Source organism: Panthera onca, chromosome E2, assembly GCF_046562875.1.
Source record: "Panthera onca isolate mPanOnc1 chromosome E2, mPanOnc1 haplotype 2, whole genome shotgun sequence".
In the NCBI taxonomy this organism is placed as follows: domain Eukaryota; kingdom Metazoa; phylum Chordata; class Mammalia; order Carnivora; family Felidae; genus Panthera; species Panthera onca.
Genome location: NC_138353.1, coordinates 59,557,770 through 59,625,149, shown reverse-complemented (window position 1 = coordinate 59,625,149; position 67,380 = coordinate 59,557,770). Strand labels below are relative to the sequence as shown.

Genomic DNA, 67,380 nt, shown 5'->3' with positions numbered 1-67,380 from the left:
TCCGGCAGCCGCTAAGGAGTTAAAGCCAGCCCTGTCGTCTGTGTCTTGGCACGGATTGCTGTCCAGTTCCCGGCCAGTTATTCAGACACACAAAGCGCTCTTGGCCGCGGCTGGAGGAAACAGAGGGCACAGTGTGCTGTGGGGACGCCCGGGGCTCCGGGCTCTGGGGTGCTCATGGCGCTCCTTGAACAGATGAACTTCCCTCCAACTGTAACAAAATGACAGTGAATCAAGGAGCTGTGCTCGTCCGCTGGGCCTCCTCCGCTCCCGATCTGGAAATCTGGCTTATTTGACCCGTGACTTCCAAATCCGAGTTTGGCCTTGGCCGTGGGCTGCACGGGATACCATTCGTGGGCAGGGTGCCTCCGCTTGGCTGAGCTTTGCAAGCGTGAGATAAATGATAGCCTGTTTCTTGGCAGCAAGGGATGGTCCGTCCCTTCTGGGCGGGAGAGCCTCGGGGAGCCAGGAAGGTGGTGATGTTCAGAGACAAACAGCAGCCAAGCCCAGGAGGCAAGAAGCACAGCCGGGCCTCAGCACGTCCGCCCTCCCGGCCCCGCACGGCAGGGTCGACCTCCGCTCGGTTCCGGTGTGCTTGTTAATTACAGGATCTACAGTTATCTCGGGAGACTTAGAGCGTTGCCCGATTTTGCCCAGGGCTGGAAAGATGTGTCCGCTAGCCAAGCAGACAGAAGGCCGGTGAAGCAAGAGTCTTCTCTGGGCTCCTAAAAATGGCACACCTAATGTGAGCTAACCCCTGTTAGTGCCAGAGGGAGGAGCCCTCTGGAGACCCTGGAGACCCCAGAAAACAGAGCGAAGAGGTCTGAAGCAAACACCCGGGGAGGGGGTAATGGAGGGTGTGAGGAGGCCACAGGGTCGCATGGAGCCTCTGCGGCTGGGGCCGTGGGCTGGCGGCTGCTGTAGGGAGCTCACCATCAGAAGCCTCCCCGCCCACAGCACCATTCGCACAAGCCGTGTCAGGTCACACTTTGTCCAGTGAATTTCTGCATCCTTGTTAAGCGCGTGTTTGTATCAGGCAATGTGGAGTCATAGCAACCGCTGACTGTCTCGGGGGTGGAGGGACCTCGCGCGGCCGCTTGAGCCTCGTGTCCACGGGGCAGCACCCCCTTTGCTCCATACCCGGGCCTTTGGCCCTGGATGTCCGGGGCGTATCCCGTCCCCCTCTTCTGGGTTGGTTTGTTGAAACCTGCAGGATCCTGTGTGTTAATTCCCAAGGAATGAAGCACTTAGAGGGACCCAAGAATTGCCGGGCTCTTACTCCAACGGATTAATGGCTTCCCCAACACGATTAAACAAGTCTGGAGAGCTGCTTTCCACCAACCTGACTTCCCTTCTGGTCTTTGGTTCATGCTGTCATTTTTCAAGAGTTTGCCAAAGATTTCAGGCAGCGTGTGAGAGTCTTGGTTCGGAAGTCAGGGAAACTGCCAAGTGCAGACTCGCGGGCCATTCCGACAACACCTCCCCTCAGCAAAGAACACCAGCAGCTCTGAGTTGCTCTGTGCCCCAAAGAGTCATTAGTCTTTTGTTTTGTTTTCAAATGAAAATGATACACAATAGCTAGTCCCCCATTTACATTTTAGAATCAGCTGGTCAGTCTGTGAGTGCGCACACACGTACACACAGAAAGCCCTCTGCGATTTTGTTGGGGCGCTGTTGAATCTTTAGGTTGTTTGTGGGAAGATGGAAACCTTTCTCGCATTGAGTCTTTCCTCGTTACTCAGACCGATCCCTCCATATGCAGAACTACGTAGTTTTCTCCTCAGTGGTGCTTCATAGTCTCTAGTGCAGAGGCCTTGCACATCTCTGGCTCAGTCTTTTCCTAGGCATTTGGTGTTTTTTGATGCTCTTATAAATGGTAACTTTAAAGATTTTTTTAAATTTGTATTTATTTGTTGCTAGTATATACATATAAAACAACAACCAGTTTTGTATATTGATCTTGTATCCAGCAACCTAGCTAATTTTACCTCTTGCTTTGAATAGGTTATTGGTAAATGCCTTTGGATTTTTTACACTATGTTGTGTGTGAGTAATGACAGTTTATCTTTTTCTCAAACCTTATGTCTTTTCTTTCTTTCTTCTTTCTTTCTTTCCTTCTTTCTTTCTTTCTTTCTTTCTTTCTTTCTTTCTTTCTTCTTACCTCCTTCCCTCATCACAAAGTCTATGAAGGATTTTGGAGAGATGGCCATGGCAGAATAGTTTTTGGATATTACAAAGGCTCCACGTAAAAGCAGATAGTACAACTAAAAACAAAAACAAAACTTTCAGGGACTCTCGTGAATGTACAGTGGAGTTTTCCAGAGGCCACAGGACATGCTCAGCCCAACAGATTAAATGCACAAGCACATCTAAGAATGCCATCAGTTGTCTATGAAGCCAGACAGTAAGACATTTGCAAAAACATAGAACAGAGCTCGGCTTCTCACTACATGTGGTTACTTTTTATTAAAAAGAAATATAGTTGCTTTTCATTAAAAATAGGTGGTTTATGGTAACAGGTAATAACACTATTCTTGCTATTTAAAATGAATTAATAATGGGGTGCCTGGGTGGCTCAGTTGGATAAGTGTCTGACTTCGGCTCAGGTCATGAGCTCACAGTTTGTGGAATTGAGCCCCGCGTCGGGCTCTGTGCTGACAGCTCAGAGTCCGGAGCCTGCTTCAGATTCTGTGTCTCCCTCTTTCATGGCCCCTCCCCTGCTTGTGCTCTGTCTCAAAAATAAATATTAAACAAATGTTTTTTGAAATGTCATGAAGCTGAGCCCCTAAACCCATAATCTCACTAGTATGCTTGTAAGAGGAAATTTGTATCCACAGAGACACTGGGCTGTACATAGACGAAGGAAGGACCAGGTGAGGCCACCAGGGGAAGGCCAGCCAAGGACAGACCTGTCAGGAAACCAAGGCTACCCACACTTTGACCGCAGCCTTCCAGCCTCCAGCACTGGGAGAGAATGAGCATCTGTGCGCTGAGGCCCCATGCTGCGGTACTTGGCCGTGGCCGTCCAACAGACTCATACGGGGCGGGGGGTGGGCGCATCCTCCAAGCCCACAATGGCTGCATAGGCCCTGCCTGCATGTGGGGGCTGCGGGACCCCAGTGTGTCCCATAAACCAAGTCACCTGCCCAGTGGGTGCCGCTAGCAGGGGCCCCGTGGTGGACAGAGAGAGGAGCAGGGGCAGGGACATTTGGCCCAAGGGGACAGGAACCAGAGCCCACAGTGGGAAGAGTATCTGCCAAGCTACGGAGGCTTGCTTTTCTTTTTTTTGTTTTAAAGTAACTTCATTTGGGGGAGCAGTTTTAGGTTCACAGCAGAATGGAGCGGCAGGTGCAGAGAATCCCCACGCGGCCGTGCCCCCTCACACCCGCGGCCTCCCCACACGCAGTCCTGCACCACCGCGGTGCCCCTGCTGCTGTCAGGAGCCTGCACGGACACGTCACCGGTGCCCGGGGCACCCCATGTGCTACCAAGTTTATTCTCTCTCCGGGCTGAGTGCTGCCTGCTAGGAAGGTGTTTGTTCTGGCCTCACTGTCCAGTGTAGATGGAGGTGTGATGGACGTGGAGGTGGCCACAGGGAGAGCCGGAGGGGATGGCGGGCGCAGGGTCCAGGTACAGAATCTCCCTGGGCTGATGGGACCCAGCGGCCTAAGCAAGTCTGGTCAGTCTGGTCAGCCTCCCTGCAGACCCGGGTTCTGGCTGCCGGCTACATCCCCCAGCCAGAGCTCAGTTTCTTTGTGCTGAGTTCCCTGATTTGCAAAATAAAGCGGGGGTATTCTGCAAGCCCAGCGTGCGAGGTGGGGGGGGGGGAGGGGAACCAATGGCGCTCGGTCTAGAATGAACTGTGTCTCCGCAGGACCAGGGAGAGCTGGGAGCCGGCCTAGCCTGGCCCGGGACAGGGACCAGAGGCCAGCTCCCTTCACCCCAGCGCCCGGCAGGGCTACGAGAGCTCACACCGGCAGCGAGTACCCTGCACCGGGGGCTCCTCCAGGACCTCACCCTGGTCACCCTCCCCAAGCTCTGCTCTCAAATCCGCGGGCTCTGCGGTCCGGTCGGTGACCCCGGGACCCTGCAGGGATTCCCGTGCTTCTCTGAGCTAGTGTTGCTCAGCAGAAAGGAGGGGACTGGGGTCAGGAGGGTGTCGTTTCTCCAGTTCTGGCCGCAGGGCTGGGTGACGCTGGGTGAGGGGACTCAGAGCTGCCCCCACAGCGGCATGTCCACGCATGGCCCCGTCGGGCATCCGCTTTTCCTGTGGACACTGGTTCAGAGCAGTGGTGCCCCTCAGGTCCCACCATAGCTCAGAGCCCACAACGCTCTGGCCCCGTGTCACCATCATGACAAAACATGATGAGCCAGCCCTTCTGGCTCCTGTGTGCCCAGGGGCCCCCCGAGCAGGAGAAACAAACACTCACTGTCCCCCTTGGTGCACTTCTGGGAGACATTTTGATTTCTGCACCTTACCCGGGGTTTGTTTTGAGCTTTTTGAGCTGAACCCGATGATTTGGGGGCAGTTGGACAAAGGCATCGGGGTGACTGGGAGACAGGCCTTAAAGAGGGTCTGGCCTCAGAAAGAGCCCATGCTGCCAGCCTCTGCCTGCAAGTGAGTCTCAAATGTCCTGTGTCAGCACTTTGTGGGATTTGGGGAAGAATCTGGGAGACGGGGAGCAGAGCACAGGGGCTCTGTAGGTAGATGCTTTGAAACGCTATTCCGGGCATCCTGGGGGTCCGAAAAGGCCACAGTCACGGGGGTGAGGGGGCTCTGTCTAAATAACGAAACTCCCAAAGAGGCTTTAATCCCTACTTCCACCCCAGATTCTAGACGATTCTCATCCTAGAGGACTCTGCGTCTCTATTTCTCAGCAATGTGCAGCACTGCGGTCTGGTTTTTACTAAGTGGTGAATGACTGATACTTAGAATCTCCAGAGCAAGGCAACTGGACTGCTAAGGAGGTAGGTGGTTCCCTAAAAGGATGCACAAAGGTTATGCGGGGAGGGGGGAGGGAGAATGTCAAATGGATGCCCCCAGACATCTTCACCTGTAGCCCAAAGGCACCTAGGAGAGTCTGGGGATTACCACTCGTGGGTGTTTTCTCCCCAGAGCAGATGCCCTATGCTGGGTGGGACGGCTCAGGGTCTGGACTCTGAGAAGTGAGCTGTATCAAAATGCAGCGTCGTATCCCGCATGGGCTCCTGAATGAGACCAGACAAAGCACATTTGTGGAAAAGCCAGCAAAATCCACATGAAGCCTGGAGTTTAGCTAATAGTCACGCCCCACTGTGGGTTTCTCTGTCTTGACCAACTCGTCATCAGCATGGAAGATGAACACACCAGAGCTCTCGGAACTGTCTTTGCAACTTTTCTGCAAATCTAAAATTATTCCAAAAGGAAAGCGAATATGTCTGATTAAAAACACAAAGCAAAAAAAAAAAAAAAAAAAAAATCTAGTGACCACAGGTGAAAGTGCTAGGGGCCTGGGGCCGGTGGAGTGGCAGGCAGGTGGGCAGAGGGCGGAAGGTGCCGGAAAGCCCACCACAAGGCCGCTGGAGGCTCTCTGCAGGAATCTTGGCCGTCAGGGCGGCGCTCCAGCGCACCGCGGCGCTTTGATGGCGGAGATGTTGGAGGTCAGGACCATGGGACCAACGGCCTTTGCCCTGAGCCCTTGGCCATCACTCTCCTCAGCTGTCAGGATGCTTTCTGCACACGGTTTGTTTTCAGGACAGTTGAGCAAACAGTAGTTTATGGGTTTCCATAGACACCGGGCCATGGTGACACCAGAGAGTGCAAACATCCTGGGACCTGGTTGGAGTCCTTTCCCCCAGACTCCACCTGGGTCCCCCAGGGCTGCGGCCCCAGCCCGGCTAACGTGCGTGCCTGAGGCTCTATTGCCTCCCTCAGTTAATCCCGTGAAACTATTGCTAAGCCTGCACCGAAGCCCCTTTTAAAACACAAAGGAAAACAAAAATGCAGCGTCTAACACATTATTCATCTGGGAGGACAGAGTGAATTCAGAAAAGCCACTCTGCCCCGCCGGCTCCCTCCCCCACCCCCCCCAACCCCCGTCCCCTCACCGCCAGCCTGCAGGTGCGGTCCCCGTCCACACCAAGGCCCTCTGGCATGAGCGCCACGGCAGGGCAGGCTGTGTCTGTGCCCAGGAAGGCTGCAGGAAACCTGACTTTGCGTGCAATGCCGGAACGCACGAGGGGATGATGCAATTTTCCCCGCACGTGGCCGTCCACGTAGCAGCACTGCCCTCTAGTGGCTGTGACTTTGCCAGCTCGGGACTCGTGACCAACTTTGAACCCCTGTCCTATCAGCCCCCGGGGGCCCGGGGAAACTGAGGCCAGGCCAGCTCCAGTCGCGTGCGACCCAGGCCCCCGCCACCCCGCAAGTGCCTTTAAAGGCTGCTGGGTTGTGAGGTGTGGGTGATGGGGTGACGCTCCCCTCCCAGGCTCCTTTGTCATTGTTGTGGGCACTGTGTCCACAGTCCCATGGCCCTGGGCCTGGCCGAGGACCATGGGAGCCGGTGGCCCACTAGGACCACGGCCTGCTCGTCACCTCCAGGGAAGCTCTATCTGCCGTGGCTGCTGTAACTAAGCTGACCTTCCGTCACTCGGCCCTTTTTGCCCATGTCCTTGGCCCAGAACAGAGTCAAGTTGTGTCTGTGCTGTGGCACCCGGGCCACAGACCAGAGTGGTCTGATGCCGGAGAGAAAATGAGACACCGCCTTCTACTTTCAAGAACGCTGGCACAAGAAATTCGGACCCCTGTGATTTCCCCGTGGGGATGGGAGGGGCCAGGTGGGGTCAAGGGTCAGAACTGGGGAGGGATGCCCAGTTCAGGGTCCTTGGTAATTTTATTTTATTTTATTTTATTTTTAAAGATTATTTATTTATTTTGAGAAGGGGGGGGGGCATGTGAGCAGGAGAGGGACAGAGAAAGAGGGAGAGAGAGACAGGATCCCAAGTAGGCTCTACGCTGTCGGTCCAGAGCCTGACGTGGGACTCAGACGTACAAACCAGGAGATCGTGACCTGAGCCAAAATCAAGAGTCAGACGCTTAGCTGACTGAGGCTCCCAGATGCCCCAGTCCCTGGCTTTTTAAAGTGTGGTAACACTTTTCTCTTTTTTGTTTGTTTCTTTATTTTTTGTTATTATGCTTATTAATATAAATCAATGTGAACACTGCATGTGTGCCCGTGGGCAGAGCCGCTTTTCCCTGAGAAGGGTCATCAGCGCCCCCTGCTGGCCCCGAAGGCCGGCAGCGGGAATTTCCTCATCCGGCCGGGACTCAGGGGCATCCTGGAGACTGGCCTTGACAGCCAGGAAGCGACCTTTAAGACTCGAGGACGACAATGGGCCGGTGAGCAGGTTGTAAGGGCACCTTGCCTGCTCCTGTGAGAGCCTGTGGTGTGTGTCCCCTCACCCTGCTTTCCGGGAGGTGGGCACTGGCTGCCGAGACCCCACCCGCTGCAATCTGACTCCCAGCACTGGTCTTACAGGCTTTTGCTACTTTTTTTTTTTTTTTTTTTTGGGAAGGTATTAAATAAATACACCCCGCCAGTATTTGGTGATTGTCGGTGTTCTGGATTTTGGCCGTTGTAATAGGGGTGAGATGGTGTCTGTTTGTTTTACTTTGCATTTCCAGGGTGACATCTGGCCGGGAGCAATCTACCTTAATTATAAACCCATTAGCTAACTGCCTCTTCGTAGAGAGGGGATATTTGAGAGACTAGGACATCAGGCACATTTTGAGGGCAAGTGAGGGGCCCGGGGGGGAGTGGAGGCAAGCGGGACTGGGGCACCTGGGTGGCTCAGTCGGTTAAGCGTCTGACTCTTGATTTTGGCTCAGGTCATGATCTCACGCAACTTCACGGCAGCGTCACTGGCGTTGGGGTTTTGCCCTGGAGCAGCTTCACTCATTTCCCGGAAGAACCTACTTTGTGTTTTTGTCTTCAGTGTTAACTGACTCCTGTTCCTGCCCCCCTCTGCCCAAGAGAGGGCTTCCTCCCCGGGGAGCTGACCGCAGATCCGGTAAGGGGGGTAAGGGGCCGTAGAGGATCAGAATTAAAGGTTTGCAATGAGACCATCAAGCCTCATGCGGTCAGAGTCCATCCATAAGGAAGACAGGATTTGCATCTTTCTCAAAATTCACCAGAATGGCTTGTCTGTCATCCCAGAAACTGTACATTTATCCATCGGTCCTATGTTCCTCTGCCGGACCTTTCTAAATCTTCACTCTCATCTCGGCGGGGTTTTCCAATGTGTGTGGTTCTTACTCTTTGGAAACGGATGATCCGTGTGTAGCGTCGCGTGCTGTCCTAAAACGCTTGCGCACGGAGACACTCCCCTGTCTGTGCTGGACAGTGCTCTCCACGTCCCTTGTCAGCCCCTCGGGGACTTCATTCATTCATTGTTTACGCATTATTTGTTAGCATGTAACGAATAGTGTGACCTCTCTGGGGGTCCAAAAGTGAACCAGACATGGTGGAAGGGAGATTAAAATCTAGGGGAAGAGAGCAACGGCACACAGGTAATTCCAACACAATGCGTTTCCAGTGTATTCTCAGGACCATTAGAGGAAGTTCATTAGCGGGAAAATCTTGATTTACCTGGAAATCAGATACTATGAACGTTATTCCTGGCGTGTCATTGAAAACCTGGGCAACACTTAACCAACTCACTGGTCTCGGATTGTCTGAAAACGATCCAGCCCTCAGAGTCTGATGTGGTAGTCTTTCTCGCACACACTTTCTATAAATTGCATCATTCACAAGCATGTTCAAGAGGAGAATATGAGTGAGTTCTGTACCCAGAATGCGGTTTCACTACTGCTTCTGCAAAGGGTCAGCACCTTCAGAAGGTAAGAGCCACGTGGTTGCACAGTGATGGGAAAGCCCTTCTTGAGAAGCAGGCATTTTTAGCAGCGTGATCTAACTTCATGGCCGGGCATCTGGGACTTAAGGGGCTGCCACTAGTAACCTTCAGTGTAAGAGCATGCACGGCCCGTGGCTCATTGCCACGGCGGACTCATTGCCATCCGTGCGACGTTCAAGGTTGCTTCTGCACTTGCAGCGACCGTATCCAGCATGGCTCCCACCTTCTGTTCCATTTTCGGCATTATTTTCCGGGTTTTGGTGTTGCCTTCTCCCCAGTTTTTGTATCTGACAACCTACGAAGTGTCCTCGATCTTCACGTGATGCCTCTGAGATCCAGTGATAAAGAGGGACAGGGCAAGAACAAGAGCGAGGGGGGTCCTGTACAAGGAGCCAAGCAGATGAGGGAAATGGCAACACATTTTTGTTCATCATCAGTCGGCAGGAAAGTCCCACAAATGCTGAGAGTGGCTGCACGTGGGAGGGAAGCCTGTGGGCGGCCTTGAAGTTTCCTTCTTAGCCTTGTCTGTATTTTCCAGATTACATCCTGAAAACTACGATTTAAAACAGGAAGCTAGGCTGCAGCATGGTCAATTGTGTTAATGGACCAGTCGTCCATTCCAAGCAACTGAGAATGCTGGGCAAACGTCGAAACGGGTCTTCTTAAAGACACTGCAAAATGAACAAGGAGCCAAGTGTTACCAAATCAGCATCTAACAGAAACTGGACGCAAAAACATTGGGTAGAAACTAGATTCTGCAAATGGCTTTTGATTCCAGGCATGAGCAAGCGTTGCCATGTTCGACTTCGGTTTTGAAGCCAAAGGGCAGGGGAAAAAATTCGTCAAGCCCAAGGCTGACCCAGGTGGCATCTCAAAGAAGTTAGAGGATCTCAGATTAAGCTGAGTTTCCTCAGAGTGAGCAACCCTGCCCCCCAATACTTTGGGGACCACAAGGACGTCACCTCAGTGCTGAGCAGGTGGGGAGGCAAAGATCCTGAGGTGTTATAACCATATCCCTGCCCATCCTTGGATTTTTCAGCCTACCTTTGCATGGCCTGGGTTGTCAGAAAGAACTTAGGCTACGAATCTGGGCTCGGGATGTCGTGAACCAGCAGCGCCATGGTCCTCTGGCAGAAGCTAAGGCAATTCCCCTCTGGAGAAAGATGCTTTTGCTGAAATCTTTCAAAGGATACACACAAGCTGTGCTCTGAAGAAAATGAGCAGCATTACTGCAGCATAAACTGATTAATATACGTACTTTAAGGAAATAGAAGACAAGCTTTAAAATATCTGCAGAGAACAGAAAGCTATACACGTGACCTAGCAGCTCTGAGAAAAGAAATAGAACTTTTGAGAATACACTAATCATAATTAAAAATTATACGGACAGGTCAGGCGGATTTGATGGAGCCGAGCAAAGAACCCATGAACTAGTAGATAAACCAGAAAGAATGATCCAGAATGTGGTACAAAGAGACAAAGAAATGGAAAATGTGGACAGTAGTTAAGAGACCTGAAACAAGGACCGGGAAAGGGGTGGCATGTGTTTAACTGGAGCTCCAGGACAAGAGGAGCGAGAACAGACAGCATCCTCTGAAGAGAAAATGAGAGAGAAATTCCTGGACACAATAAAGCCTCCGTCCCCAGCTTCAGGAAGACTACCGAACCCCAGGCAAGAGAAATAAAGAATTAATATCTAAATATATCTTAGCGAAACTGCAGGATAATAAGGATGAAGATAAGATCATAAAAGCAGGTAGGGGGGAAGAAACTTTCCAGAAAGATCTTTGGAAAATCTCTAAGTCTTTAGAAACTAAATAGCACACTTCTAAGTAACCCAGGGGTCTAAGAAGAGCTCAAAAGAGAAATTAGGCAGTATCTTGAACTGAATGGAAGTCAAACCATAACGCATTACAATTTTTAAGATGCACCTGAACCGTCATCAAAAGGAGACCGAGAACTCTTAAAGATTTCAAATAAATGGATTAAATTAGAAAAAAAGGAGAAAAGGTCCCCAAATACTTGGAAATTAAGCAGCACATTTTAACCCCAGAAAGGAGAGAATTTTGCTTTCAGCCTCGATGGAGCAAGGAGACCGGGTCTACCCCTTCCCTTCAGGCTTCTAGAAAACCGGACAAATGTACAAAGCAACGGGTTGATTTCGCTCCTTCCCCTTTCTCTCCTAACCCCTTCCTCCCTTCATCCATCCCTCCTTATTCCTTGCTTCACTTCACAAAGCATTTGAGGAACATCTATGTTTCTCTGTCTTGTTAGAACCAAACTTCCTGGAAGCTGGTGGGCGTGACTTCTGTTTTGTATCTCCTATTCTGGTACAATGTTCACCGCTGCAGTCCAGTTAATGTTGTTACATGAAATGATTGCCAGCCAGCTCTATTTCATGCCGTCATTTCACAGCACACAGACTCTCTTAAGTTGGCATTTTGCGAAATTTTTCTAAGTTTTTTTGTTATTTCACTTGATTCTCCCAAGAATTTTGTGTAGTAAGTGGGCTATTTTAATATTCTCATTTTTTCCAGATGGGAAACGTGTAAAGAACCACAACATCCATACCACACTTGGGAGAGCTTTCCAACTACACTGATTATTTGGAACGAGGGTAATGAGGTCGAGCCATTGTTAATCAGTTTTCTCTTCTGTGTTTCAACTTGAAGACAGCAGAGGGCGCCTGTCCACACAAAAGATACACTCTAGCCATAAACGTTATATTAGATGTAAGATAACCCATTAAAGTTTCAAAAGTATGATTTCACTAAAATAGGACTATGTAGTTAATCTTGTCACCATTTTAGGATTCTGATCTTATTTTAAATGTTCTAGCCTCTCTGTGTCTGGGTAATGAGAATTTCAACCTCACGTAAATCACCATGACAAATATCGTCCGAGCACCTTCCAACTTGGCTTCAAGATTCTTTCGGATAATAAAAGCATTAAGCCCCACATCGACCAGACCCTTCTAAATCTTAAAAAGGAATATGCTCTCCCTTTCTCAGCCTTCAAGAGGGGAACACTGTAATGAATTTCCTACAGATGCGCTGGGACTCAAGGGTCATTTGGCTTCAAGTGCATTGCCTCGAGGTCACCCGATATTCTTAGAAAAGTACAAAAGGATTAGGTATGTTCTTAAAGTCATATTGCACTAGAAGGAAAGTGGGGGCAATAGTAAGGACTTGGCCCTTTGTAGCTCATTGTTGGCGGTGATTATGTCTGGAAGCTCAGGAGCCAGCTCACTGTGAGATGCTGTAGCCCTTTTTCGGATATACTTCTGTTTTTTCCCCCTTTTATCACACATGGTCTCACATGTCCATGTGCCGGGACACATGGTATTTTGCCAAATGCTTGCTTTTGTCATTAATTTGCTCTATTTCCTTGATCACGAGCCCAAAAGATGACATTTCCTTTTCTCTAAATTTATTTATTTTGAGGTGGGGAGGGGAAGAGAGAGAGAGAGAGAGAGAGAGAGAGAGAGAGAGAATATCCCATGCAGGCTCTGAGCTGTCAGCACAGAGCCAGACATGGGGCTGGAACTCATGAACCCTGAGAGCATGACCTGAGCAGAAATCGAGTCAGATGCTTAATGGACTGAGCCACGTAGGAGCCCCAAAGATGGCATTTTCTAAGTAATGTTAAGAATTTTCATTGAACCCTGTCCAAGCCATAGTATTCCATGCCCTACAAATAAATTTCCCATTTATACGGGTATTTCAGTCCAATCCTAGAGCACAATTTCCTAGCAGGCAGTTTCAGTTTCTCAGTTTCTTGCTGAGCTGACTGCTCTTGGAGGGGGATCATCAGCCCTCCCCTACGGCTGAAGCAGCAAGTCCTCTATCGCGGGACATCTGAGGAAACTCGGTGGACAGCGGATGGCAGGACATGTTTCCTCGTTTAGCACGAGATCCTGAGCACCTAACCCCGTGCGGGAGGAAGGACTGTCTTCCCTGGAAATCCTTGCAGATGTATGAACATTTGCCTGGGGACGGAAGTCGAAGCAATAATTAAACCCGCAAAAGGGTCCGAGGTTAGGAGCAAAATGTGGCTCCCGTCCCGAGTCACCCAACCGGGTCACTCTGCGAGGCTAAGTAATTTGGCCGCATCCAGTAAACACTCGCAGCCCAGGCCAGCTGGCTCGGCGGGGCCCCAGGGGGAGGGCAGGCGGGGCCTCCCACGGCCGGGCCGGCAGCTTCCCACCCACGCGCCCCCCCAGCCCGAGGGCGCCCAGCCTGTCCCCAGAGCCCCAGCGCCCGGGCTCCGGGAGTTTCGGCCGCCGGCCGGAAGCACGCGCGTAGCGCGCCGGAAGTGACGCTTCCCCGCGCCCGCCCCCGCGAGCGCGTATTTCCGGTGCGCCGCGCCGCGCCGCGCTCTGCTTCGCTGCCCGCCCCTCTGGGAGTCTTGGGTCCACCTCGGGCCGGCGCGATGGGCAAGAAGGGCAAGAAGGAGAAGAAGGGCCGCGGGGCGGAGAAGACGGCCGCCAAGATGGAGAAGAAGGTGTCCAAGCGCTCGCGGAAGGAGGAGGTGAGCGGGGCCGGCGGCCAGGCCCGGCGCCTTCTCCACGCGAGCCACCCGCCCCCTCCGTGCGCGCTGCTGGGGTCCCGGGTCCCGTCGGGCTTCCCTCGGCCGGGAGGCGAGGGGACCGGGCGAGGGCCTCCGCTTCTGAGCCTTGCCCTTCTTCCTTAAAAGTAGGGTGCATGCCCCTCACGGCCGCCCGGAGCCGTGAGCGTCAGTGGGAGCAAGTGCAACTGTGGGGATTCCAGAACGGTTGTTGGCAACAGTGCTGCCTTTTCTCTCCAGCTCTCTTACTTCTCTCTCTCTCTCTCTCTCTCTAGCTCTCTCCTTTCTTTCTCTCTCCCTCTGGCCTCTCGCTGTATCTCCCTCTGTCTTCGCGCCGCCGGGTCTGCGAATGGATCAGTACTGAACTTAGCGTTGAGTATTTTGAGTGTTCTGCTTTCCGTCGGCGGTTGCACATGGACTTCCCGACCTGGGTGATCTACGGTGGTTAGTGACAGTTTGCCGTGTGCCAGGTGCTCTGCTGCCTGGGCTCCGGTCCTCCCGACCGAGTGAGGCAGGCAGCTTTGGCATGCCCACCTGACAGTTAGGAAATCAGCAGCTAACAAGTTACAGAGCTGGGAAGCGGCGCGGGGCTGTAATCCCACCAGATGTTCCCATTCCCGGGCTCTTAACCACGTTGCCCTTTTTCTTCCCGAGCCATTCACGTCTCTGCTCTCTCCTCTGTCAGACAGTGGGATTGGGCTTTGATGCTCTCAGGCTCTTCACCGGTTAAGTCCTAGGGCCCTGCATCCACAGGTCTGGGTCTGAATCTCATCTCTGCCACAACGAGCCGGAAGACCTCAGAGGAGCATGGCCTGCCTGCGCAGCGTCTGTGCCTCAGTTTCTCGCGTGTGAAGTAGGGCTAGTGGCCGCGTGTGCCTGGGTAGGGTTGTGCACAGAAAGACGTTAGTTTTGGGGGAATCTTTAGACCGGTGCTTGGCACATAGTGGGCACTCGGTAACTGTTAACAGGTGTTCACTCATCGTCACACCTCTCTGCAGTGCCCAGTACTTAGATGGCGGTAGCAGCGGCTCCCCCGTGCAGAGAACCTGTCGGGTCTGGGGCCTGGGACTCTGCATGTTGCCTCCACTCATCCTCACAACAGACCTTCGGGATCACTGGTCATCTGATTAGGTCAGGCCCACAGAGGATAACCTCCCTTTCTTAAAGCCAGCTGTGTCATATAACGTAACCTCATGAGAGTGCGTCCCGTCCTTTCGTGGCGGGGGACTGAGGGGGGATCTTGGGGACAGCTTGGAATTCTGCCTGCCACAGAACTCGTGTCTCACATACCCGGTGGACAACTCCACTTGGGTGTCACGCAGATTCCTCCCCCTTCCACGCTGTCGGTATTGAAGCCCTTCTGCCTCCATGGAAGATAATTTCTCAGGTGAATGACATTGGACCAGGAGCCCTGAAGTGATTGTGACTCCCAACACTCCCTTCTCCACCCAGCTCTCTGTAAAGTTCGGCGGGTCAGTTGCCTTGCGTGGCTAACACGGCGGTTTTGCGTTAGGGTTGTAGCCTTTAGGCCACTGCTCACATGAAGTGGCAGGATAGTGGGTGTTTTCGTGGGCTGCGTGAGGGTGAGAATTGGTAGAACCCCTCTGAATCCTAATTTGTCCCCGTGGAGAAAATTGGAAGGTGCCACGTGCAGTTACACACCGGCAGGCTTGCCTTGGAAAAACTCCCCAGCTGCACGAAGACGGGTACAAACGTGGAGCTAGGAGTCTTGTTTGTGAAGACAGAACGTTGGGATTGGCCCAGGCGTTGAGCAGCACGGAGGGTAGAGAAGCCGGACGGAGTCGGAGCTCTGCCACGGCGGAAGTGAAGGGATTCGGCATATCAGGCTGCGGCAGTGTTGGGCAGAACGGCAGGTTGCAAGAGAATACGCAGTACGATGTCAGTGGCGTGGAGGAATAACGCGGGTCACTTAGGGAGATGTTTTTGTGTGGTGAAAGAATAAAGAAGGGCTCGATAGTAAGGCGCCCTCTGTTCCAGGTAGTGGCCGCTTCCTGGGGGCCCGGGGGTGCACGGTGGGGAGGCGGAGGGCTGCGGGTGGCTGTTCAGGCCAAGGACTGTGGCGTTCTGACGAAAGGAGCTGAGAGAAAGCCCTTGGAGCTTAGAGTGAGGAGGTGGGGTGGGAAATGAAATGGGCAGAATGGTCTGGAAGTGTGGGTTTTTTTTTTTTAATTTTTCCTTTTCGTTAACGCTTATTCACTTTTTGAGAGAGAGAGACAGAGTGTGAGCAGGGCAGGGGGCAGAGAGAGAGGGAGACACAGAATCGGAAGCAGGCTCCGGGCTCTGAGCTGTGAGCACAGAGCCTGACGTGGGATTCGAACCCACGAACCGTGAGATCATGACTTGAGCTGAAGTCGGACGCTTAACCGACTGAGTCACCCACACGCCCCTGGAAGTGTGTTTAAGTGCAGGAAGGACATCTGCCTACGTTGCGGGATGAGGGCTGTGGGATGGGGAGGGAGAGAAGCAGGGAAGGAGGCGGGGACACATCTCAGATCCCAGCACAAGCAAGGTGAGGACAGTGAGCTTTCAAGAAGAGACGAGGACAGAAGGACACACTGGGGGTGTGCGATCACTAGTGAATGCAGGGATGCAGACTCTGGCCTGGGAGGAGGGAGACCAGGTTCCAGGGCCGCCCAGCTGTGCAGGTCAGTTGGCACCTTGACTTCTAAGTCTGTTTCTGCACTTGTGAAAATAAACCCAGATTGGCTGCAGGTGATCGTTGCAGAACCCCTGCGTGCAGGCGCCGTTCTGCACAGACTGACTGGTCTTACTTGGAGCTTATCTTTTATTATTTTGGTGGGAAGGAGGAGGAAACAAATAACTGAGCGAGGGAAGTCTCAGAGCCTGCTGTGCAGACAGCGGAGCGTGCTGGCTGGCGGCCCCGGCCTGGCTTTCTGAGAAGCGGTGGAAAGTGCTGGCAGGAAGTCAGGGCCGGCTTGTCTGAATGGAGGGGAGGGCCCTCTGGGCGGAGTGTGAGGGTGTGAGGTGGGGTGCTGCGTGCAGCGTGCGTGCATCTAAGTATACTTGCGAGAAAACTGCCTCTAAGGTCGAGCTCTGAGTACTTTTGCAAATGTCAGATTCTCTGTCTTTAAAATGGGAGGAACACATTCATATTCTCAGATGTGACTGGCCCCTGGTCAGGTCAGACAGTGGGAAAGGTGACCCAGGCCTGACGGCCGCCTGGGGGGCTCAGTCGGTTGAGCATCCGACTCTTGATTTAGGCTCAGGTCACGATCTCACAGTTGTGAGATCGAGCCCCGTGTGTCTCCCTCTCTGCCCCTCCCTCCCCCTCTCCCTCCCTCCCTCCCTCCCTCCCCCTCTCCCCCTCCCTCCCTCCCCCTCTCTCTCCCTCCCTCCCTCCCCCTCTCCCTCCCTCCCTCCCTCCCTCCCTCCCCCTCTCCCTCCCTCCCTCCCCCCCCCCGCCTCTCTCTCCCTGTCTCTCTCTCTCTCTCTCAAAATAAATAAGCATTAAAAAGAGTTTAAGAGCATGTCTCAGGTGTGATTGCTTATCTGCCTTTAGGAAGATCTGGAAGCTCTCCTCGCGCACTTCCAGGCATTGGACGCCACAAAGACTCAGGTCGTGGAGACACCGTGCCCCCCGCCTTCTCCGAGGTAAGTGAGCCAGGGCTCTTCGCTCTGGCTTCTGACGGTTTGCGTACGTCGGACAAGCACTTTAAGTTGGCGCCATGTTGGGGTGCCAGGGTGGCTCAGTCTGCTAAGCGTCCGACTTCGGCTCGGGTGGTGATCTCACGGTTTGTGAGTTCGAGCCCCGCGTCGGGCTCTGTGCTGTCCTCGTGGAGTCCACCTAGGATCCTCTGTCTCCCTCTCTGCCCCTCCCCCGCTTGCGCCCTCTCAAAAATAAACATTTAAGAAAATAAGCAAAGTGGCTCCGTGTTGTCATGAATAACCAGGCACGTGGGACGTCTTCATCATGAAAACCCACTCCCGTTCCAGATAAGCTCCCACACAACGGTTTTTGACTTTTCTTCTGAAGAACGGGACTGAGGCTCTTCTGCCCGGTTGTCACAAGCAACATGGAAGCGGGGTCCCCCAGCTCAGCTGCTCGGTGGGACCGTGCCGTTTGAGAGCTGTCCAGCTGGTCGCGGCTCATGGACTAGAGTGTCACCCCAGTGAGCTCTCCGGTTCTTAAAACGTTTCAAAGCTGTGTGTCTCAGGCACAGACCTCCAAGTCCGTCTTCTGTCGCTGTTTGTTCCTGACGGCAGGTGGGACTTTCGGACGTCAATGTGTGTACGCCATTTTGAAAGAACTTGTGAATTACGTGAGGGACTCCGGTCTCGTAGGGTTTCAGGTACCTCTCGGATGAGCCGGGATGAGCAGGCTTTGGTTTTCCTCTGACTTCTTCCTCTTCTGTGCCAATCCCTGTCCCCTCGGCGTCCGAATTCGGGTTGTGTTGTGATTCGATTTAGGGTTCCGCTCGCTGCCGACAGAGTAGGGGGAAGACATTGCCTGCGTTGAGCTGGGAACCGGGAAAGGCCAGGTGACCCTAGAAAAGGTCCCGCCTTCTTCAGAGAAGGGGAGAGATGCGTTAACTTCACAAGCACCCGAGACTGGTTGAGAAATGATTTGCTCGCTTTCCATCAGGATTAAAACTACCCTTCCTCGCGCCGTGGTTGCAGCTGAACTGAGTTTTACCGGGGCTGTCGTCGGCCTGAGAGTGGAGGCCTGGGGGCCAGCTCTTCCGGAAGGGAGGCGCAGGTGACGGCTCTGACGCTCACACCCCACCTGCCTGGGACACGGGGTTTAGTCCTCGGCTCCTCCGAGGTGGGGGGACGGCGCGCCTGGCCCCGAGCAGAACGGCGTGACGCGGACGGCTACCCAGCGGCCCCCAGGGTTGCGGGTTGTTCCTGTCTTCGTGTGAGAAACGACGTTAAGGGTCCGGCTTGCTTTCCCGCGTATCGGCACGTTCCCATTGAGGCCAGCACGTTCCACGTGTGGTAGACGTGCGTTTTCCTTTGAATCGTTAAAGCAGAGGAGTCCTGGGAGTCCAAGGCTTCGTGTGCACAGCACCCAGGGGGAAGCCACTTTGAACGTGGATGGATTTTTCGTCCCCCTTTTGCTGACATTTTCAAAACCTTTCCTCAAGTGATGTCGTCCCAAGAGCCAGGCTTAATGTTAGGATATAATTTGGAAGGTTAGTGCTTCCCTGGTCCGCTGGGAACACTTTCTGGCAGAAGGGAGTGGTGCTCTGAGCTGAGATCGGCCGTCTTCCGGTCGGCCACCCAGCGGCTTGTCACCTCCTCCTCCTCCATCGTGTTCTGGGAAACACCGTGCAAACTACGGAGTTTCGTGAGCGCGTGTGCCCGCAGGTGTTGGCTGTGCTGTAGTTTAAGGGGGAAGGAAGGGCCATACACTCCTTTCCCTCAGGGCCGCAGGGCTCCGGACGCAGGCCCCAGGAGGCGGACGCGGCCCGGGGCGTGCGCCAGCGACCCTGTGACCCTCCGGGCCTGCCCTGGGTGCTCTTTCCTGGGGGTGCTTGTTACTTTTACACAGGGAAAAAAAAATTTTTTTTTTTTTTTTAAGTTTGAGAGAGAGAGAGAGTGTGAGAGCGAGAACCTCAAGCTGGCTCCGTGCTGTCGGCGCAGAGCCTGCCTTGGGCCTCGGTCGCACAAAGCGTGAGATCACGACCTGAGCCAAGCTCGAGAATCGGACGCTCAGCCACTGAGCCCCCCGGGCGCCCCCACCACAGAAAAGCGTAGTAGGTTAAGTGAAGAAAAGATTCTGCGTTAAAGAGCTTCGGGAACAACTGGTTTCCTTTTGAGACTAAAAAAAATCGTAGTGAAAGATATCTAATGTGAAAGTTTCCATTTCCACCATTTTTAGCTCTACAGCTCACTGGGGTGACTTCCGTTCACGGTGCTGTGCAATAATCCATTTCCGGAAATTTCCATCACCCGCCATGGGAGCACTGGACCTATTAGCAGTCACTCCCGTCCCCCTCCTCTCTGCCCATGGTGGCCTCCACTTTCTGGTTTTTTGGTTTGCCTGTTCTGGATGTTTCATACAAGTGCAATCAGTCTGTCCCTGTGTGTCTGGCTTCTCTCGCTCACTTAGCACAACGTCCTCGAGGCCCACCCACGCTGTAGCGGGAATCTGAGCTGCTTTCCTTTCGGAGAGCAGTAGCGTTCGATTACGTGGAGGCACGGCATTGTGTGTGTCCGGTCAGCTCGTGACACACTCTGCCATTGTTCACGCCTCTTGGCTGTCGTGAGTGATCCTGCGTGGACGTCGCCATACAGGGGTCTGGGTGAGCCTGTTCTCGGTCTTCCTGGGCACATACCAGGGGGCGGAGCTGCTGGGTCCTGTGGTGATTTCGTGTTTAATTGTGAGGCCGTTTGCCACAGCGGTAGCACTATCTTAACACTGGCTTCTTTCCTGCCAACTTTCTCAGCGTCTGAAACGTGTTGTGGACAGTAAATCCCCGAGGGAAGATAGAGTTGCCTCATTTCTCCAACTTCGTTGACCTCGAAACCTTTGTTTTCCTTGATGAACTCCTTCGGAATTAGGTTGCAGTACGCGCCCTGGGGACCCCGCTCGTGGGGATTTTGAGAGAAGTATTTTCCGCTGATGGTTCGTCCTGTCCTCTCACCCCCATCGCTGTCCTGCAGTACTTCCTACTGAGATGGTCTGGGGTGTTTACAGATTCCTTACCCCTGCTCCTTTGTCTTCAGGTGTAATATAAGCACAAAGCTACTGACATTTTAAATTTTTTTAATGTTTTAATTTGTTTTTGAGACAGAGACAGAGACAGAGACAGAGCTAACAGGACAGGGGCAGAGAGAGAGGGTGAGAGAGAATCCCAAGCAGCTCCACACTGTCAGCACAGAGCCCGTTGTGAGTCTCAAACTCAAAAACTGTGAGGTCATGAGCTGAGCCGAAATCAAGAGTTGGACGTCTAATGGACTGAGCCATCCGGGCGCCCCTCGTTTGTATTTTTTTAGGTGGAAGGAGATACTGTATTGAAATGCTCAAACACTGGACTTTTTAGAAAGGCTTTGATTGTGATTCAAGGGCATAGACCCTTAAAGTGTAGGTCTGCTCTGGAAATTTGGGCACTGAGGCGGGAGCTCCTAGACTTCTCACTGCCTGATGGTCTTTAGCCAGGTGCTATGTGAGTCACACAGGTCCAGGGCTGTCCTGGGAGACTGGTGTGGTGGCCGTGAGGTGGCATTTAAGGGTTGGGGCCTTAGCTTCCATTCAGAGTGCCGGGCTTCTACGGGAGTTCGGGGAGGCGATAAAGGCCTCTGATGGGAAGGGAGGCGGGCTCTCAGCGGGGCTCCGCGTGGCCGGATTGCGCGCTGACCGGCCCCTGCTTCTGTCTCGTGTAGGTTGCACGCCTCCTTGTCTGCGCATCCTGACAAAGATGAATTAATCCTTTTCGGAGGTGAATATTTCAATGGCCAAAAAGTAAAGTATATATTTTTTTCTTTTCCCCACAAATTTCCACGGGTCTCATTTTGAGCAAAATTAATTTAAAGCAGCGATATCAAACACGCACCGGTCCCGCCTCGTGAGCTTACAGGGCTGGCACGTGACCTTGTCCTGGACCAGCCACCAGGACCCTCTAGTGACCTCTAGGGTCACTCCTCGTATTTCCTGCTTGAGCTAGACAGGCACCCTGCTCACTCGGGCTGACGTTCGTGCCCGTGAGGCGTTTCCAGGGTTGTTTCCTACCCCTACCAGTGGGGTAGGAAAGTGCTCGTAAATTGTAGAGCTAATTTTCATTTCCGAGCGGGCCAAAAAGACCTGTATTTCAGAGTTGAGTATAAACAGTTAGAAAAGCAGGAGTTCCCTTCCCTCCGTGCTGAGGACCCCTGTGAGTCTGACTTAACCTGTTCATCTTCCACTCTGAATTTTCATGCATTTTAAAAACCAGGCTTGACTTGAAGAGAGAGACAACTTGGGAGCAGCAAGGGATCTTGGTATCTTAGGCCCTAGTAGGCATGGTGGGAAGTCTTTTTCTTTGTCATTATCCCAAAGGCTCCCAGGGGACCAGCCCCAGGCCTCCTGCATCGGTGTGATTTGCATGGCTTTATGAAACCCGTTTCCCGGGGACAGCTAGTGATCGAGATCTCATGTTCCACCTACCGTCGCTTGTGTCGAGGCATCCTTCGTGATACTAAATCCCTCTTCTTTTTCGCAGACATCTGTGTATAATGAACTCTACACCTACAGTATCAGGAAGGATGCCTGGACCAAAGTGGAGATCCCCAATCCGCCCCCGAGGCGCTGTGCTCACCAGGTATGTCGGCATCGACCGTCAGCCCTCCCTCCTTCCCTGGGAGGGCCCTGTTATGTGCTTGGAGAGTTTGTAAGTGACAGGCCGCCCGGCACGGAGAGGCCGGGACCTGCACAGGGTCCTCGCTGGCCGTTCCTAACTTGGACTCGTGCCTGAGCTGCTTCCCTCATGATACGGGGCTGGACGCCTTCTGCAGGCGGCCTGAAGGTCGTGTGAAGAAATCCAGGCAAAGGTGCCTAGTGCCGTGCTTGGCGTGTAGCGGCCACTTGGCGAAACGCTCCTCCGTTCGAGCGAGAGGCTCCCGTGGGCCCAGGTCCTGGTGGCGAGAGAGAGGGATTCCTCGGGAGAAGCGGAATGTTCAGGTGGTTGTTGGGGGACCGGATGGGTCGTAGCCAGAGGCAGCTAAGGCTGATGAAGTCAGCGTGCTGTCGGCTAGTTTCTGCTCACCCTAGGGGGGCCTCCAGGTGCTGTGACTCCACGGGGACAGACTCTCGGTCTTGCTCGTTATCATAGCCCCGTGCTCTGAGCAGCGTCAGGGCACAAAAAATAATTTGGCAACACCTTTCCGGCGTGGACAGGGATGCTTGTGTGTGTCTGCCGTGGTGAGAGTAAACCCCGTGCATGGGACGTGGGGGTCCCTTCTCTGGTTCTTGGCTCACAGGGAGCCTGCTGACCTGGGATTGAGTCGGGAGGAGGGCCTGCCTGCTGGGACTGCATGATCGTCTCGTGCACGTAGAGACTTGAGGGCGTTTGGACTGGTGTGTCTTGTGGAAAGAAAAATGTACTTGGAGGGTTAACGGTCGGATCTCAGTAAGCTTGGGTTTTAGTACGTAACGGAGCTTGAGGAGTTTGATGCGTTCGCTGGAGCCGCCCCAGTTCCTGAGAATGCGCCAGGCCTCCAGGCCGCGGAGGAGGCCTGTCCTGTCCCGGCCGTGGTCTCCCCAAGCCCCCAGCCCTCCCAGATGGCTCATCGGATTCCTGCACCCCAAGAGCACTCACGTTCTGATGGAGCGGTCCCACGCGTGCCATGTCACGTGATGTGGGCTCGGGCTTCTTTGGAGTGTCTTTTTTTTTTTTTTTTTAATTTGTTTTATTTTTATTTTTTAATTTTTGTTTATATTTTTTTAACGTTTATTTTTGAGACAGAGAGAGCATGAGCAGGGGAGGGGCAGAGAGAGAGGGAGACACAGAATCTGAAACAGGCTCCAGGCTCTGAACGAGCTACCCAGGTGCCCCTAGGGAGTTTATTTTCTTATCCATTTTAATCACAGTTACTAACTATGTCCTTGAAGAATTAGGGTCGCAAAAGTCTTTGAGACATTTAAATTCAGTTATTTTGCCAGGGTGCTCAGCAGGTTCTGATTCGTATGCCTTCCTTAGGAGGGATTAATAATATCCTTGTAGTTAAGGTTAGTTTGCTGTTTTCTCTGAATTTCACAATGAATCAGCAACGGGAAACAGAAAATTGGTTGTAAGGTCTTTTGCCTAAAGTTCCTTATAGTCTAGATTCTACTACATTAAATTCTGAGACCTAGAACTTTCCTTCTGGAGCACCTGGGTGGCTTAGTTGGTTGAGCATCTGACTCTTGATTTCGGCTCAGGTCATGCTCCCAGGGTCGTGGGATCAAGCCCTGTGTGGGGCTCCGTGCGGGTGTGGAGCCTGCTTGAGATTCTCCCTCCCTGTCTCCTCCTCTTCCCCTCTCCCCCTCTCTGACACCCTCCCCTCTCCTCTCTCTCCTACCCTCCCTGTCTGCCACCCTCCCCCTCTCCCCCTCTTTCCCACCCTCGTCTCCCCCTCTCCCCTTCTCTCTCACCCTTTCTCCCTCCCTCTCCCCCTCTTTCCCACCCTTGCCTCCCCTCTCCCCTTCTCCCACCCTCTCTCTCCCTCCCTCTTTCCCCTGCTCATGCCCTCTTTCTCAAATTAAAAAAACAACAACCAAAACTTTTTACGGACTAATTTAACATGTTGGAAGTCACATTTTTTTATCTTCTCTTTAACTGGGACTAGGAGAGTAGAAACGGAAGCTTATACGTACACCTTTCTTTTCTCCTAGATTCTGGAGTTTTGGGGGGTGAGGTTTATTTTAGTGTGTAATTGGAGAGTTTAAATGGCTTTTCTAAGAGAATGCAGCCCAGTGAGGGAGAGGGAAGGGCTGTGGCGCCTGCCGAACGTGTGGCCGGGTGTGTGTGGGCTTCAGCTGCTCCGTTTCCCCGGAGAGAGAAGGGAGCGTCCACACCCCTCCGCCTGGACCCTTGAGGATGCCGCCACCCGCGGGAGTGCGCCGTGGAGAAGTGGGGGAGGGTGACGAGGACGCGGCAGTCGTGACATCATGTCTCCTTGATGGTTTCTCCCGAAGTAGTAACTAAGTCAAATGCAAGTGAGACCAAAGGCATTCTCTCCTGAAACAGAGAACGGCTTGTGGTTGGATACACGTCACCCGTGTTCTCACTGGCCTGGTGCGTCAACGAGCAGGAGTGGGCTACGGAGAAGGGTTGGTCTATGGAAAATGCCCCCGCAATATCCGCGATGGTCCATGTGAGCTGCAGAAAGCGTTAGCCTCCATCTAAATAATGGCTGCACTCCGGCCCGTCTGAGCAGGCGTGCAGGGGTCCTGGACTGCTCCCCCAGGAAATACGAGGGGTCTTTTACCCTCCAGGCACCCTCTGGGGCTCGGATATGGCGACCAAAGAGACAAATTTGCTTCTCCCGAAGACGTCCCGTGGTTTGTGTCTTCTCTGGTCCTGATGGCATCGTGCGCTTTTAGGACTTGGCTTTCACGAAGCTGAAGCATGACGCTGGTGTCCGGTCCACTTCGAGTCTGTTAGTTTGGATTCCGATGGGCTTTTTTTTTTTTTTTTTTTTTTTTTTTGGCATTTAGAGGGAGACTGGGGAAACATGACTTTCTTCCAGTTAATGCAACAACAAATAGACCCAAGTGCCTGGGAGGCACACGGCCTTGTGGGACAGGTCAGAAAGTGGTGCTGTCGTGCCTCGTCCGCGCGGTCACGGGGCGGGGCTGTGTCTTCGCGAGGTGCGGTTGTCCGTTTCAACGGTTATTCAAAGTCACTGTGTGTACGTGTGTGTGAATATATATATGCTTAAAGTTGTTTTATTATGGAAACTGGTCTGGATCACCCGGCAGAAGAACCAAGTGGCACTCGGGGATCTTGGAAGGACGGAGGTTTATTTTACACTGGTGGGCTCAGAGAAGAGATCATTGTCCAGAGATCTGAGCACTGAATGCAGGCGGGAAGGGTAATTTATAGCGTCCTCTTCCGCATTCGTGACGGCTTTTGCACGCGTGCGGCAAACGGGGCAGGAAGAACCCAGAAGAGGAGTCTCTCTAAGCTGGGAATTAGAGCTTTAGTCCCATCGGCCATCTTAGGCTGCAGAACTTTACTTATTTTCCCAGCAGTAGTATTTTGGCGCCTGAGGCAAGCAGGGTGGGAACAAGAATCTGGGAGGGCAGTCTTCAGGCAGGGACTGAAATTCGCTTATCAGTCCTGCTGGCCATCATATAACAGATTTTTCCCTAACAGTTTGAACTTTATTGCCCTATATCCCAGATACAAAAATAATCACTCAGGGGGGCGCCTGTGTGGCTCTGCTGGTTAAGTGGCCGACGTAGGCCCGGGTCCTGATCTCACGGTTCATGAGTTCGAGCCCCGTGTCGGGCTCTGTGCTGACAGCTCAGAGCCTAGAGCCTGCTTCGGAATCTGTGTCTCCCTCTCTCTCTGCCCTCCCCCCCACTCATGCTGTCTCTTTCTCAAAAATAAGTAAACATTAAAAAACAAAAAATTTTGGGGGGGGGGGGTGCCTGGGTGGCTCAGTCGGTTAAGTATCTGACTTCGGCTCAGGTTGTGATCTCACAATTCGTGGGTTCGAGCCCTGCGTCGGGCTCTGTGCTGACAGCTCGGAGCCTAGAGCCTGCTTCCGGCCTCCACGCCGGTGACCTCGCTCCCCTGTCCCGTCCAGCCAGGCCTCTCCTGTGAGCTGTCAGGTAGTCGAGCTCCTGCCTTGATATCTTCTCCAGGAAGAGTCCTTACCTTAAGATACCTATCATAGGAAGTAATTTCGTTCGTGCTTAGACTTTTAAAAAAGTAAATTTTGGGGGCACCTGGAGGGTTCAGTCGGTTGAGCATCCGACTTCGGCTCAGGTCATGATCTCAATGGTTTGTGCGTCCCAGCCCTACATCGGGTTCACTGCTGTCAAAGCACAGCCTACTTTGGATCCTCTGTCCCCCTCTCTCTGCCTCTCCCCTGCTTATGCGTGCTCACTCTCTCAAAAATAAACATTTGAATTAAAAAAAAGAAAAAAGAGCAAGGTGAACTCTCTGAGACCTCTTTATTGGGCCTGAACCTATTATTTTTATGTAATGTTTTCAGGGGAGTGTGCATTTTGCAGGTATCTTGTAGAAAATACTTTTCTTTTTCCTTACGCTGCAGGACATCTTAGAGCTACTGTGTGTTTATTCTGAGATCAGTGACCTTGATAAAAATACATTTTTGGAGGAAATTTAGCATGGGTCAGTAACCTGGCCTAGATCCCTTCCTTACTGCGTTCCCTTCCATTCACTTAACGGCTACAAAATAGAATCCGAAACAGACCCCAGGCTCCGAGCTGTCAGCACAGAGCCCGACGCGGGGCTCGAACCCACCAACCGCGAGATCACAACCCGAGCCAAAGTCGGTTGCCTGACCGACTGAGCCATCCAGGGGACCCGAAGCAACTAGACGTTTTTTGTTTTTTGTTTTTTTTTTTGCAACTAGACTTCTAAAACCTACCTTATCGAAGCTGTGTTTTTCTAGTGGCGTGTGACTTCCTTGCTGTGCGTCTTGACACACGCCTGCAAACTAGCTTCCACAGACACGACTGGTAAGATGCTGTCCTTTACGCACCATCAGTGACGCTGCACAACGGCGCCTCCGGATGTGCAGTCCATGTGCAGCTTTTGCAGAAGGGGAAAAGATGAATTTAGTTTACCCTAAATTCCATTTTCTTCATCTTCAGGGGTGGCAAGCAAAGGGAGATTTTTTTAATTCTGTATTTTCTTAAGAACCTAAAAAAAGGAGTTTAGTAGGAAGTGCAGATGTGATTTATCATAATTTATCTTTAACTGATAGATTTTAAAGGCTTCTCTCCGGGATACTGGTTTGCGTTGCCGTGGATCCGAGGTGCTGAGCCCTGGGTACAGAGCCCCGGGTGGTACCTGACATTGCCGTGAGCAGTGCACTTGTGACCTGCCCTTTGCTTGATTTCTTTGACTTGAATTTCCTGATTTTATTGGATGACTGGGCTTGTGTTTGGTGGTTAAGGTGCCTTCCGATCTTTAAAAGATGGCCCTGGTTTGAAGTTGGTAGGAAAGTAATTTGCCTAGTGCTTCTCATTTAGCAGTTTTGAAATCATTCTTGTATTTGTTTATTTTTTTTGAGAGAGAGAGAAAAGAAGGAGCTCATGTGCACAAGTGGAGGAGGGGCGCACAGGATCCGAAGCAGGCTCTGCTCTGACAGCAGAGAGCCCGACACGGGGCACGATTCCATGAACTTTGAGATCGTGACCTGAGCCAAAGTCAGATGCTCAACTGACGGAGCCACCCAGGCGCCCCTTGAAGTCATTCTTAAAAGAAGGTAGAAAAAGTTCTTGGTGACCCAGAAATCTCAACACGAGATCCCATACAGGAGTTGTGTTTAGTTCAAGTAGATCTGTATCGTCTTTCCTGTTTTCTTGACGTTGGGTTCATTGATTTTCTTTTTTTCTCAATTTATACATTGTCTAAACGTACATTTTTTTCCTGTTTTAAAATGTTTATTTCATGAGAGAGAGAGAGAGAGAGCATGAGCTGGGGAAAGGGCAGAGAGAGAGGGAGAAAGAGCATCCCAAGCAGGTTCTGTGCTGTCAGCACAGAGCCCTATGCAGGGCTCCTTCCCATGAACTGTAAGATCGTGACCTGAGTCGAGGTCAGGAGTCTGATGCTCAACCGACTGAGTTAGGCGCCCAGGCGGTTGTTACTTTCTAATTGGTGTATTTGTCCGTTACATCTCATGTGGTTATCGATGTGGCAGTCAATGATGGCTTTGATGCTGCTGTTTTCTACTTGTCCCATCTGTTCTGTATTCCTTTTGCTCTCTTTCCTGCTGCTCTTGGGTTGATTGTATTTTAAGATGCCTTTTTTATCTTCTCTGTTGGCTTATTTGTTGCTCTTTCTTTCTGCCTTGTTTCCATGGTTGCTCTAGGGTTGCACTTACATCGTCTCCCTTCCAGCGACCTTGTGCCCCTGCTCATAAACTGTCAGAACCGTACAGGAGAACATCCACATTTTCTCCTTCTGTCCTTTGTGCTGTTGTCCCCACGATACAACGTGATTGGTTTTGCTTTAATTAGCTATTACGTAAAGAAGTCTTAAAAGGAGAGAGAAAAAGATCTGTTGATGTACGAATTGACTGTTTCTGGGGCACTTCGTTCCTCTGTGTTTTCACTCGCTAATGTTCTCCTTCAGCCTAAAACTTGGTTTACTGTTTTTTGAAGTGCAGGTCGGCTGGCATCAGCTTTTTTCCATCTTTTTTTCTAAGTGAAAATGTCTTCATTTTACATTCATTTTACAGGATATTTTTGCTAGATACACAGTTCTAGACAGCGCTTCAAAGCTGTTCCGTTTTCTGGCTTACGTTGCTCTAACGAGAGGTTAGTGGTCGTTTTCATCTTTGTTCTGCTATATGTGATGGGTCTGTTTTCCCCTGTAAGGATGCTTAAATGATTTTCTGTTTACCTTTGGCGTTTTAGCAGTTTGATTTTGAGGCATCTGCTCATTTTTCGGGAATCCAGTTACGTGTATGTTAGACTGTTTCATATCGTCCAGCAGGCAAGGAGTCTTTACTTCTTTCTCCTCCTCCTCCTCCTCCTCCTCCTCCTCCTCCTCCTCCTCCTCCTTCTCCTCCTTCTCCTTCCAGTCTTCTTTGTGTTTGGCTTCATTTCGGAAGTTTCTGTTGCCCGTTAGGGTAGATGTGCCGTGTACCTGTTTACTTCTTGTTTTACCAGTGCTGTTTCTGACACACTGAGTTGTTCAGGTCTGATTGCTGTTCTCCCGTCTAGTTATCACATTCATATTTTCCTTTAAATCTTCGGGCGTATTTATAACTCTTCTCCAGTCCTCATGTGCTAGCTCTCTCATCTCAGTTCTGGGTCTCTTTCTGCCGACCTTTCTGCTGATGGGGCACATCTTCCCCCTAGCAACGTACGGTTAGGTGCCGGTCGGGTGGTGCTCCTGGCCGTCAGCAGCACCTGGCTAGATTTGTGAATGCTGCCTGTTGTTGGATTTTGTTCTCTTCTGTCAGTGAATGATGAGTTTTGTCCTTGCAGGTGGTTCAGTCACTTGCAGATCATTGGGATCCTTTTGAGGCTTTCCCTTGGGATGGCTTAGCTCTAGGGTGTGGTCTTTCTGGGGTCTCCACTGAATGCCCTGGGTGTTCAGTGACACCTTCCACTCGGTCCAGTTGGAACTTGCTGGTCTCCGCACCAGCGCAACCTAGCCCTGGTGGGTGCTGACCCCGCCCCCGTGGTCTGGCCCCGCCCCCTGTGCAGCAGAGTGCTGAAAGGCTCTGGCGGGACTCCTGACTTCCTGCGTGGATGGACGTCCAGGGTGCGCGCTCTCCATATCCTGCCCTGGCAAATTCTAGCAGTCCTCAGCCAGCGTCCCTGAACTCTGACCTCTGTCTCCTCAGCTTGGTAAGGCCACCTGCTCCGTTGGGCTCCTTTCTCTGCATCAGGTGCAGGAACCGCCTCCAGCATTGAAGGGCCCACCCCACCCGTGCTCCTCCTGTTGTCCGATGGTAGTTGCTTCACGGATCCTGTCCGGTTTTGTCCGTGTTGGCAGAGGGAGGACTAGAGTGCGGCAGGGGTTCCCTCCTGCTCACAAGTGCGGGTTTTATGCCTGTCTCCTTAGGGTTAGCCTTCTCTTGACTAGTATGTTAACTTTTCTCTAGGCGTTCACAGTCACTGGGGAGTAGGTCAGATGAAGCTCAAGGTCACTGACCGTGGACCCACCTTCCTACCGTCGCAGGGGTTCTCCCTGGGCCAGACCTGCTGCTGCAGTGGAGTGGGGGGTGGGGTGTGGATGGTGAGCTCCTCCTCAGTCGTTGTCTCCTTCCTGGGGAGTGACTTTTTAAAAAATTTTTGTATGCATGAGCGGGGGAGGGACAGAGAGAGGGGGAGACACAGAGTCCGAAGCAGCTCCAGGCTCAGAGCTGTCAGCACAGAGCCCGACGTGGGGCTCGAATTCACAAACCGCGAGATCATGACCTGAGCCGAAGTCGGACACTCCGACATCGGAGCCACCCAGGCTCCCGAGTGACTTCGTTTTTATTTTTTTATTTATATTTTTTAAATTTTTTAAAATTCTTTTAATGTTTTTTATTTTATTTTATTTTTGAGACAGAGAGACAGAGCATGAGCAGGGGAGGGGCATTGAGAGGGGGAGACACAGAATCTGGAGTGGGCTCCAGGCTCTGAGCTGTCAGCACAGAGCCCGACACGGGGCTTGAACTCACAGACTGTGAGATCGTGACCTGAGCTGAAGTCGGACGCTCAATGGACTGAGCCACCCAGGCGCCTCAGGACTTCGTTTTTAGAGAAAGCTTCCCAAAACTGATTACGTAAATAGTATTCATTGTCAAAAAAAAAGACAAGAATTAAAAAGGGAAGTAAGTCCATTGTCCATTCTTCCAGAACTATTTCATATATTTGCGTCTCTAAACACGTCGTTCTTCTTCTTGTACGTTGGTATTTCTTATTAGCTGGAATATACACAAATCCGTGCGAGTGCACGTGGGCGCACGCGTGCGCGTGTGTGTGTACGATGGCCTTCTGTAACGTGATATCTCAGGACCCCATTGTATTGCGTAGCTTGACTGTACCACCTGACCTCACTAAACTCCAAAAATCATCACATCTGCTTTCATGCCGTGAAATGATCAGTTTGTTTCCCGTAGACGGACTGGTGTTTTAGAGTGACGGGAAACTGACCTGTCCCGAGAGGGGAGGATCTGTGCGGAGACGGTGCATTCAAAACTGGTTACTAATGGGAGGTGGAGAGGGCCGTGCCGCCCTAATATGCCACCGGGACCCTCCAGCTGGTCCAGGCAGGAGTGGCATCGGTGACGGAGCCGCGTCCTGCCGTGTCCTAAGTGCCGGGCGGGGCCGAGAGCCCGCGCTGCAGCGGAAGCCCTGGGGCGCTCAGAGGACAGTGCTTCCTGAGAACTGTGCGACCCACCCAGCGTGCACTCTTTCATGGAGGTTTGTGAGGGCCGGAAGCGCCTGCCCGGGTGCCCCCACCCCACCCACCCACCTACCTGCCGCTGAGGTGACCGCTTCTGAGCTCTCTGGCCAGAAGACCCCTGTCGTGTTCCCGTCTCCCGCCCCCTGGTGTGAAGGACACGCCTGTGTTGTCTGCTTCGTTGCCTGGCACCCGTGGCTGGTGATCCCAGGGTGGGCCAGCGCGGCATCTGGTCTGTGCCGGCTGTTGCCCGAGCGAGCACCGCAGCCCGGGTTTGCGGGATGCTTGCGGAGGTTTTGGCTGTGGGGTCTGTCCCCTCAGACACGCGGTTGACGGGTCGCCGTAGCACCGGCCAGATGGCGACCGTCCGCGAAACGGTGCCGTCGGCCGGGGGGTGCGTGTCAAGGAGCGGGATGTCACGGGAGGCGGACTTGCAGCCGCCGGGCGGCCTGTGAGGTGTGTGGCTGTGGTGGGGGTGGGTTCAGGCGATCGTGAACCACACACGTGGTTCCCGTGTGTCCTCTGAGCCCCGGGTCTTCAGCCAGATCCCGGGCCAGGCATTCTGCAGTGGGGTCCCGGCGCAGAGCCTGCGTGTCCTCAGGGTGACGAGGTGGGCGGGCTCTGGAGTTCTGGGCGGCGGTTCCACTTCGATGTGTGTCGCCCTTCAGTCCTGTTTGGAGAAGAGTTCTCCTGCTTCCCCAAAATACCCAGCCCGAAGCTCCAGAGCCCTGGACTAGATAGTCTGGAAATGGCCTGTAGAATCCTCCAAACCCACGTCTCCTGTGTTTGCATCCGTAAAGGTCTTTTTATGTGGAGTAGCGTTCTCTCCTGTTTGGGCTTTCTGAAATCCGTTTCCTCACACGGTACTTTGCCTTTTCGGGAAAGGCCTTTTTAATCACGTGCTCTGACTTGCTTTTTCCCCTCTGGTGGGGGGTCTAGCACGGCGATCCCCGGTCTAGCGTCCAGAGCATTGTCCTCACCCCCTGGAGATCGGTCTCAGTGGTGACGGGGAATTCTACCGCGTGCTCGCTTTAGGAGCCCCAGGACGGCTTGGAAAAGTCGTGTGTTTCCGTGCTTGTGTTTCTGGGGTGCTGGCTATTGTTGCTTCATTTTCTTTTTCTTTTTTCTTTTTTTTAAGTTTGTTTACTTATCTTGAAAGAGAGACGGCACGAATGGGGAAGGGACAGAGAGAGGGAGAGACAAAGAATCCCACGTGGGCTCTGCGCTGGCAGATCTCACGACGTGGGGCTCGAACCCGTGGACCGTTGAGATCGTGACCTGAGCCGAAACCAAGAGTCGGACACTTAACCGACCGAGCCCCCCAGGCGCCCCTCTTGCTTCATTTTCATTCAGTTAGTGAGTAACCTTGGGTAGTGATGTGAGCCCCGGAGCTCCCGTCCTCACTCGCCTCCGCCTCACGTGGGCACGTTGGTTCACGAGATGTCCCCGTGGACCGTTGTTCTGAGAGCTCGGTTACCCTGCTAGGCCCCGCAATACTCCAAAGTGTGCTCACGTCGGCCTGAGAAGCTTCGCGTTGCGAGGTGCCTGGTCGGCACAGCTCCCTCCTTTCCTGCGCCCACTGGCGTGAGCTTGCCAGGGCTCCTGGGCGTGCGGCCCAAGGGCACTTCCCTGCTTTTGCTTGCCGTTACTATCGTGCTTACGTCTTTTATTTTTAACATTTAAAAAAAATTTTTTTTTTTTAACGTTTATTTATTATTTTTTTTTTTTTTTAATTTTTTTTTTTTCAACGTTTTTTATTTATTTTTGGGACAGAGAGAGACAGAGCATGAACAGGGGAGGGGCAGAGAGAGAGGGAGACACAGAATCGGAAACAGGCTCCAGGCTCCGAGCCATCAGCCCAGAGCCTGACGCGGGGCTCGAACTCACGGACCGCGAGATCGTGACCTGGCTGAAGTCGGACGCTTAACCGACTGCGCCACCCAGGCGCCCCAACGTTTATTTATTTTTGAGACCGAGAGAGACAGAGCATGAATGGGGAGGGTCAGAGAGAGAGGGAGACACAGAATCGGAAGCAGGCTCCAGGCTCCAAGCTGTCAGCATAGACCCCGACGCGGGGCTCGAACTCGTGAACCACAAGATCGTGACCTGAGCCGAAGTCGGACACTTAACCAACTGAACCACCCAGGCGCCCCTGTGCTTACGTCTTTTAAAGATGAGCGTGTAAACGTTACATACGCATGTGTGTTAGTGCAGTTTCAGGCGTGCGTGCCAGATAGCCAGGGAAGGGATTAACGAGGACAGGCGTTTATACATACAAATATGTTAATATTTAATAAAAAGGAAGCCCTCTGTCAGTTTGTGTTAGACCTGACGTAAGCTTCTGACATAATTTTGTCCATTTTAATGAGACGCGAGGTCATCTAGATATATTTTGCAACCCAGGAGTCCGTGGAAGCTTATTTGCCGGATGCAGGAGGTTTGAGGAATTTCCCCCTCAGACGCAGGGGAAGGTGATGGCCGAGTGCGGGCGCCGGCCGCGGCTGCCGGGTGCACTGCTCTGGTGGACCTCGCGGACGCGGAGCCGGCCCTGACCTCTGCCTTCTTCCCGCAGGCTGTGGTGGTGCCCCAAGGTGGGGGACAGCTGTGGATCTTCGGAGGGGAGTTTGCCTCTCCCGACGGAGAGCAGTTCTACCACTACAAGGATCTCTGGGTCCTGCATTTGGCCACCAAGACTTGGGAGCAAGTAAGGTAAGGTGCCGGGTGATGGGCCCGACCTCTGGCCTCGGCCGCTGTCCTGTGCCGGCGTTCCGCGTGCGCAGTGACGCGGTCAGAGCCCTGGGAGACCAGCCTCGCGGTCACCGAAGTGAAGGCAGAGCTTGTCTTTCCTCTCGCTCCTTCTCAACAGCTGCCCGGCGCCGGACTCTGTTGAGGGTGTTGCGGGGGCCAGCGCCGCGTCCCGTCCGCCTCGGCGGCGCCTGCCTGTGTCATTTGGGGCGCAGCTCTCGTCCTGGGCCGTCGGAGGCAGCTCTGGGTTTCAGCTTGCTGCTGTTTCCCCCAAGGGCGTGCTCTGTCTGGGTCAAGTTGACATAGCAGAGCTGGAAAGAGGAGAGGAAGGCGGGCAGAGCCTTCCTCATGTTCTCAATAAACCAGGCTCTGCCCCCGTCGGTGACGATGACGACGCGAGTGTCACGCCGTAGTGCACGTTCTCCGCCGGTCAGAGCTGGAGCTGCACGTCGCAAGAATGAGAGCGGAACGGCGTGGAAAGTAGTGTTAGTTGGCTTTATCCTTCGGGGGTGCACGTGCCCAGTTGCCGGGGCCGCGCACAACCCAGGTGTGGGGTTCCGTCTCCACTGTCAGAGCAGCAGACCGGAGCTTCCTCAGCGGCCGGGGCAGGCGCCGGATTGCAGGGTTCGGGCGTGGGGCCGCACCCTTCTCGGGTCCTCGGCCCAGGGGAGGGTCTGTCACTCTGGAGGCTGTGCTCACTCATGTGATGATGAGCCTCCTAGGAGACTGCCGGTGCCGGGCTGTCGGGGCCGGCTCCCGCCAGCTCCGACCAGCGTGGGGCCTGGGCGGTGACCCCGCGGAGGCCGCGGTGCCGGTTCAAGCGTAGACCGCAAGCCCCGCTGACCCTGCTGCAGGAGACGTGATCACTAGAGCGCCTCTGCACACGCGGCCCGCCACCAACTTCGTTTCCCTTTCTCTTACTGGCTTTGGGAAAGGATCCTGGTCTTGGTGGGCACAGCAGTCCCACCAAGTTCATTTTCGTATGAAAAATGGATTTTGTTACGTATTTGTTGAAACTTCGTCTTTTAGCCTCCATTTCAAAGTATTTAGGCCCAGAGCACGCGCTCTTTGTCGCCTCTCTCGCTTTCCTTGTGTACTTTTAAAAACCCACTCGTTATTTGTTGCCTGTCCGTGTCTGGCGAATTGATTCAAGACATCTCCTTAGCATTTTTGTCTGTCTGAGTAGCTTTTTGTCCATAGTAACGGCCGGCTGAGGGACAGCGATGGGCTCCGCGAGCACCCACGGCTCTCTGGCCGCGGCTCAGCGGGGCCCGTGCTGCCGGCGGTGCCGCCCCGAGCCGCTCGGTGGTGCGCACACCTCCCCGTGGCCCTCAGACTCTCCCGGTTGTGTGGCACGTGCCGCGGGTGTCTGTCACACGGAAGCAGGGGGGCACTGTGGACGTAGGGCCGCTAGGGGATGTGCCCTCAGAGGGGCTTGCCGTGGCCGCCGTTGCCTTGATGCGGCCCAGGGCCCGCTGTCACCCCAGCACGCGTGCACGGCATTCACGGCCTCTGTCCCGTGTTGGAAGTGGTCCCTGAGAAAGCGGTCCCTCGGTGCTTGAACGCTTGCCGAAGTACGCGGTGTGTCGTAGAGCCTGTTCGGAACTAGCGGGAAACCGCGGAGGCGAGGCTTCCGGGCTTTAGTCTGGATGGAGTGATGGGGCGGGAAAAGAGCGTGGGCTTTACTTTCCTTTGCGTCTAAGTTGTCCCTTTTCCGGCCTTCCTTCTGGGTGAGGACCTCGGCTCCGGTGGGTGAGGGACAGAGCGCCGCTGTGAGCGGTCCTTGGGCCACGTGCCAGCATCCTCTGACTGGAAGGTGCAGCCCGTGGGCACAGACCTGGGAGTCACGAGGCGGAGGGTTGTCGCCGGCTCTGCCTCTGATTCCGTTTGCGAGGAGACTTCAATGACCGGCGGGCTTCTGGGCTCTGGTGCTTCGCGCGTTTATCGTTAGGAGGTGTCTTCTGTCTTAAGCCTGCTGGTGGAGCAGGAAGTCCCAAGTGGTGTCACAAGACAGTACCTGGTGACAGGTGTCCATTTGCTCACCTTTGTTGTCTCCTGCTCTTTTTTTGATTAGACGGCAGAGCTCCGGAGACATGTACTCATTTCAGTTGTTTCTTTTTCAGATTTTTATTTAAATTTTAGTTAACACATGGTGTAGTATTGGTTCCAGGAGTAGAATTCATCACTTACATACACCACCCAGTGCTCATTGCAACACGTGCCCTCCACCCCCACCCACCCCCTCCATCAGCCCTCAGCTTGTTCTTTATCGTTCAGAGTCTCTTGTGCTTTGCTTGCCTTGATACTCGCTGTCCCGTATGTTCGTGTGTTTTGTTAAATTCCACATAGGAGTGAACTACGTATGGTATCTTTCTCTCGCTGACGTAACTTCGCTTAGCATAACATCCTCCGGCTCCATCCATGTTGTTGCAAATGGCGAGATTTCCTTCTTTTTGGTCTGTGAATAATGTTCCGTTGTCTATATACCACATCTTCTTTATCCGTTTGTCAGTCAGTGGGCATTGGGCTCTTTCCTATCTTGGCTATTGTAGACAATGCTGCTATAAACATCAGGGTGCATGTGCCCCCTCGAATTTGCATTTTTGTATCCTTTGGGTAAATACCTAGTAGGGCAGTTGCTGGGTTGTAGGGCAGTTCTAGTTTTAAAGTTTTGAGAAATTTCCATACCGTTGCCCAGAGCGGCTGTACCAGTTTGCATTCCCACCAGCGACGCAAGAGGGTTCCCCTTTCTCCACATCTGCACCAACATCTGTCGTTTCCTGAGTGGTTGGTTTTCACGATTCTGACAGGTGTGAGGTGGTATCTCAGTGTGGTTTTGATTTGCATTTCCCTCATGATGAGTGATGCTGAGCATCTTCTCATGTGTCTGTGAGCCACCTGGATGTCTTCTTTGGACAAGTGTCTGTTCAGGTCTTCTGCCCATTTCCTCGTGGATTATTTGTTCTTGGGGTGTTGAGTTTAGTAAGTTCTTTATCGATTTTGGACACTAACTCTTTATCAGGTATCAAACATCCTCTCCCATTCCGACGGTCGCCCTTTAGTTTTGCTGGTTGTTTCCTTCACCGTGCAGGAGCTCTTTATCTTGATGAGGTCCCAGTACGATTTGCTCGTGTTTGCCCTGCCTCTGGCGTGTCGTCTCCCACCCTTAATCATCTCGGGCGCTGAGCCCCAGCCTTCCCGAAACTCTTGGTGCCTCGACCCTCGGGGTGCAGCCCCGCCACCCACCCCGCCTGCCCCCGGGGTTGTCCCGAGACCAGTGAGGAAAGTGAGCAGGCGCGGTCCTTTCTCGGGCCGGTGCGCTGCAGACGGGTGTCCCACTGCACCGGGAGCCGCGAGACATGACGCGTGTGACCCCGTGAAGTTCTTTGTGTGGGAGGCGGTGCCCCGAGGGCAGCACGCGCTTCCTGTAAAGTGGCGAGCGGCATGACGGGAAACCGCGCCCAGGACCGGAGAAGGCGAGCTGCAGCTGGTGTCGTCTGCACCGTCACTTTGCTGTCACGGGACACGTGCGCACGCTTCGGCCCCGAGTGCGCTGATGGGAGCGTGCCCGGAGAAACGCTCCCTCTCGTTTTACACGGAAACATCCATGAAAAGCCCACGAAGCAGAACAGCACGTGCCTGAGAGGAAAGCCCGGGGTGTGTGCGCGCGCCCGTGCCCGCCAAGGGCGCCGGAGAACCTGCGCGCGCGCGGCCGGAGGTCCGGTGGGTCCGGGTGCTGTGCTGGCTCGCCGCCCCTCGCACCTGTTCAGCACCCCTCCGTTGCGCTCCCGCGGCCTGGGTCTTCTCCCCTCACGCATTTCTTGCGTGTTTTCCTCACGTGAGTTCCAGAATCCGATTTGCAGGTTGTGTTTTTAAACATCCCAGTGGGACTTTGGTTGGACTGCTTGCGTTTGTAGACTGCACTCCGGGAGACTCGCCATCTCTCTGGTCCTGTCTTTCTGATCAGAAGGTCGTCCTTCTCTCCAGGTAGGCTTAATTCTCACCCTTCGGTAACATTGAGGTAGGTGCCTGGAAGGAGGGTTGCGGAGTCAGAGGGCACGGGTGTCTCTACGCCCCTCACCTGGCATCTGTCGCCCCACAGAGACTCCACCCGGCCCTCCGTCCCCGTCCCCGGCCATTTGCTGGCGGTCCTCCCCCTCGGGGGCGGCAGTTCCCGCTGCCGCGGGGCGGTGTCCTGTCCTTGCTGGCACTCGGGGAGGTTCCTCGGAGAACGGTTGAGGCGGTCCCAGCAAGAGTCGGTGGCGTTGTGGCTGGGAGCCCTGGCAGCCTGGGGACGCGGCCCAGAGCTAACGCCTCTGTTCTTGATTCTCGGGCTTTCCTGCACCAGCGAGCACCCCGGGACCTTCACAAACACGCCTCCCTGCCCTCACCCCAGACATCGAGTCTGGTTCAGAGCAGGTTTAAAACGGGGCTCAGGAATCTGCATTGTATTTAACCTCTACCCACCCCACTCAGTGACCCTGACAGCAGCGGGAGCCCCACTTATTGGTCCACTGGTCTCGGTCTCGTGCCAGTTTTGAGCGTTGTTCACTGATGTGAGAACGCCTACTGCCCTTTCGTAAGCAAGAGAGCTCCTTTAGATTCCTTAGACCCTTAACAAGCAAGGTCGTGTAGATTGTGCTTTTGTAATTTCACTGATTGTGGCAAAACGAAAGCACCACCCTGTTTCCTGGTGGGGCTGTGCTGGCCCGAGGGGCTGGGCCCAGTAGGACTGTGCCAGAGGGCACATGCACCGCTGGCTCAAGCCTGCCATCCGTGGGCTCAGGCTGCGGCCGCTGCTCCTTGCTGCCCCTTGTGAAGGGGTGTGGTCCACGCCCTGGCGCAGTGGCTGCCGTTGGAAGAGGGCCGCTGTCCTCCGTGGTCTTGTCTTGCTGATCTATAAGAAAAGCAGGGAGAGGCATTCAAAATGCAGACTGAGTGTACTGTTTCTGGGGAAGGTCTCCGAGCTCAGGAGAACCCACGGGGCTGTGGGTTCGTATCGCTCAGGAGGAACAGGCAGAGTCCGCCGTGAGCTTGAGTCTTCCAGGACTGGCCCGGCACCGTGCATTCATGTTTCAGTAAACGTTTCCCACTGCCGTGCGGGTAGTTTTACAGTGGGGGGGGGGGGGGCCTCGAGAGAAGGGTTGCGCGTTGGTAAAGGCCAGCATCAACTGTACTAAATCGGCACGTAGATTTAGTCCCTCTCTTGGCTGCCAAACCGATTTCTCTGGTGGAAGGGCGGGACGGATTCCCTCTCGCTGCCTGGTCGCTTCTCATTTCCTAACACAGCACGTGTGTCCCACCCACCCTGGCATGCATGGGCCCGTCAGGGGAAAACGACTTCAGCTCGCCAGCGGGAAAGGTCAGGGCCTGCGGAGGGGAGCCAGGGAAGAGCCGCTCTTCTGAGATCTGAAGTCAGGTCACCAGAAGGGGGGCCTTGATCCACCTGTGCCTGCGTGTGTCCCTGTTTCACAGCCCTGGATGCTTAGCGTGGAGAGAAGAGCACGGGCCCTGAGTCGCATCACACCGCATGCCTCGTTCTGCCACCCGGAGCTGTGTGACCTGAGCGGGTCCAGCCACTGCCCCGAGTAGTGTCGCAGTGCCCGGGTGGGTGTGACAGGTACCAAATGCAGTCCCCAGCGCCTGCGCCCTGTCCGGTGCCGTGCCTGGTGGGGAGCACCTCTGCAGCCACCAGAGTTACTGCAGGGTGGCCTCTCCACGTGGTGCTGATGGCCGAAAAGGGACCAGATGCCAGTTTGGTTTCTGTGAAAGCGCTTTATTAAGAAGTAAACTCTGGGGCGCCTGGGTGGCGCAGTCGGTTAAGCGTCCGACTTCAGCCAGGTCACGATCTCGCGGTCCGTGAGTTCGAGCCCCGCGTCAGGCTCTGGGCTGATGGCTCGGAGCCTGGAGCCTGTTTCCGATTCTGTGTCTCCCTCTCTCTCTGCCCCTCCCCCGTTCATGCTCTGTCTCTTTCTGTCCCAAAAATAAATAAAAAACGTTGGAAAAAAAAAAAAAAAAACCTATAAAAAAAGAAGTAAACTCTGATGGATGTACGTGGTCCTGTGCAGCTCAGTGAATTTTACAAAGGCAAACGCACCTGTGCGCTCAGATGCAGAAGAGAGTGCCCCCCGTCCCTCCAGCCCCCATGTACCCCTTGCGGTCACTCCCCTGTGCCCTCCCTGAGCGCAGATGAGGTTTGTTTTGAACGTCCCGTAAACAGACTCTTGCCTCAGCGTTCGCACTGAGCACTGTTTTTGTGAGATTCGTCTGTGTTGCCTGTGGCCGTGGTGTATTTGTCTTGGGGCTGTGTGCTCTGTTCTGGAAATGGGACCCCGCATCCGGTCGGCGTCGGGCATCGCAGAGTCACCGGTTCCACGGTTATTGCAAGGGCAGGGGTGCCGCCATCAGCATTCCCGGTGAGCGTGCGCACTCCTGTCGAGTGTGCGTCCAAGCGGAGTGAGGCCACGGGGCCGTGAGGCGTGTGTGCGTTCAGCCCTGGCACGCCCTGGCAAGCCGTCCTGCGTGCTGCTGGTACCGACTGGCCCAGCCCGTGGCCCCCCAGGTGAGCTCCAGCTGTCGCGCCGGGGCCGGGGCCGGGGCCGGGCGTTCTCCGTCTCCGCTGGGGCCTCTGGGGCCCGTGTGACGCCAGACGGACCCTCAGCGGCCTTCTGTCGTCTCCACTTACGTTCTGGGTTGCGGCGACCGATGCTGGCTTGACATCACAGCGGTTTGAGAGCGAGAGGAGAGGTCGCGGGGTTGCTGCGTCAGGAAGGCTGAAGTGCAGAGCCGGCACTGGCCGGCTGCCTCCGTGACGCTGCGCGTGCGCGCGGATGACCAGCCTGCACGCGCCTGTTGAGATTTCCTTCGGTCTCTGTCTTTGCCGGGAGGCCCCAGCACAGCTGCCCTGGGTTTTTCTCCCTTGATGGGGGCTGCTGGTTCGTTCGATAGATTCTGACAGCGTTGGGTTTGTTTCTTCCAGAAAACGCAGTCTTTCCCCCTTCCCCAGCCGCATCTCCTCCAGGGGCAGGGACGGGGGCTGGCGTGTGTTCGCATGCGGGTGCACCTGTGTGAAATTGAGGGCAGGTCACTCGTGGCGCAGGGCCCGCGTCGCGTTTAACGGCAGAGGAGAGGCGGAGGGGCCGCGATCGAGCCGTCGCCTCCTCCCCCCGGATCGTGGAAGGCCTGTCGGGTTACTGGCCGGAGCAGGTTCTCCAGAGACCGCGACCCACCGGACGGTTAGCGCCCTGGTCCGCTCAGGCGGCGGGCACAAGTGGCGACGGACCGGGGTTTTTCCCTGCAGAGGCCGACCTCACCACCCTGGAGGCTGGAAGTCCGCAGGTTCGCTGACGGGTGACGGCCTGCTTCCTGGGTCTCAGACAGCCACCTGCGTGTGGTGTCTTCCTGTGGCCTTTGCTCGTGGAGAGAGTTCTCTTCCTCCTCTCCAAAGGACGAGGTTCCCATCGTGGGGCCCCACGCTCATGACCTCCTCGAACCCTCATCACCTCCCAGAGGCCTCTGCTCCCATCTGTCGCATCAGGGGTCAGGGTTCAACACAGGAATGGGGGGCAGGGGCGCAGACAGCCCATCACGGTTGGTGCGTGGTGTTTGCCGAGATCAGTGCGTATGAGGGTCTCCTCGGGTCAGCGTGATGGAAATTGGCCACCCCTGTGGTGGAGACGCCAGACCGGCGGGGTCAGCAGGCAGGGCATTCGGGGACGGCCAGAGGACACCTCACACGGCCAGGCCGAGAGACGGGGGAGGTTCTGGGGCTCGGGGGCTGCCGTGGGGGAGGGGTGTGCCCTGAGCCTGCCCCTCGTCCCCGTGCCCCGTTTCCCGTGGGCACTCCCTGCGCTGAGGGGCTTCTCCGCGGGAGCGAGCAGAGCAGGGGCCGGGGGAAGAGGAACGGCCGGGGCCACTGCACAGAGCCCTCGGGCGCTCTCGTCCCTTCCCCTGCCACACCGGCTCGGGTCCGCCTGCCACACTCAAGAGGCAGCATTTCTAGAGGCCACCGCTGCCTTCCTCCGTACCACCAGGAGGCGCGGTTGGGCACGGGGACAAAGATTTTGGCGCCTTCTCCGTCTGTTTCTGGATCTGGTGCCGCCATAGCCAGTTACCTGTGACTCGAAGACCACGCACAGGGAGGCCAGGCTGCTCACAGACTCTGCCTTTCCGGGTGCCGCCCGAGTACCGTGAAGTCACCCTCTCACAGCGTGAAGTTCCCCGGCCTTCCGCGTGTTCACAGACCGGTGCGGCCATCACTGCTGTCTCGATTTAGAGCCTTGCCACCTCCCCCCAGAAGATGCTTCGTTCCCTCCACCCCGGCCGCCTCCAGTCTGCCTCTGTCAGAGCCACAGGCCCGCGCCCTTTGCGCCCTTGTCACCGACTCTTCACTTCACACAGTCTTTAAGGTCATTCTGTATCAGTAGATACTCGTACTGCGGAGGGGTCATATTTGGTTCATCCATCCATTCGCTGATGGATATTTGGGTTGTTTCCACTTTTCCATCTCTGAGCAATGCTGCCAGGGACGTTCGTGTACAACTAATATATTTTTATAGGCATCAGAGCAGTTAGGAGAGGCAATAAAAATTGGTTGAATGAAAAAATACACAGAAGCGTGTAAGAGAACGTGTGTGTGCACATGTACGCGCACCGTTTTCTCTTGATTTGAGAAAGGAGCCGGCATTTGGCCCTCATTGAAACCCACACACTCAGTGTGTGTGTGTTCACGCGGTGTCTAAGAAGAACAAGCATCCCGGGGAGGAAGGATCATTAGCAGAGGGGTCAGAATTATTTGTCTGATCCTGTTGGAAGGACAGTGGCGAGTTAGCTGAAATCAGACCACGCCTCATAACTTCAAAGTGTGAATTCGGGGACGTGAAACGCAGGTGAAGGTGGACACGCGCGTCCTGCCCTCCAGCTTCTGTGGTGAGCCATGGGGCTCGTGGTCTGGGGGCTCCCTGGCCTCCCCCACAGCTGCGAGTGGAGCCAGTACCTGGAGAAGCGGGAGCAAGAGTGTGGGTCGACCCCTGCTCCTTTCCTGCTGACTCACCGTCACTCTACTCTCACCGCGCTTGGGGAGGAAGGGAGTGTGACACACACACGCAGAGGGTGGGAGACTTTAAAACTGTCTTTAGGGTAAGTGGCCGGGTTTTGGTGCAAAGATTCCTGTAGTGCTCAGACTTCCAGCTTCATTCAGGATAGTTGAGCGTCTGAATCCGTGGTTGCAGGCGTGAGTTCTGGGGCCCGACTGTCTCATTTTCATTCTGGCTCTGCCACTCACAAGCCTAGTGTGTTTCCTGACTTCCAGGTCTCGATGTTCTCATCTGTAAAATGGGATTAAAGATAGTATCTGCCAGGGTCTCCCGGGTGGCTCGGTCGGTTAAGTGTCTGACTTCGGCTCAGGTCACGATCTCACGGTTTGTGGGTTCGCGCCCCGTGTCGGGCTCTGTGCTCACAGCGCGGAGCCTGGAGCCCGCTTCGGGTTGTGTGTCTCCCTTCCTCTCTGCCCCTCCCCTGGGCGTGCTCGTGCGCATGCACGCGCGCTCTCTCTCTCAAATATAAACAGACATTTAAAAAGTTAAGAAAAGGTAGCATCTGCTCATCTGGTCGACGTGAGGAATGAAAACCTGTAAGAGGAGCGCGCCTAGTGGAGGATAGACGCCCCACAGATAGTAGTTTTGTTATCAGTTGTAGTGAAGTAGGACAAGGGTGCAGCCTGATAGGCTGCCTGGGTTCTGGAGACTGCCACTCATTTTTCCATGCAGTGCGATTCAAGACCGTTAGACTTATTACTAAGCCCAAAATTTGTTGATCGGTCGAGTTGATCCTTGGAAGAGTGGGGCCGAATTCCAAAGCTACGTTGTTTGAAATGAAAAGGGAAATGCTCTCGTACCTGTTTCCTGCCCGGGCCGCGTTGCAACCATTCTTGGAGAGGGGACCTTTTCTGTTCTGAGGATGAACCACTGGACTGAGTTCCCTGTTGGGTCCTCCTGTGTGACCTCCAGGGGTGAAGAGAGAAGTGGTTCCTTTGCTCACTAAATGACTCCGGGCCGGCTGGCACGGGGCCGTAGTGTACGGTTCCGTCAGGTGTCAGCTTTCAGAGAGCCCACGGAAGCATTTGCGTACCAGGTGCTCAACACCGCGCGCTGAGCCGTGGAGCTAGCCGACGCTTTCACATCTTCAGTAAATGTCCCCACAGAGGGGCCCGGGTGATGCCGAGTGGCACCTTGCCCTGTTGGAATGCCATTCTGCACGTAGCTCCGGTGCTCTTAAAGGCACTCACTCCCACAACATTACACATGTATTTTTGTGCCACATATAGATCTGGCTGAGTAGGACTTGTTAATTTTCTAAGACTCCGTATTTAGGAGTGACGGCAATTGAAAAGAGCCTGTTGGGGATTCAGATATAAACAGGCTTTTTTGGTTGGCTTTATTTTTCTAAAGGGGTATATGGAGTCTTTTTATAGAAAATTTTTCCCGTTTTGGTTAGCAAACAGTGATACTTGGCTGCTGCCAGAAAAGGGGAATTGAGTCTTTCGTGCCTGGCTCACCAGAGGACAGAACACCCTTCAGATTCGTGGACAGGAAGCACAGGAGGCCCTTAACCTGGAGCATCTTGGCCGCGGGGAGGCGTGTAATGACGGCCTTTAGGCTCCCGGAGCATTCGGGCTCTCCTGCGTAACTTTTCTTGGAGTGGGATCAGAAGCGACCATGCTGGTTTAGTTGTTGAACCCGTTCCCCAGATTGTACTTTGAAAGAATTATATCGGAAGATTCCTCAAAAGGAAATTGGCTTGTTGCCAGCAGGCATGGTGTTTTTCTTCTTACTCGGCCTCTCTAATGCGCAGTTTTGCGGCGTGGTCTCCCCGGCAGCTGGCACGGAGGGACGGAGGGTGGAGTGTGGCCAGCCCCCAGGGCACCGCTGCCGCCGTGCAGAGCAGAGTGCCAGTTGAGGTCAGCGCCCAGCAACCGCGTGAACCTGTGGCGGGCCCAGACGCTCCTTCTGAGCCTTGCTCGTTTGGTACTTTTATCATGAATTTGGATAAGAAAATGCGCTTACTAAATTTGTGGGTGATACAAAGCCGGGAGGGAGAGCAAATAAGTTGGTTGACGAATGCAGCACCCAAAATTACCTTCGTGGACCAAGTCCAGCAAGATGCAGTTGAAGTGGGAGAAGCGTCCCTTGTAGGTTGCATGCAAATACAGGATTAAGAGAGCTGACCGAAAACAGCTGTCCTTGCTAGTGGAAGAGGAGGGATTTAGTAACTTGTAATCCTGGGTGGCATCAGCATGTGCCAGGCTGCCCAGAGGGCAGTGCTTAAAGGTTGGGTGACAGGACGTGGCGTCCGAGAACGGGTATCGCGTACCTTCGGTTGACTGGCTGCCACTGAGGAGGTGGTCCTTTTGAGTGACACGTTTTGAGTGGACGTTCAGAAACTGAGGGCCTTAGGGGAGAGGAACCAGGTGATGAGGCATTTGAGGAAAGGTGAGGAGAATGGAATTGGATCTGGGTTGGAAGAGGGAAGACCCTGGGGGTCCTCACAGCCATGTGTGACCAGCTGTTCGCCAGGAATTTGCCAAGAGGAGGCATTTGGTTGGGTAGTTCGAGCTCCATTTTCTTGTGAGATTCTGTGCGTTGATGTATTTTTTTTAGGGCACCTGGTTTTGGGGGTGGCTCTGTAGAGTGCGCAAGAGGCAATGAAACTAACGCGTTATAGAAAGAGTGCTGTGCCGCGTGGCTGCGTGGTTCGGGTTGTGGCCCTCCCCTGCCGCCGGGACTCGTCGGGGTCTTTGTGGAAGGTGGACTTGACGGAGAGCCGGGCCCTGAGAGCTGCCGAGGCAGCATGCGGGGAGCAGAGGCACCTGGAGTACTCGGCTCCCATGTAGGAGTCAAGGCTTGTAATCCATAGAATCCGGGAGGCGTGCCCAGATGTGTCGGCTCCTTTTAGAGCAGGTTGCTTGTTTGCTTGCTGTTGAGTTTTAAGACTTGCTTGTAGATTTTGGTCCTTTTTTGGATGTATCTTCTGAAAATACTTTTTCCCAGGCTGTGGCTTCTGATTCTCTTGATACTGTCTTTTGCAGAGCGGAAGGTTTAAATTTCAGTAAAGTCCAGCAAATCTGTTGCTTTACAGTTAGGTCTGTGATCCGTTTTTGTGAAGGATGTAAGGTCTGTGTCTAGATTAATTTTTTGGCACGTGGGTGTCGAGTAACTAGCACCATGTGTTGGAGGGGCCGTCTTTGTGCCACTGTATTGCCTTTGCTCTTTTGCCAGAGATGAGTTGACCGTATTCATGGGGATCTAATCCTGGGCTTTCTGTCTTGTCCCATCGATCTCTGTGTTTAATCTTTTTCCAACATCATACTGTCTTGACTGCTATGGCTTTGCAGTAAGTCTTGAGGTCAGATAGGTCTGTCTTCCCACTTTGTTCTTAAATATCGTGTTGGTTGGTCTGCATCTTTTTATCTCTCTCCATATAAACTTTGCAATTAGTTTGTCCTTGCTGCTGGCATTGTGATTGTGATTGCATTGAAACCATTGATCAAGTTGGCAAGAACTGACGTCTTGAAATACTGAGTCTTTCTATCCATGAACACAGAACGTTCCTCTGTTTATTTAGTTGTTTGATTTTTGTCCATCATAGTTCTGTGGTTTTCCCCAAATAGATCTTGTATATATTGTTATATTTACGCTAAGTATTTCATTTCTGGGATGTTAATATAAGTAGTATTGTTTCTAATTGCAAATTTCATTTGTTCATTGCTGGTATCTAGGAGAGCAGTTGACTTTTATGTATTAACCTTGCTGCCTACGGCCTTGCTATAATCACTTATTAGTTCCAGGAAGTTTCTTGTCAGTTCTTTCAGATTTTCTACATAGATCATGTCAATTGCAAACAAAGACAGTTTTCTGTCTTCCTTCCCAATGTTTATACCTTTTATTGCCTTTTCTCGCCTTGTTGCATTACCAAGGACTTCTACGGCAATGTTGAAAAGAATGGTGAGAGGGGACATCTTGCTCTATGCCTGATCTTAGCAGAAAAGCTTTCAGTTTCCCATTATTGTGTAGGATATTAGCCGTAGGTTTTTTGTAGACCTTTATCAAGTTCAGAAAGTTCCACTCTGTTCCTAGTTTACTGAGAGAGTTTATCATGAATGGTTGTTAGATTTTGGCAAATAGCTTTTCTGCTTCTGTCAGTATGATCCTGTGATTTTTCTTTCTTAGTCTCTTGATATGATGGCTTATGTTAACTGATTTTAGAATGTGGAACTTGCCTTGTTGTAAACCCGGGATAAATCCCACTTGGTCATGGTATATAATTCCTTTCACACTTTTTTTGACTCGATTTGTTAATATTGAGGGTTTTTACATCTCTGTTCCTGAAAGATACTGGTCTGTAGACTTTTTTTCGTGATGTCTTTGGTTTGGGTGTAGGGTAGTGCTGGATAGAGGACAGAAGCTATGTTTTGAAAGAGATTGTAGAGGATTGGTACAATTTTTTTCCTTAAATATTTGGTAGAATTCGCCAATGAATGCCTCTGGGCCTGGTGCTTTCTGTTTTGGAAGATTATTAATATCTTTAATAGATGCAGGCCTGTTCAGATTGTCTACTTTCTAATGTGGAGTTTGCTAAATTCTGTCTTTTAAGGAATTAGTCCACCTTTTCCAGGTTATCAAATCTGTGGGCACGGAGTTGTTTGTGGCATTGCTTTTTTTGTTGTTATTAATGTTTTTAATTTCTGTGGCATCTGTAGTGATGTCCCCTCTTTCATTTCTGATATTAGTAATTTGTGTTCTCTCCCTCTTTTCTTAGCTTGGCTAGAGGCGTATCAGTTTTATCAGTCTTTTCAAAGACCTAGGTTTTGGTTTTGTTGATTTTTCTCTATTTTCAAAAATATTAATTTCTGCTCTAATTCCCTTTTTTAAGTATGTATTTATTTTGAGAGAGAGAGAGAAAGCGAGCGAGCAGGGAGAGGGAGAGAGTCTAAAGCAGGCTTCTTGCTGTCAGCATGGACCCTGGGATGTGGATGGAGCTCATTCCCATGAATCGTGAGATCATGACCTGAGCTGAAATCAAGAGTTGGATGTTTGGGGTACCAGGGTGTTCAGTTGGTTGAGCGTCCGTCTGACTTTGGTTCAGGTCATAGCCTCGCCGTTTGTGAGTTTGAGCCCCACATTGGGCTCGCTGCTATCAGCGTGGAGCCTGCTTTGGATCCTCTGTCTCCCTCTCTCTCTCTCTGTCCCTCCCTCACTCCTGCATGCTCGCTTGTGCTCTCTCAAAAATAAACATTTTTTTTTTAAGGGTAAAAAAAAAAAAAAAAGTTGGACGTTTGACTGAGCCACCCAGGTACCGCTGTGCTCTCTTATTATGTCTTCTTTTCTGTTTTGGGTTTAGTTTCCTCTTCTTTTTTCCAGTTTCCTATGGTGGAAAATTAGATTATTGGCTTTAAATCCTTCTTCTTTTCTAATATGTGCATTCAATCCTATACATTTCACTGTATCCCACAAATTTTGATAAATTGTATATTTATTTTCATTTGGTTCAAAATATTTAAAATTTTCTCCTTATTTCTTCTTTGACCCACATGTTATTTATAAATATGTTGTTTAATCTGTGTATTTTGTATTTCCCATCTATCTTTTTTTTTTTTTAAGTTGAGCGAGAGTACGAGGCAGGGAGGTGCAGAGGCAGAGAGAGAGGGAGAATCTTAAGCAGGCTTTGCACTGTCAGCGTGGAGCCTGATGTGGGGCTCGAACTCACGAGACTGTGAGACCATGACCTGAGGCGAAATCAAGAGTCAGACGCTTAACCTACTAAGCCACCCGGGCGCCCCTCCTGGCTCTCTTTCTGTTACTGGTTTCTAGTTTATTCTCACTGTGCTCTAAAAGCAGAAATTGTATGATTTCTGTTCTTTTCAATTTGTTAATGGTGTGTTTTCTGGCCCAGAATATGGTCTGTCATGGTGAGTGTTCTGTGTGAGCTTGAGAAGAATGTGTATTCTGCCCCTTGTTGGATGAAGTAGTCTGTAGATGGCCGTTATATCCAGTTGATTGATGGTGTTGTTGAGTTCGGCTCTGTCCTTGTGGGTTTTTGCTGCTGTGTCCAGTTTTGAGACAGGGGCGTTCAATTTTCTAACTGTGGTAGCAGATGTCTCTTTTCTCCTTGCAATTCTGTTAATTTTTGCCTCACGTAGTTTGATGTTCTGTTGTCGGGTGTGTACATGTTAAGAACTGTTATGCCTCGTTAGAGAACTGACCCCTTTATGCTTATGTAATGGCAATTTAAGTCCCGGGTGACTTTCCTTGTTTTGAAGTCTGCTCTGTCTGAAATGTAGTTACTCCTACTTTTCTTAGATTAGTTGTCAGCTAATCGAAGCTAATTAGTTCTCCTTGTGTTTACTTTTCATCTGCAGGTGTCTTTATGTTTAAAGTGGGTTACTTGTGGACAGCACATAGCTGGGTCTTGTGTTTTGATTTACTCTGACTACCTCTGTCATTTAATTGGTGTGTTTAGAACATTAACGTTGAAAATGATTATTGAGGGGCGCCTGGGTGGCTCAGTCGGTTAGGCGGCCGACTTCGGCTCAGGTCACGATCTCGAGGTCTGTGAGTTCGAGCCCCGCGTCAGGCTCTGGGCTGATGGCTCAGAGCCTGGAGCCTGCTTCCAATTCTGTGTCTCCCTCTCTCTCTGCCCCTCCCCTGTTCATGCTCTGTCTCTCTCTGTCTCAAAAATAAATAAAAAAAACGTTAAAAAAAAATTAAAAAAAAAATGATTATTGATATATTGGATTAATATCTACTGTATTTGTTACTATTTTCTATTTGTTGCCCTTATTCCTTGTTCTTCTGTTTGTCTTTGACTTTTTTTGTTGTTTTTTTGTAGTTTTAATGGAGCATGTTATAAGATCCCAGTTTTTCTCCTTTCGTGGCATCAGTTGGTTTTTTTTGCTACTTGTAGTGGCTTGCATTGACAGCTAATCTGAGTCCAATTTCAGATAACATTGTACCACTTCGTGAGTAGTGTGGATACCTTGAAATAGCAAAATAGTCCTAATTCCTTCTGTCGGCCCCTCCCTGTATGACTGCTGTCTTTCATTTCACTGACACCTACTCATGCGTGAGAACGTGCGTGTGTGTGCGTGTGTGTGCGTGTGTAGTGAGGGACACACAGTCAAATACATTAGTGCTCCTATTGTGAACAAATTGTTACTCATTAGATCAGTGAAGAATAAGAAAAATGAAATGTTTTTATTTTGACTTCACTAATTTCTTCATTTGTCTTCCTTCCTTCGTGTAGATTCGAGTTTTTGACCCATACATATATATATATATATATATATATATATATATTTTTTTTTTTTTTTTTTTTTTTTTTTTTTTTTTTTTTTCTTTTCTCTAAAAGACTTTAACATTTCTTGTGAGGCAGGTCTGCTGGGCCAGGTCCCTTAAGTTTGGTTCGTTGGAGAAAATTTTCTTTCTCCTTTACTTTTGAAGGCTGATTTTGCGGAGCACAGAGTTCTCTCCCTGCTTTGAATATTTCTCTCCACTCTTCTTGCTGGCTCGGTTTCTGAGCAGGAGTTGGATGTAATTCTTATCTTTGTTTCTCGGTAGGTAAGGCGTACTGTCCTGCGGCTTCTTCCAGGATTTTTCCTTTGTCTTTGGTTTTCTGTAACTTGAAAACGACGTGTCTAGGTATCGTTTCCTGGCACCCGTCCTGCTCAGTGTTCTCCGACCTTCCTGCATCTGTAGTTTGATGTCAGAGTTTAGTTTGGGGAAATTCTCATTGTTTCCTGTTTTTCTTCCATTCCTCTGTCTTCTCTTTCTGGCAGTGCCGCTGTGCTTCTGTTACACCTTGTAGCATAAGTGGCCCACGGTCCTCGGATATCCTGTTCTGTTTTTTGTTGTTTTTTTTTTTCCCCCAGGCTTACTTCTCCTTGGTCTTTGGTTTTTGAGCTCTGTGTTGCCGTGTCCTGTGGCTCCAGGCTCTTAAACATGTCCAGCCTGCTCGCGAGCCCCTTGGAGGCATGCTAGGTGGCCTTTGTTTCTGTTGCTGGTTTGATCTCTCTTTGTGGTTCTTTCTCAGGATTTCCGTCTCGCTCCTGACCTTGCCCGCCTATCCTGCTTGCTGTCTACTTCAGCCGTTGCAGCCCTTAGCGCATTAATCACAGTTGGAAAATTCCTGGTCTCGTAATTCTGGCACCCCTGTCTGCTTCTGGTGCTTCCTGGGAACCTTCAGACTGTGCTTTTTGCCTTTTGGGGTGCTTTGTGTTTCTCACTAGCAGGACATGATGGGCCAGTTGGAAGAAACTGCTGTCCATAGGTCAGGCCTGTGGCAGTGAGGCGCTGGAAGGGGCCCTCTCCAGCCCTGTGATGAGGTCTGTGTCCTTTGTGGAGCCCGGGCTGCTGTTCATTGCACCGGCCCGCCGCTTCTTGGGCGGGCCGGCATGCCCAGAGGGAGTTGCATTTGGGCAAACGCCCAGTTGGATTTCCTCCAGGTCGACTTGGCTCTGATTGTACTCCCGCAGGGTACAGGGTGGGCTCCCCTTAGCTGGGTTTCCCTGAAGGCAGGCCTCGTTCAGGCACACTTCACAGTGGTCCCTTCTCCCCTTCCTTGCCGGGAGCACGAGGGGATGTGTCTGGGATGTTTCCTGTGGGAACCCGCTCGAACTCCTAGGAGTACATCTCACAGTACCGTGGGGGCCCTGTCACTGGGTCGCGCTGGAGGTGTTCACTCTCTGAGCTGCTGCCCTGAGCCTCTGGCAGTTTGTCCAGGCTTTCCTGTCAAGCTCTGGTTCCTGCAGTTTCTGTTCATGAGCCTCTGCTTCTGGAAGTGTGACTTCCCGTATGCACCTGTCTGTCCCTAATTTGGGGGCCACCAGTTTGACCTGCGTCCCTCCCTTTGTGGGGGTCTAAGAAGAGTTGTTGACTTTCCCGGTTACTTGTTGGGACACACTGGTGACTTCCAAGTCCCTTGCATGCCAAGCCAGAACTCAGAAGTCCCTTCTATTGGTTATTTATTGATACATATTTTTTTTATATCAGTTTTAATGAGATAGAATCATGTTCAATAAAATGCCTGCCTTTTAGGTGGACGGTTAGAGGAGTTTCAGCTAATACACACACCCGTGTAACCACTACCACACCCGGGACAGACAAGGTGATCCTCACTCCAGAAAGTTCTCTCCTGCCCGCTTGCCGTCATTCCCCTTGTAATGTTTGGCCCCAGGCAGCTACTGTCATCACCGTAGATTGATTTTGCCTGTTTAAGAATCTCCTACGTAGAAGCAGAATCATACAGTACGTGCCCTTCTGATGCCGCTTCTGTCGAGCGTGACGTTTACGAGACCTGTGCGTACCGTGTGTATCCTGCTTGTTGCCGACACTCCTTCATCATGAGAATGTACCGCACTTTTACTCTTTTCCCCCGTTGAAGCATCTCTTCGCTGCTTCCGGTTTTTTGACAGTGATGAATAAGACTTCTCTAAACGTGTGTGTGTGTGTGTGTGTGTGTGTGTGTGTGTGTGCGCGCCTTTCTGTGCCCTTGTGTTGTCACATCTGAGTCAGTATCTGGTGTTCCGTTGCTGGGCTGTGTGCCAGGAGCGTCTCACGGTGTGAGGAACAGTCCCGTGGTCATGCTGTCTTACACCTGCTCGGCTTCGGTCCCGCCGTTTGCTTAGGGCCGCTGGCGGTGTTCGGCACGGGACACGCTGAGCTTTGGGCTTGTTGACCGAAGACCGATGAGCGATGTACTCACCGTCTCTTTCTGTTTTTATTGGCCATCCGTGTGTCTTTTCTTTCCTGTTTTTATTTCAATATTCTGTCCCAGTCTTTTGCCTATAATTTTATTGGGTTTATTTTACTCTTGAGATAGTAAGAATTCTTTGTTTTCTGGACGCAAGTCATTGGTCAGGTGCGTGTTTGCAGAAATCTGCCTCCCCTTTGTCACTTGCTGTTTGATTGTACAATGGTTTATTTTGAAGAGCTGAGGTTTGCTGTCTTAACGGAGTCCGGTTTCTGTGTCCAAGTCCCTGCTGTCTCTGAGAAATCCTTACTCCAAGGTCGTGGGGCCTGGCTGTCCACATTTACAGCAGCTAGCTGGACTCGGGATGGCCTTGGTAGCCTGTGGTCCAATTAAATTGTACTCAGTAAGTGCTTGTGAAACACAAGTTGGTGTAAAAAGTGCTCTCTCTTTTTTTTTTTTTTTTTTCCCATTTTAGAGCAACAGGAGGCCCTTCAGGTCGGAGTGGACATCGGATGGTAGCCTGGAAGAGACAGTTAATACTTTTCGGTGGCTTCCATGAGAGTACGAGGTTGGTACCGATAGGAGGACCTCTCTGTTTCCTGAAGCAGAAAGGACGGGGTTTTTTTGTGGGAAGAACCATTCTGAATACTCCTGGAAAATGTTGCCCGTCCCCCAAAACCACAGCCAGCTTCGTGGATATGCAGCCGAGGCAGCCTTGAAATTCTCAGTAGTTACTGAACCAGGGGCTCTGTGTTTTTATTTTACGCCGTGCCCTGCAAATGATACGGCCAGACCTATCTGCCACAGGACTCTCAGCCTGGTACAGAATGCCCGGGGGGGCTTGTTAAAACTCTGATTTCCGAGCCCCCCCCTCTGGTGGCTGACTCAGTAGGCCTGGGACAGGGTGTGCAAATTCGCAGGTGATGGTGACGGGGCTGGCCGGGGGAGCCCACAGCGAGAGCCTGCGTTCCGCAGTGGTGTCTAAAGAGGGGCCTGCAGCGCGCCCCTGTGTCGTGGCTGCATCGCTACGAGCTGCCACGTTCCTGTATCCCACGTGTATGCCCTCCAGGTCGGGCCAGCGGGTTCCCTGATGGTGGAGAGCCTGTCGTCCACATGGTAGCCTCTGGAACGTCCTTAGTTCGGTCCCGAGAAACAAGACGCGTGGTGACAGGCTAGTGTGCCTGTCACCACCCTAATACGGTACCGTGTTGTGTCGACGTCTGGGCTGTTGTCATGCCTGGTGAAGGCCACTCCTCTGAGTGGACCCCACGTGGAGGAGGGTGGTTAGGGGTGTCTCTCTGGCCGTGTTTTCCGCTTCCCTCTCCTAATCCTTCAAGAAATCATCAGTTTGTTAGTTGTCATGGCACCGCTAACAGTTTCGTCACATTGTGGGTCCATTTGCACAGTTTTTTTCTGATAATTCCTGGCTCCTAAAGAAGTTGCTGTACATGGATACAAAGGGGGAGGTGAGTTAGGCCGAGTCTTGTTGTTTTTCATACCCCTCTCACCCTGGTCTTAGTTGAGGCGTTGTGGTGTAGATTTGGCTCAATTAAAGTTGCAGGTTTTCTTTGTGAAGAAAGGTATTTTATTAATTGACAAGGGGACGTCAGTTCCTACATGCTTTAGGAGAGGATTTTGAAAGCACAGTTGAAGTTAAACAGGGATGATTCTGTGTTGTTAAAGGTGAAACTCGAGTGTAATCGCCCTTTAATAGTGTGTCTCAAAGACCATACTGTTGGCAGGCAGGTCGTGGTCCCACGTCCCGGATGAGGAAACCAGGTGAACGAATGCCCAGTGGGTTGTGGCCTCCACGAAAGATCACTCATTTCCAGGGGGCTGCTTCCCGCCCTGCAGGTGTTCGGTTGATTATAGCCATTTTGGATGAGGAAGCCCCGGCTGTTTTTAAAAGTTTATTCCTAAGGGATTGTTACCTATTATTTAGACTTCACACTTTTTTTCTTTAAACAGCCCCAAAACGGTTGGGGAGACCAACACAGGCCTTGCTCCTTGGAACTCATAGGTTACGGTGTATGTGCCGCTGAAGCAGGCACGGGTTATAAAGTGGATCAAGTTGTACGATGGTTGTGATTTGCAGCTTTTCCAAAATGAGAACTGTTCTCAAAGTATTACCTGTTAATCTTGCTTAAAATTATGAAGTCTTCAAACACACAGGACAGAGGAGATACAAGTAAAGAAACCTTCCATTAAACAAGTTATTAGGGCTTTTTAAAACCAAATAACGGTTGATATTTATGTGCGGGATAGAATTTTTTTACTGCACACCTGCAGTGTGAAATCCGAGGAGACGGGAGAATATAACGAAGTCTTCTTAGAACTGAACACCTCCAAGTTCCTCAGTTCATGTACGAAAAGCCATCCTACAGAAGGCGCATCTCTGGGTGCCAGTCAGGGAGGCCACCCTGCAGGTGACTGGTCCCGTGTCCCACGCTGTGCGCAGCAAACCGGCCTTGTGCTGGCCCTTCCGTGTGCTGGCTGCAGGGGGCCGGACTTGGGTTAGCTCTAGTAGGAGAGACAAAACTGCTCAGACTGTGGTAGAATTTCCCACCTGAAGCCTGGCTGTCTGTTTTGAGTACCTGGGGAGCCCCTCTTCCTCTTCCCGTGTGATTCTGACCCGAGGCCCCTTGGCTTTGCCCCGGCTGTCCGTGAAATGGTACCAGGAGGCGGCGTTCCCCCCTTGCCTCGGGCCGGGCTGCTGCCGCCCCACGCACGGGGCCCCTTCTCGAGGCCCTCTGCATTTGAGTCCTTAAGTCCCAGGGCCGCGTGCCCCCTTGCCGCTGTCCCGCTGTGGAGCGCCAGGGCCATGCCTCTGGCTTGTCGGTCTCCGCAACGCTCAGCTCGGCCCGGCTCGGCTCCCTGCCCGGCTCGGGGTCTCTTCACGGCCCTGACCCAGCTGCAGGAATCTCCGTTCTGAGGATTCACTTGAATCTCTAATTCATGAGCTTAAGCTTATACGCATGGTAACCTGATGCAATTATTTGTGAGACTGTGGTTTTGTAAACTGTGTAAGGGAGTATCACTTCCAGATTAGAAAGCTTTCAGATCCAGGCAAATTAATGAATTTCTGTAAGCTAGCGTTATCTCTAGTTTCCAGATACAAACTCACATCTGCCTCCAGCCCTTTCATGTGGATTTCAACTTTCCACTGGGAACTTGTTTCAGATGGTACAAAGTTTACCTCAAAGTTGATCAGGTCATATGTTAATGTTACTGCCTTTTTGTGTCACCATGTTATAACCAGAGATTACATCTACTACAATGACGTGTACGCCTTTGACCTGGACACGTTCACGTGGAGTAGACTGTGCCCTTCGGGGACCGGGCCCACACCCAGATCGGGCTGCCAGATGTCTGTCACTCCCCAGGGCAGCATTGTCATCTACGGGGGCTACTCGAAGCAGGTAAGATGCGGTGTGGATGGAAATAGACATACTCTGTTGTATTGCCCTTTTCACTGTCACCGAGAATGAAAACTTCCAAACAGGCTTGCATGTTGGCTCAATAGAAACACTTTTTATTAGAGTAGAAATGGGTGTGTATCAATCTCCCCCGTGAACGTATCAAGATTTTTGCAGCCATATTATGTTCTAACCCATATGCCCTGAAAACGCGGGAGTGTGAATAATTCCGTATTGGGATGGGGCGGGGTGGGGGGGGGGGGGGAGGGTCTTGATTCCTAACCACAGACCCCAAGTGCTATGGGGGGCTCATGTGTAGAACAGGCCACTTCTTCCAGCCGTGCAGACACGCGGAAGTAAATGTTCTTGCACACCTGTCTGGGTGCCCTACAGCAGGGTGGCTCCTGCTGGCTCTGGGGTGTGTCGTCCACGCAGGGGCCACTCGCAGCGGCTGCAGCCTCCAGGCGGCACCGCTCCAGCCTGTACGCGTCAGCGAGCCCGAGAGGGATAAGGTCGTGTCTCACTGCAGGCTCTTTCTCAGCCTTCGTATTTTGAAATTTTCTGCGATGTGACTTAAGAGTCGGCGAGCACTTACTGTACCCCCACCTGGGTTCTTCTGGAGTCCTTGCTCTGCTGTCCCTGCTTCTGTGGTCGTTCACATCTGTGCTGCTCTGCACCCATATTTCTGGGCGTGTTTTAGGGAAAAGCACAGGCATCGCTTCAGCCTGCTTTCGAGATCCGTCCCCGTTGCATGTTTTAGCTGCTTTCGCTTTTTCGCGCCCAGCAGTTTTCCACTAGGACACCCCGGGTGGTTTCTCTAATTTCTGTTTGCAGACCCAGGGCTGTTTTTAGTTTCTGACCGTTATGAACCAAGCTGCGATGCGCATTTTCGTGCAGGTCACCGTGTGGCTCTACGTTCTCCTTTCTCAGGCAGGGACCCAGGAGTGGTTCTGCTTGGGTCCCAGGGTGCAGTGTCACACCCCTTCCCGCAGTGGTTGCCCCACACCCTTGCCAGCACCTGATCCCACCAGAGTTTTTTGTTCTTGGCCCTGCTGGTGGATGTGTGGGGTCTCATTGTGATTTAAAAAAATAATCATCTTTATTTGTTTTTGAGACTGAGCACGAGTGGGGGAGGGGGAGAGAGAGCATCCCAGGCAGGCTCCGTGCTGTCAGCATAGAACCTGACACGGGGCTCGATCCCGCAAACTGTGAGATCATGACCTGAGCTATCCCCTAGTTTTCATTTCCTGAGATTCAGGCTGCTCCCCACAATGTGGCCCATACGGAGCCTCCCTGGCCTTAGGATATCCAGGGCACATGTCCAGTCCCGGGACAGCAGGATTGTGGGCTTTGTTTTCCAGAAGGAAACTAGCTCTCTGTCTCCAGTGAACACATGCCCGTGGCTGAGAGGAAAAGAAGCGTGTGTGTGTGTCTCCTGGTTCTGTCTGCCGGGAGGGCCCGGAGGTAAAGGCGCCCGGCGGCCGCGAGCACTGCCGGTGCCCAGATCTTGGCTTCTGACCCCACCTCTGGGGACGGGACCCGGGGCTCCTTGGGGAAGTGGCTGAGTCTGGGGCTGGGGGTGTACAGGACAAGGCTGGAGCATTTTGTCCAACCGGAGGAGGCGCTTATGGGAGACCCTCACCGATGGGGTGCGTCAGAGGGACACAGGAGCCGCTGGAAGGGTTTCCGATGGCCAAGGCTGGAACCAGGTTCCAGCAACTGAGTAAAGTGGATTGGATTATAGCTCACAGTATAACGTCAGAGTCCGTGAGTCTGTACGTTTAGATGCAAATGATCGAAAGCATAAATAGATTGGGGAAAAGGGACAAGTCCCTGTGCAGAGTTCCACATAAATTGCGTAGCCACTCTGCCCTTGAGGTCTGGAGTATGACTCCCCACCGTACGTGGGACTGTGCAGAGTGATGTCCTTCCAGGGAGGACTGTGGAGAGCTGGGCGGGGGTGGGGGGCGGTGACCTGACAGCCCTGTGGCCAAGGTCAGCAGCAGTGATAAGTCACAGTGACAGCATGCACCCCCGGTGTGATGGGTGAGAAGGGGCCACAACCCGGAAGCCCATGTCCAGTCGTGAGAGAAGGTCAGACGAGTGTCCGTAGAGGGACAGCTGACCTGCACCTCACAGCCGCTGAAGGTCATCAGAGGGCGGGGCCTATGGGCTCGTGACGACCACATTGACACGGGGCCTTGGAACAGAGAAGGGACCCTGGCAGAAACTGAGGAGATCTTAATACACTGTGGACTTCCATTAATAGGGTTTAATCAGCATTTCATCCTTAATTAGCGGCAGATGTAACACACGGAGGGCGTTATTAATAGGGAAACTGGGCACTCAATTTGTCTGTAAATGTAAAACTCACCTGAAATTCAAATTTGTTAGAAATAGGGAGTTAAAGGGTAGATACGAAGATGAAATTAACATTACCAAGCCCTCCCCCCAGGAAAGCCATTTTGCTGCCCAGTTTTCCAGACACTGTAGCCTGTAGGTGGGTGCAGGTGCCGCGTGAGCCCCGCAGGGCACCGCCGCAGAGAGTCCGGGGCCGGCTGGCTTCTGCTTAGAGCGTTAATTCAGTTCTTGCAGTGAAGCCTGAGCACACAAATTGGAAGATGAGGGGGTTGGGGATGTGGGGGTTGCCGATGGAAGATGGCTTTGTTACGGCCTCGGGAGAAGTCCCCGTGGGCTCCGGCACAACCCCCCCACCTAGACCAGGCTCGCTGCGGAGGCCATGGACTCGCCGGCAACAGAGTGCTGGAATGTTCCTGGCATGATGGCAGTCTTTAGGACGGTGGGTTTTTTTAATTTAAAATCTATTCTGAAAAGTTAATAACTGACACCAACATTTTTTATTCTGTCTGCTCGGTGAGGTCAGAATTGACCTGGTCGTGGTTCATACTTTCTTTGAAGCTGCTCCAAAGGAAGCCTCCCGAGCCCTCCCCTGCCCCACCCGGCCTCCCAGCGAGGAGCGAGACCACAAGCCTGAGGGGACCGTGTGGGGCATTGTGGGTGGCGCCTGGCCAGTTCTTACAAGACTCCCGTTTCCTTCTGCAGAGAGTCAAGAAGGACGTGGACAGAGGCACGCAGCATTCCGACATGTTCCTGCTGCAGCCTGTGGATGGAAGGGAAGGTACGTACGCTGGGTGGGGGGTGGGTCCCGGCGGCCAGTGGTCTGCGGGTCCTGCCCGAAAGCCTTGCCCGCCCTGTGGCTGGGGGATGGGGAAGAGAGGGTGGCGACAGGCCCCTGCACACTGGGCTGGGGTGTGGGTGTGTCCTCGCCTGAGCGGGCAGACCAGGCGTTCTGTGAGTAACCCTCGGTGACCGTCTGTACAGCAGGGACAGCCGGAATATTCACCCTCTGGGGTGGTTGGGACGCCCTGGCCTAAAAGCACAAGCCAGGAGCTGGTGTCGAGCCAGGAGCCCCCCAGCTTGGGAGGGCGGGAGCCAGTCGTTGTCTTGTGCTCGCCCGAGAGCACGCGGCTGCTAGGGTGTGGGCTTTGGGAAGGGTTTCACGGGTCCGGGAGAGTGAGAAAGTGAGGCAGCGGCCTGTTTGTGAGTCTTGGGACGAGCGGGCTGGGCTCGACCCAGAAGATCGGGTCTGGTGCCCGGGCTGCTCCGGGCCCTGCAGCAGGGCCTCCCCTCCCATGAGGCCGCCGTCCACTGTGGAAGGATGGGACCACTCCGCGTGACCCGAGCCTCCGCTAAGCCGGGCACTTCTCAGGAGGCCAGCCACACCACCCTGCGGTGACCGAGGAGGGCGCCTGCCTTTTCCCCAGCGGGAAGCGAGGTCTGGTGCTGAGAAGTAACTTGCCCGGTTTATCTGAGTGAACTGGAGCCGGAACCTACTGTGTTCCCGGCGGCGGGACCCCGCTGCTCAGCCCCTGCATCCGGCGTTGGGCCCGGATGGGCCCGGTGGGCTGACACACGCTTGGGCCCGTGTCCTGCAACCTAGGAAAGTATCTTCCCTGACTGCGTGCAGGGCCCTCGGGAGGTTTTCCTCCTCTCTTTCCTTCAAGCAGTAAAATGCTGGCCGTAACGGGTTGATCTTGTGGCCCAGCAGTGGGTGCCCCCCGACCCCCGGGCTGTGTGCCGAGGAACAACCGCTGGCACACCATGGCCATTTGTCGCTTCTGTTAAGCTTTTCTTAAACGTTCACCGTAGGAAAAATCGCCGTTCCTTTCTCTAGACGCGGCGGGAGGACGTTCCCCCACGCTTCACACTAGGTCACATTCTGAGGGTTTTACCATGTGAATCTGGCAGGTCCCGAGAGAGGAGCGCGGTGTGGAGGTCTCCTGGGGAGAGCTGGGGCGTCTGCGGCTCTGAGCAGCGGCCCTGGGACAGCGGTCCTCACTGCGGGGAGGGCACGGCGTGAGGGTCTCCTGGCACGCGCCCCGTGCGCCACAGCTGGGAAGCGCTCGGCGGAGGTGGCGTCAGCGGGGCCCTGGGGACATCGCGCGGGACCTTCAGGGGAAGGGTCAACCTCTGGGGCGCGTTGAACTGTGTCGGGTTTCTGCAGAGGGATCAAAATCCGTAAACTCGGTGAGCTCTTGCCTGCAGTCCTGTGTTTCCACTCGTGTGCCGGTCACCGGAGGCCGGGGGACACTGGGGGTGCCCGTGGCCAGAGCTCGCTTACCCCATGTCCCCTCTCCGACAGGCAAGTGGGGATGGACGCGTATTAACCCTGCGGGAGCCAAGCCCACCCCGAGGTCTGGCTTTTCGGTGGCTGTGACCCCGAATCATCAGACGCTGCTGTTTGGGGGTGTGTGTGACCAGGAAGAGGAGGAGAGCCTGGAGGGGGACTTCCTCAATGACCTGCACTTCTATGACGCCACCAGGAACCGCTGGTTTGCGGGGCAGCTGAAGGTAGAGCCGTGCTCCCGAGCACGTGCCAGGGCGGTCGTACGTGAGACACGCAGCCCTGTTGTGCTCCCCACCGCCCCACCTCCCCGTCCCTCTGTGGGGCTCCCCAGGAGCTCTCAGTGTCTTTGCCGTCATTGTGGGCAGGGGCAGGCCGTCTGGCACTGGGGTCCCCCTGGGACTTCAGGTCTAGAGGAGTTGTTGGCGCCGGGGGCCTTGAGGCCTCAGGAGGTGGCCCACCCGGCCAGAGACCCCTCCCTGGTTGGAGAGCTTTGGCGCCTCTGCTGGGGATCAGGGAGACGTGCGGCTGGGGTCTGGACTCGTGGCCCCCCGCCCTTTGCCCTGAGGGGTCCCACCAGGTAGAGACTCTGTGCCCGCAGCCTGAACGGGCAGATTAGGGCAGGGGGCTTCCGCCACGTGGCCCAGTCGCCCTCGCACCCCACGTCGCTCGAGGACGCTGCCCGCTCACCACCGGCCGCCCCTGAAGTGCACGGCCTTGCTTTTTCCGACAGGGACCTAAGTCAGAGAAGAGGAAACGGAGGAGGGGCAGGAAAGCAGAGCCCGAAGGTGCCGACAAGCAGGAGCGCGGGGGGGCCGGTGCCCAGGAGCCCCTGGAGGTGGTCAGAGAGGTGGTCGCAGAGGACGGGACCGTGGTCACCATCAAACAGGTTCTTGCCGCCCCGGTCCCGGCGGGACAGCCACAGTCCGAGGAGGAGGACAGCCCTGACGAAGCCGGTGGCCCCGTGGTGGAGCCCAGTCCCCGCTCCAACGCCATGCTGGCCGTGAAGCACGGGCGGCTCTACCTGTACGGGGGCATGTTTGAGGCAGGTGACCGCCAGGTCACCCTCAGTGACCTGTACTGCCTGGATCTCCACAAGATGCAGGAGTGGACGGCCCTGGTGGAGGTGGACCCAGGTGAGCTGGGGTGGAGAGAAGATGCTCTGCAGGTTGGGGCGGGAGCCCCATGAAAGCGGCTCTGTGCCATCTGTCCACGAGGGCCCACCCAGATCTGCCCTGTGCCACGGAGCCTGCAGTGAGCAAGACCCACGTGCCCTCACCCGTGGCCACTCCCGGAGGGTGGGCCCTGGTCACGGCGAGGCGCCCCCTCCTGCGTACGTCCGCCCCTGCTCTGGGAGCTGAGGGGGTGGCTGCTTGCTTTGCGCGGGGGCAGGGGGGGCTCAGGCCCGTCCCGGTGCTTCTCGGGGGTGCATCGTAGCAAAACCGATCTCACAGAGCCTCCTCGTCCAATGCCCGCAGCCTCTGTGAACACGTGAGGGCAGACCAGGCGTCTGGGGGACACCTTCCGGGGGAACCTCCAGGCCGCCTCTGCTCTGACCCGCACTGCTCAGTCCCTCGCGTCCACGTTGTACACAGGTGGCTGCTGGATGCCAGCCACCACTCCTTTCTTGGCCACTGGACATTGAACAGAACTTGAGTCCACGCTTTTAGAGAGAGGCGCTGCGTGGCCCTGCGAGGTCCCTTAGTTTTCCAGAGAGGCTAGGTTAGAGCAGGGGCTGCAGGGTGAGACCGGGGGGTGGGTCTCGTACCTTTGCCTCTGCTCTCCGTCCCCTCCTCTCCCCTCTCCGTCGTCCTCCCTCACCTCTGCTCTCAGTCAGTCTCCCCTCGCCTCTGCTCTCCGTCCTCTCTCCTCGCCTCTGCTCTCCGTCCTCTCCCCTCGCCTCTGCTCTCCGTCCTCTCCCCTCGCCTCTGCTCTCCGTTCTCTCCCTTCGCCTCTGCTCTCCTTCGTCCCCCTCTCGCCTCTGCTCTCCTTCGTCCCCCTCTCGCCTCTGCTCTCAGCCTCCCCTTGCCTCTGCTCTCCGTTGTCTCCCCTCACCTCTGCTCTCAGTCAGTCTCCCCTCGCCTCTGCTTTCCGTCCTCTCTCCTCGCCTCTGCTTTCCGTCCTCTCCCCTCACCTCTGCTCTCAGTTCTCTCCCCTCACCTCTGCTCTCCTTCGTCCCCCCCTCGCCTCTGCTCCCCATCCTCTCTCCTCCCCTCTGCGTCCTCTCCCCTTGCCTCCGCTCTGTCAGCCTCCCCTTGCCTCTGCTCTCCATCCTCTCCCCTCGCCTCTGCTCTCCATCCTCTCCCCTCGCCTCTGCTCTTCATCAGTCTCCCCTCGCCTCTGCTCTCAGTCAGCCTCCCCTCGCCTCTGCTCTCCGTCGTCTCCCCTCGCCTCTGCTCTCCATCCTCTCCCCTCGCCTCTGCTCTCCGTCAGTCTCCCCTCGCCTCTGCTCTCAGTCAGCCTCCCCTCGCCTCTGCTCTCCGTCGTCTCCCCTCGCCTCTGCTCTCCGTCGTCTCCCCTCGCCTCTGCTCTCCGTCGTCTCCCCTCGCCTCTGCTCTCCGTCCTCTCCCCTCGCCTCTGCTCTCAGTTCTCTCCCTTCGCCTCTGCTCTCCTTCGTCCCCCTCTCGCCTCTGCTCTCCTTCATCCCTCTCTCGCCTCTGCTCTCAGCCTCCCCTTGCCTCTGCTCTCTGTCGTCTCCCCTCACCTCTGCTCTCAGTCAGTCTCCCCTCGCCTCTGCTTTCCGTCCTCTCTCCTCGCCTCTGCTTTCCGTCCTCTCCCCTCACCTCTGCTCTCAGTTCTCTCCCCTCGCCTCTGCTCTCCTTCGTCCCCCCCTCGCCTCTGCTCCCCATCCTCTCTCCTCCCCTCTGCGTCCTCTCCCCTTGCCTCCGCTCTGTCAGCCTCCCCTTGCCTCTGCTCTCCATCCTCTCCCCTCGCCTCTGCTCTCCGTCAGCCTCCCCTCGCCTCTGCTCTCCGTCAGCCTCCCCTCGCCTCTGCTCTCCGTCGTCTCCCCTCGCCTCTGCTCTCCGTCGTCTCCCCTCGCCTCTGCTCTCCGTCGTCTCCCCTCGCCTCTGCTCAGAACTGGAGAAAACAACGCGTTTCCTTCTGGTGTCCAGAGGTACTGGGGCATAGGCTGACTTTGACAGCATGATTATTCAAAAAAAAAAAAAAAATTTTTTTTTTAATGTTTATTTTGTTTTTGAGACAGAAATAGCGTGAGCAGGGGAGGGGCAAAGAGACACAGAATCCGAAGCAGGCTCCAGGCTACTAGCTGTCAGCACAGAGCCTGATGCGGGGCTTAAACTCACGAGCGTGAGATCATGACCTGAGCCAAAGTCGGATGCTCGGCCGACTGAGCCCCCCAGGCGCCCCAGGGTGCGCTTCTTGATGAGAGGCTGGAAACTCCCTGCACTGACGTTTTGAACGTTCGCTTTTGATTTAAAGGAGCTCAGGAGTGGCTGGAGGAGACGGAGTCAGAAGAAGACAGCGACGAGGACGCCGAGGGCGGAAGTGACGACGAGGACAGTGGCGACGGCGGCGGGGAGGCTGGGGGTGAGTGTGGTGCGCATGCCGGCGCCGGGCGGCAGGAGACCCACGGCAGAGCAGCTCCGGAGCCAAGCACCCCCTGCCGGACCTAGAGCTCCGGGGTCGCTTTGCTCCCAAAGCCCCGATTTTTGCTGGTAACGAGAGACTTTCATGCTTCAGTAAAGTTCTATTAAAGCGTGGCTTTACTTCGTAGACGTCCTCTCAAGGCGAGCCTAAGTTTTTGCGAGAACATTTGTATTTCGAGTACGTTTGGGCCGCGCCGGGTCGCTTTCTTTGATTGAGTGAAGAGCGCACTCGCGACATGGTTTCTGTAACTCCGCTGCTCACCCCGTCAGCCAGTGAGCTGTGGCCTCTGCGGCTGCCTGCCCGCCCCGCCTGCCTCCCGCTCTTCCCCGCGGAAGAGCCCACGACCCTCGGTGGCACCTGCCCGGCTCGCCCTGGATGACGCTGGGCCCCACGCCCAGGCCATTGCCGTCTGAAGACGGGGAGTGCCCCCCGCGCTGCAGGGCAACCTGCGTGGTGTGGCTCCTTCCGCGGTGTTGGCGTGGGCCGTGACGACATAGAGCAGAGCTGCGGCAGGGGCGGTGTCGTGGAGGGCGAGGTCCCCGCGCTGCCGGTGGCGCTGTGAATACGAGGCAGAGAAGGCGCCTTATGCTTTGCGGGCGATCTCCCTTCCGCCGGACAAGGAGCCGGGGGTTTCCCGCGTGGCGGTGCGTCGTCAGGCCGGAGGCGCCCGCTGTGATTTCCGGGAGTTCTCGGTCGCAGCCCACCGGCCACCTTTCCACGCTTCGTGTCTCTGCCCGACTCTAAGTAAAGCTCCTGTCGGCTCTGTGGCTGTCGTGCCACTGGCTTTCCTCGGGGGTCTGTGAGCCCACGGACCCGACTCAGAGCCGCTCCGTTAGCGTTTCCTGGGGAGAGATGGTGGGGCCACCCCTGCTCCTTTCCCGGTCAGCCCCCAGGTTGTCCTCGGCAAAGTGACCGGAGGAGGGGAAGCCAGAGGGAGGGACCCCGCTGTCTGGACGCGGTGTCACCATCCAGCGCCTCTGGAGCCGGAGTCCGTCGCGGGGGAGGCATGCGGACTGCTCGCACGCCGTCTGGGACCTGCTCCAGGGTTGATGGCCAGAGACCAGGTTTCATTGGTATAATTGGGGTCAGATGTTAGGCTTTGAATTCACACTTGGTGCATTTTTTATCTTCAATACTTGCAGCAATGAGAAGGTAGTATTTTAGTGTGTAGTAACGGCATCAGCATCCCATTTGTGTCCTGGACCAGGCCCTCCTGTTCATTGCTGGGACGCTCACAGACCAGTGTGGGAATGCCCCGGGTGGCGGAGCAGGGCCCGTCCTAGGAAGGCTTTCGCGGAAGGAGGAGGGCTGACGCGCCCCAGCAGCAGCCCCTCGCCCCACCTCGCCTCCTCACGGTGCCCGGTGCGACCACTCTCGTCGGACTTGCACGCCGCTCTTTAGCAGGACCCGCGGGGGTGTGCTCTCACCAGCAGCTCAGAAATGGGAAGCCTGCCTCTGGGGGGTGCCCCCCGGAGCCCCGGCCGTCGGAGAGAGGCCAGTGTGGCTGTCGGGCAGCACGGCACCCCTTGGCCAACGGGGGCTGGGTTTGCTAGAAAAGCTGGCACTCTGGCTCGGGTGGCATATCGGTGGCACCCCTCTTGGCTGCCGGGGCAGTCTGGGCCTTCCTTGGACACTCTGGGTGGAATCTAGCCGGAAGATTCTCAGGTAGGGCTGGCGGAACACCACGGCTGGTGCGCGGACCTCCCGGGTCCTCCCGGGGCCCACGCTGCCCGCTCCTGCGACGTGCCCTCCGGCCCCCACCGTGCAGCTGCTGCTCTCCCGGAGGCTGCGTTAGGAGGAGGTTGTCGGAAGGGCTTGCCGGCTCTGCCTCAGGTTTCTGTTTCAGAGGCCGGTGTCTCATCCTCCTGGTTGAGGTGACACGGCAGGTGTGAGGGAGGATGTTTTTGAATCCAACAGATTTCCCCGAAGAGGAAACTCCTTGTACAGACAGGTCTGTTTCGCTGTCGTGTCCGTAGGCTTGTTGCTAGAAGCTCGGTTCGAGTTCACACGGGTGAACAGCTGCTCTCGCCTCTGCTGCCTCCTTGCTGTGATGGAGACACCAGGTAAGGCACACCTTAGATGTTGAGCAGCAGGAGAGGCAAAGAATGCGTTCTAGGGCCGCGAGAGCCCCCCAGGAGTGGGACCAGCACACCCCAGCTCTCTGTTGGTGACTGGTGTGCCCAGCTGGATGTTCTGGACCCCTGAGGGCCACCACGGGCACGAGTGGCCAGTCTGAAGCCCGGGGCCTCCATTGCCGGTGGTGCTGGAGCCGGAACAGCTGGAAACGGCTGTATCCGGGTCAGCGAGGGCCCCGCGATCGTACACCTGTGTCGTCTGCTCCTCGGTGGGCTGAGCTGTTGGTAAGCCCCGCACCACCCACCCCCTTCTCTTAGGCTGCGTCAGCTGGCCACGCCCCCCCCCCCCCCCCACACACACTTGGCAGAGCTGCGTGAGTGGGGTCAGTGGGGGTTTGAGTGAGTAGTTGTCCCCAAGTCCCAGGAGCGGTGGCGGTGCTCTGGGTCCTGCTGCCAGAGGGTAGTTGGTCAGAGGTGGGAGGTTTCTGGCCTTAGGTCGAATTGAACAAAAACCAAGGAAAGCACCGATTAAGCCCAGAAATCCTCATCATTCAAAGCACTTTCTGTTTGTTTCTAAAAGGCGCGGTAGTGGTATTTATTGTAGTTTAACATCTTGTGGGTTTTTTGTTCTGTTTTGCTTTTTGTTTGTTTGTAAACCAAGTCGTACAGGCGAGGAGTCAGTGGCTGGCTGACAGGTTCATTGAAGGGCCAGAGGCTGGCCAGGCCCTGCCGGTGACAGATGATGTCCGCAGGGCCGTCCCTTGGGGCTAGAGGGACCCTCGGGCAGCCCCCCGGGGGAGGTGAGGCTCGAGCTCAGGTTCAGAGCAGGTGTGTCACAGCATTTGTGTGTCACACAAATGAGGTCACACTTGGGAACCAGCCCCCCCCAAGTGTGCTGGGGTGAGGAGGTGGTGACACGGTGTTGAGCGGGGGCTGCAGAGGGGGCAGCCGCTCCCTAGCACGGGGGAGGGGGTGGTTGGCTTCGGCTCGAGGGAGCGTGAGATTCGTCTGTCCACTGCTAAGTTGCATGAGCACCGAAGGGGCTTTCTAGTAACTGCTCTTTTCCTGGATGTTTTAAAGCGGGAAGCAAGCTGTGTGCAGGCCTTTGGTCACCAGAGACCAGTGTTGTCTTACTTGGCCCA

The 67,380-nt window shown here is 53.9% G+C and overlaps 1 protein-coding gene across 2 annotated transcripts; it reads left to right on the top strand.

The window, feature by feature from the left end:
- The first annotated feature begins 13,249 nt into the window (after positions 1–13,249).
- KLHDC4 (kelch domain containing 4) lies at positions 13,250–64,289 on the top strand. 2 transcript variants are annotated; one of them, XM_081791583.1, is made up of 11 exons: positions 13,250–13,419; positions 16,997–17,088; positions 20,824–20,902; positions 21,639–21,737; positions 33,577–33,713; positions 52,969–53,061; positions 55,753–55,912; positions 58,973–59,048; positions 60,573–60,781; positions 61,288–61,690; positions 63,996–64,289. In XM_081791583.1, exons 1-11 carry the CDS (start codon positions 13,321–13,323, stop codon positions 64,187–64,189), a joined length of 1,641 nt encoding a protein of 546 aa, XP_081647709.1. In that variant the 5' UTR covers positions 13,250–13,320; the 3' UTR covers positions 64,190–64,289. The 2 variants fall into 2 exon arrangements, with proteins under 2 accessions (XP_081647709.1, XP_081647710.1); XM_081791584.1 differs by lacking the exons at positions 13,250–13,419; positions 33,577–33,713 and having other exon boundaries at positions 17,054–17,088.
- The last annotated feature ends 3,091 nt before the right edge of the window (positions 64,290–67,380 follow it).

Coding starts and splice junctions, on each gene's coding strand:
- KLHDC4 (XM_081791583.1), top strand. CDS start 13,321: ATGGGCAAGAAGGGCAAGAAGGAGAAGAAGGGCCGCGGGGCGGAGAAG. Junction 13,420..16,996: donor AGCGCTCGCGGAAGGAGGAG/GTGAGCGGGGCC, acceptor ATCTGCCTTTAG/GAAGATCTGGAAGCTCTCCT. Junction 61,691..63,995: donor CCTGGTGGAGGTGGACCCAG/GTGAGCTGGGGT, acceptor TTTGATTTAAAG/GAGCTCAGGAGTGGCTGGAG.